The following is a 72,089-nucleotide window of genomic DNA, read 5'->3' as shown; positions in this document are numbered from 1 at the left end:
GAATAAAGACTTTGCATACTATGATGACTTGAACATGGATGAGATAGAATAAGGGTTGAAAGAAACAAAGTTTAAAATAAAGGCCGAAAAACTTTTTTATCAAATAAGAGCATATCAACTTCAGTAGCCTAGGCTGGAGAAGATAGAAGATATAATTAAAAAGGAACAGAAGTTCATTGACCACAGTTGGAACAAATTCTATGACCTTGTCATCTACTTTATTCCTTATTTTTATGAACTTGAATATGTAGCCAAGAAAGGCTTCTGATGTAATTGCTTTTGTCTTAATAAAGCTAAGATGTCTTTTCTTTATTTGGCATGGTCTGATTTTATTCTATTTGTCAAAAAAACAAACAGAATCAGGGCTTTGAATTCACCAATTTTGTCCTTCAAATTTTGATTCGATCATATCCAATGAAACACTGGAAACCCAATTTGAACTTTTCCAACATATGGAGTGTAATTGATAACCCTTGCCTTAGGTCTCTTTTTAGAATCAGAGCTTCGAATTCAACTATTTTGCCTATCAAAACTTGATTTGATCATATCTAATTCCCCAACATGTGGTTAATACAATCAAGCAGTTTCAAATTAACTATTTTTCCTTCGAACAAACAATCTACACTTTCCCAAATATGGAAACCTCCTTTAAGGATTGCACTATTTTATTCTAAAAAAGTGATTCCTTTTGTATACTACTAAACCAACTATTGGTTTGAAACCTAGAACGAACAAATTCTAACCGTAAGGTATTTCAAACTTTGCTTCGAAGGATTTTACTCTCATCAAGAAACCTAAAAGCAGGTCTTTAATCATTTTGAAGTAAACAAATACCTGGGCATTCCTGCACTCTTAGCTGTGAAATGTGCTTTGAAGTCAACTTCCTGCTTTCGAAACTGTTTGTCACTTGATTTTGGCGCCAAAGCTTGGCTTCAAAGCCAAACATATTATTTCGAAGCCAATATTAGTATTTAAGATTCGTTTCCCTCCATAACTATCAACATTGAGAGGAACTTTTCGCATCCGTACCTTTAGTACTTTTTTTTATGAATTCTGCCTACTTAAAACGATTGTGTGTTTTTCAGACAAAAAGGTTTAAAAACCCTTTTATTTTGTGCTTCTAATTCACTTGGCCGCCTAACACACAAACCCTTCATCTCCATTGGCTTTCTATTTCCCTTTACTCTCTTTCTCAACTTTGTCTTCTGAAAAAACTCCTGTCAATGGCTTTTTCTTCCTTGGAAATATCGGTTGTGGAGCGTGCGAGTTCATCCGTAGCCTTAAAAAGGTTATTGATGAAGAGTGTGAGAAATATAAGGCTGGTGAGAAAAGTGCCATCGATGGACGCATCTTCATTCCCTGTCGCCATGAGCAACAAAAATATGTGCTTGGGCCCATTTTTAAGGAGATTCCCACTGAGCTTCCAACTCTGTGTCCACGTCTGGAAGATCATTGCTGTAACAACCCAAAATTTTAATTATTTTGTAAAATTTATACTAATATTATTTAATCACAGTTAGGAAAATATATAATTTATTTTGTATTATTATGTGTAATTTTGTAAAATAATATAATTATTAAAAATTTAGGGGTCAAAGTATAAATAAATAACTAAGTTAAGTTTAGATAAGCTTGAATTAATGGGAAGTAATAGGAATGTGACACGTGGCAACCCGTGGCTTGGTGCCCACAGCTACCTTTCTATATAAGGGGGGGATGTGCGCAGAAGATGGGGAAAGAAAAGGAATAGAAAGAAATGAAGGAAAAAAAAAGAATGGAAGTTGAGAGGGTCTTTGGTAGTGGAAAGAAAGAGTGATGTATTAAAGTTAAGGTAAGTTATGTTATACCTTGAGTCACCATAATATATTTTACGTATATTTTGACTTACCATATTTATTTTATACAAGTTATGTTTTATAAGTTATTATAAATTATACTAATATTTCGATTACGTGGATTATTTCCTGACCCCTATTTGCTAAAATGAAACCCATGGATATGTTTGTTTATATTTTAAAGAATATTTGACTATAACCTTATAAACAATTATGTTTTGTAAGTACCACCACGAGAGTCCCACGCCTTGGGGGGACTTAAATAACCATTGGTCTCTGTATGGTTACTTTGTGGTCCTCTATTGTCATGGATCTATTGACCTGTGTTCTATGCAGAGCAAAGTGCTGTGCGAACTACACTATTGTGGGAGTCACCTCTATAATCTGTACGAGCCACCTCTTGAATCCGTACCTTTGTATTGTTATAAATCCATTGACCCTCTGATTTTTGGTGTGGAGCAAAGCGTTGTAGAGAGCAAAGTGTTGTATGGAGCTAAGTGTTACACTGTTGTGGGAGCCACCTCTAGAGTTCGAACGAGCCACCTCTTAAGTCCATGCATCTGTTCTGTTCTGTTCGGTACCGTGGTTATGGTTATTTATTTACATAATCTCAGTTTTTCTACTTAAATGATTATTTATTCAGACTAAGTCATCTTAAATATTTTAGTTAGATAACTATCCATGGTTATTTTGTGTCCCTTATACTCTTGGTATAATATTTCTCACTCTGCCATGTGCTTATAGCTGTTTACCAATTTTCAAGAAATAATGCAATTCAGAATAGCTTTTAGAAAGTCTTAGACGCGGGGCTGCGGAGTAGACACACACAACACTTTTATGATATTTTTATATGTAAATTTTGGCCTTTTTGGTCAATAAATTTTGTAATAAAAATATAAGCTCCAATGATTATTTTGGTACCCTCATTTAAATATTACTTCCACTTGCATTTATTAATTTGTTTAAGAATTGGTCAACCCTTGGGTATGGGGAGCGGGTCGTGACAATTGCCTCATTTATGAAGGTGGTCTTGATTGGGGAAGCTGGAGGATAAACCGACCCCATCGCTGCTGGCCCACTGTGAGACCAGAGTGGGAGGAATGGTATGATCATATCGCCCCTAATAGGACACTGGATCTTCAGGAGCTCTGCCTCTTCGACGCCCTTCAATTATCCAAGTTCACCATTTTAGAGGACCGTTTTTTAATACCTACTGCCCTTTATTTTTGGAATTCTACTTTCAATTTCTTCCAATTTAGATGTGGGATGATGGCTCTTACTGTCCTTGACATCTGCCATTTGTTAAAATTATCCTCTACTGGTACCCCCACTGGTCCAAACTATCCTGACCTCAAAATCCCTTTTTTCTTCCCCTATCTGAACTCATCCTATAGTGACTTTGTCAAGGTTGAGAACAAAAGAAAGGGCCCTGTGAATGACTGGGAATTTTTCTCTTTTATATTGTATTGGCTTTGCAAATTCCTCTTCTGTACCTTTTTCAGAGGATCATGCTTGAGTTTGCCTCTCTTCTCAAAGCCCTTGTTTTACAAAGAAATGTGGCCTTAGCTCCATACGTTCTAGGTCATGTTTATAGAGCTTGTTCCTTTTTTTTTGTGAAAAACCCTTGGATGCCAAGGGAGGCCCATTTTGGATACTTCAACTTTGGCTTTTTGCATACTTTACCGATTTACAATTTAAATGCCTAAGGTTTTTGGAGCCAAACCCTACCACTCATGGTATGAAGTTAGCTAATGTTTCACTCTATCCTTCCAACTTTGCTTTTTACTTTTCTTTCTTCTACTAACTCCCAACTTCCCCTTATTCTCACAGCTTCCATCCCTTCAAAACTACCAATATTGGCCCATCCTGGTTGAGGGCCTTTTTGAGTGATAGGTCCTGTCTACACCCCAGCACAAAAACATGTGGGCCTCTATTCTGATTCCCAGGGAACTATTCATTGGAACTATGAACCCCAGAGCTTACAAGTGCATTGTTGAGCCTTATTGTCCTGCCCAATTTGCTAGGCAATTTGGACTCTCACAAGGGGTCCCTATTCCTCTCTGCAGTCAGTCCAATTTAAGCCTTACCAGCAAGGATTTGAAGATTCGAAGATCTAGATTAGAAGAAGCAACTTCCAAATTTATCCAAGATTTAATAGACTTTGAGTACTTACCCTTCATACCTCAAAGCAACATATTGAAAAGGTGCCAAAACTGGTGGATGGCCAATAGAAAGTTGCACTTGGCCATTTCTCCTCAAGATCTATTAATAGTACTGGATGTACCTCAAGCCAAGTCCAAAGGGACTGGAGCTGTTATCTCCTCCGCTGCTCATATTACTCCAGCTCTTGCGTCTGCCACTACAAAGTCTGTTCCTGCTCTCTCACCTCCTCCTAGAGTTACTCGAGCTGTCTCGAAGAAAAGTATGTACTCCTGCTTCTTTTCTCTTCTCCTCCTTTATGATGCTCTTGCCCTCACTTATAGTTCTTTTTTTTGGTGTAGGTGGTGCGGGTGTCTCACAGGGAGATTTTCTCCAAAAGGTTCAAGCTTTAAATCTTCTCAAGAGCAAACAATAACAACAAAGGAAAAGAAAGCTCTCGCTTGACCCTAAAGAGAAGGTACCTGAGGTTCATGTAGAAGAAAAGGAAGCAGAAAAAGAAGAGACAGAAAAAGAGCAAGAGACAAGAAAATGACTGTCTCTCTTTTTGATTTCACTGGAGACCCCATTCACGAAGCATCTGCTAAAACACTAGAAGCAGAACATTCCAAAGAACTTATTGTATTTCAGAGAGCTGAGAAGATGAGGCAACAACAAATGCTTAGGGATGAAGCTGCTGCTGCTAATGCACTCCAAAGAGAAGCTGCAAGAAAACAACAAACTGCTGAACATTATACCCTTCGCAGCTCTCCAACCATTGCCACCACTTCTGAAATCAATAATTTCCTTTTATGTGTCTATTTTTCTTTCTTAAATTCTTGATACTGAGACTTAACATTACTTTGTATTTCTTCTTTTGCAACAACAACTACTCTGCCTTCTCCTTCAATAAGGACTCTTTCAATTTCATCTGAAGTTGAAAGACCTCGAAATATGGAGCCAATTCAAGCAATACTCTTACTCCCTAGTCCTACATTTTTCATACTTTTCTTGAGGCAAAGCATTCCTGCATCCCTATCTTTCAGCTTAACTCTATACTTTCCTCTTCTATCCTTCAACTTTACCCAATTTATTCTCCCTTTCAAGCCTTGCTGCTCCTTCCCCTCCTAAGGAAATTCCAGCTATTAGTTCATCTCCAGTGATAGCTGATTCCCGTAGAGAAGACACTGGTAGCTCACCAGTTCCTTGTCCACTATCCCTATCTAGCTCCAGTCCCTCTTCTCTTGACTTGCTGGTAGCTAAGACTAAAGAAACTACTAGGGATATTTCATCTTCCTCTCCTATCCCTATACAGCCATCTCTTCCTCCTATCAGAGCCCTTTCTGCACCAACTATGTCAACAGAAGAGGTGGACATTTTGGAAGCTAGACTAGCTAGCCTTTTTGACATGCCTTCTACCATTCCAACAACTAACAATGAAACTGAGCCATTAGTCCTAGCTGATTCTCTTTTAAATTTTTTTTAGAGCCTTTCCTCCACCAGTAGGACTTCCTTGCCTTCATTAGACTTGGACAGCTGTTTGGAGTTGCTGACATTCTTCTCGAGGATCCCCTTCGAAGCCTTGCAAAGTCTTATTATCAAGAATGGCTTCCTCCAGTGCTGCAATGCTGTTGAGCAATCCAGCATGACTATTTCAAGTCATTTATCTCAGACGACAGCTACCATTGACTTTTACATTAAAATATGCCATGTTGCTAAAGTTGCAGAAAAGAAATTACTGAGAGACCAGAGATTTGTTTCCCAAATACATGCTGAAGTGTCATAATTGAAAGAACAACATTCCTCTGTCTCCCAATTTCGAGCTCAATTATTGGAGAAGAAAGCCCAGCTTAAAGAAGAGTTATCAGCAGTCAACCTGGCTTTAGATTGAACTGCCATCAAGCTGCAAATTACTAACCAAGGACTGGCTGATCGAAAGCAGAAAATGGCTACAACCATTGAGTTGTTCCCATCTCTTAAGAGTAGAAAGTCAATTGTATAGGAACAGCTGAAACATTATACTGACTTTTGGGCCAATCTATGGCTGCATGTATTCAACTCATTATGAAATAAGATCGTTATTTATTATTTGAGTGTTTTCATGCTCCTTTCGTTTAGCACTTATTATATTTCTTGTGTTTCCCACACGGTTGGATAATAAGTTTTTAAATATCTGCCATTAATTTTTTTGGGGTGTACAAATCCATTCAAATTTCTCAAATGATATGTTCTCCAAGGCAAGACTTTATGAACTTGATATGGTCCTTCCTAATTAGGTGGCCATTTGCCAAACTTGTGGCTTTTAATCCCTATTGGGAGTATTGTCTTCCATACCAAATCACATTCATCAAAGCTAATGTGCTTGACCTTCTTATTATAGTTTTTGGCTATTTTCTTCTTTTGGAAAAGAATGTTATTTAATGCCAGAATTCTAGTTTCATCCACATTCTCTAATTCCAAGCACATACTCTAATGGTACTGCTCAAGAACTAACTGATCCTGGTATCTTACCCTCAAGGACTTGATGCTGATTTCTACAGGTAGTACTGCATCATGCCTATATACTAAGGCATAAGGAGTGACTCTTGTACTTGATCTTGGAGAAGTCCTATAAGACCATAATACATCCAACAATAAGTTATTCCAATCCCTGGGATTGTCTTCCACAACTTTCTGTATTCTTTTCTTCAAAGACTTATTGGATGATTCTGCCTGACCATTCGCTTGTGCATAATAGGGGGTGGAATTAATAAGGCTAATTCCAAACTCTGCCACAAAAGACTTTACCATCTTCCTATCAAATACAGTCTCATTATCAATAGTTATAGTCTGTGGGATGCCAAATCTGTGGATCAGATCTTTAATGAATCCAATAACTTTGGTCTGGTCTACATTCTTGTACGGTTTAGCTTCGATCCACTTAATGAAGTAATCTGTGGCCACTAAGATGAAACAATGATATTTCGAAGAGGGTGGATGTATTTTCCCTATCATATCCATAGCCCATCCTCTAAACGGCCAAGGCTTCACAACCGCATGCAGATCAGTTATGGGTACATGTCTGATTGTGCCATGCTTTTGGCATGCTTGGCAACCTCTAGCATATTCTGTGCAATCGTTAAGAATGGTTGGCCAATAGTAGGAATGTCTTCGAAGCAGCCATCTCATCTTCACACTAGGCTGATAAGCACCACGATGCCTTCATGAAACTCAGTCATGGCTGTCAATGCTTCCTTTGGGCCTAAATATTCCAATAATAACCCGTCTGCCCCCCTTTTGTAGAGAGCATTACTATACATTAGGCGTTATGATTTCATAACGGCGGGCAGACGGGTCATTTCATAACGGCTTTAGGCCCAGTCCTGAAACATAATGGCTTGAAACATAATATCTTGAAACATAACGGCTTGAAGCCCTTGAACAGAGTGGCATAAAGTCCTTGAATATAGTAGCATTAAACTTTTAAACATGTTGGCATATAGCCCTTGAACTTATGGCATGAAGCCCTTAAACATGTTGGCATAAAGCCCTTGTTGGCATATAGCCCTTGAACTTATTTGTATGAATTCAAGAGGTGTCTCATACGAACTCTAGAGGTGACTCACATCGTAGCACTTAGTTCCGTGTAGCACTTTGTTTCATATTATAACAACTTATACAGAATGGCCATAGGCCTCATAACTTGCACATATGTATGGACTCAGGAGGTGGCTCGTACGGATTTTAGAGGTGACTCGCATTGCAGCACTTAGTTCCGTACAGCACTTTGCTCCATACCGAAAATACAGAATGGCCTCTGGCCTAATAGATCATATAGAATGGCCATAGGCCCAGATTGGCTATAAGCCTAGCTCATATATGTATAGACTCAAGAGGTGTCTCACATGGACTCTAGAGATGGCTCACCATGTAGCACTTAGTTCCAAGTAGCACTTTGTTCCATACTAGTAATTAACAGGTTTTACAGACCAACCATACATATCATGTCATTTCATAAACGGAAACAAATTCACACATATGCATCATGCTTAAATCATAAACAAAAATCAGGATTCATACTTAATTATACCTGGCACTTCAATAGTGCTAACAGGTCAATATAAAGCATTCTTGTTAGTTCCATAAAGGAATCCTTCGGTACTAAGAACTTGTAACATACGTAAACTTGTAACAGACTTAAACTTGTAACATACGTAAACTTGTATCAGACTTAATCTTGTAACATGCGTAAACTTGTATCAGACTTAAACTTGTAACATACGTGAACCACGGTATTATTACCCCCGGGTAAGGGCCTTGCACTAAGGATACCTTAAATACCTTTATATGAATGAACAATCATTCAATGATTCAAAATGTAACATGTTAGGAAATATGGCATTTTTTGTCATATCATGTTATTATCGTACGCTTAACAAAGATAGAAATAATTCACATTCTCATGAGGGTTACATAAACATGTTAAACTTTCGCCCTTATGTCGTGGGTTCTGAACAATTTCTCATTCACGCGAATACACATAGTTTTCCAATTATTCTGATTCTTCGAAGGTGTCTACCCTTGATAACCTATAACCATCTCATATTTACTCAAAATTCGTTCTTCAAGAATGAACATAATTTCTCTTTATTCCTTAAGAAACGACATAGTTCACTTGATCTATTAATAGCACATAGAAGCAGACACATTTGTTTGATTGTTCGTATATGTTAATATAGGTGACTTGTAATTAATAGAGTACTAATGGTAATCGTTACATCAATCACATGAGTTAACTTAGCTAACTTAAGTCTAACAAGACATTCCTGATAATTATTAACAAAAGGTAAGCGTGTTGTATAGATTGAATGATATCAGAGATATGTGAATACCATGATTCCATAGTGCTTATACATTCCCTTGGTTCGTCATGAATCATTATAGATATCTTGCACATAACGTTAGTATTCTTTGTCAACAATAAATAAAATGTATTGCGCAATAATGCCTTTCGATTTTCCAATCAACATACTTGAAAGGAATAGAATGTTAACAATAAGAATCATTAACGATCATTGAATGTGCGACTACCGTACTACTACTCACAGTGTTTAGATGCTTGGTCCGCCCCTGCAGCTGACTCTCAAGAATCAAGCAAAGGAGCAAGCTTTGGTGAGATTCCTCCACAATTTCAGAATTCCAATCGGTTGAAAATATTGATCTTCATGCCTTCCTCACTCCTTGGTGGAAGATCTTGATCAAGACTTAAAAAATGGCGAGGATTTGGGATCAAAACCCTAGGGTTTTCGGACCTAGGGAGAGAGGAGAGAAGAGGGAAAAGAAAAATATCAAGAATGATCTAGAAATCCCGTTTTTAAGCTGCTGTACTCGCGAAACCCGCTCGAGCATCCATATTCCCGCTCGAGCGTACCTGCTCCCAGCACAGATTCCAAAACTTCAAACAGGTGTAACTCTCCCATCCGGACTCTGTTTTAGGTCGTTCTTGTGGTCAAATTGAAGCCCCGGAGACAAGCTTTCCAATAGTTTTAACCGCACATCTAAATTCAAAGTGTGGAAAAAGAAAAAGGCAAAAGAGTGACGGCTAATCGTAGACGAATTATTCGAATTAAAGTTTTTGGTCCAACCTTACTTTACCATCATATTACCACCTCAAGAAACACCCCAAAATAAAATGAGGAGGATCCAAACATACCAATAAAAATGTCAAAAAGGAACCCGCGTGCCTCAGAAATTCAAACTCAACCTGGAGACCCGCTCGAGCGCCCAACCTTGCGCTCGAGCGCACGGACCAACAAAGCCTCCCGCTCGAGCGACCACATCTACGCTCGAGCGAAAATTTACAACTCTAAGAATTTCAAGCCGTCTGTAAAATTGCTGGGAACCCCAAAAGTCCGCTCGAGCATCAACTCCCCCGCTCGAACGGAGGGGAAAATTCCAGATCGTTACAAGTCAATTCCAGATTATCAAGCTCTTAAGGCTTTCAATTCTTAATCCAAACATTTTAATTGTGACAGATATGTCTTCTTATTCAACAGATATGAATCCATAGTCATAAGGTTCACTTAATTAAACTTAATTCCATGTGACATTTCACAATAAGCATATAAATACGCATAATGAGGGACTGAAAATATATTGGAAACACATACGAGGGTTGGGTTATTACAATGATTAACTTCTAAGACCATATTTCTTTTATTTAAGGGTGGTATTACCTTTTGATATGTTGTTGGCTTATGTTCATTTGAGTGTCATCCCTTCTCCTGAAATTCAAAACTTTCTAAGCCACATAATTAGCTTTGTTATTCAAGAATCTTAGGACATAAGTCACATTTGCTATCTAAAATTAAGAAAGCAAATGTAATGTAACAACATAGTATGGCAACATGCTTGCACTTTGACATTTGAAAATTCTTTTTACCTGATTAACCACCAATTGAGAATCTCCAAATATATCAACTGCATGAGCATGTAATCCAATAAGTATTTCCAGTCCCATTATCAAAGCTTCATATTCAACTTGATTATTAAAACAAGTAATTTCATCTATTCTGAAACCATGTGTAGTTTCTACCCCTTGTAGTGACTTAATCACCACACCAATTCTAGTTAGACCGTTGGCTTTTGATCCATCGAACCACATATGCTAGGGTTCAACATTAACCATACCAAGTTCCATTATCTCTTGGCTTTCTGTCTGACATGGATGATCTGCCAAGAAATTAGCTAAAACTTGTCCTTTTACTACCTTTTAGGGAACATATTCTAGATGAAATTCTAATAAATCTAGTATCCATTTGCCAATTCTTCCTCTCAACATAGGTCTAGACAACATATATTTAACCAAATCTGTGGTTGTAATTACTAAGATAGTTGTAGGCAAAAGATAGTATCTTCGTTTCATTGCAGCAAAATACAATGCAAGGCACAGCTTTTCTACAGCTGAATATTTACATTCACAAGAATTTAGAAACCTACTAAGGTAATAAAATGCTTGCTTTTTGCCTTCTTCATTGTTCTGGGCCAAGAAAACTCCCAGTGAATCTGCTGCTGTAGCAATATACAACTTCAAGGGCTTATCACCCTTTGGTGGCATCAGCATTGGAAGCTTGGCCAAGTAGGCTTTGGTTCCTTCGAAAGCAGTTTGATGCTTTGCTATCCACACAAACTCCTCCTTATCTTTCAACCTTAATAAGGAAGAAAATACTTTAGTTTTCCCTGCCGTATTAGAAGTAAATCTTAAAAAAAAATTAACCTATCTAAGGAATTTTTGTACTTCTTTCTTACTGGATGGAGGTCTGGCTTCAATGATAGTTTTGGCTTTATTCTGATCAATTTGTATTCCCTTCTTGTGTATTACATAGCCCAAGAAGTTTCCAGCTGATATGCCAAAAACACATTTGAGAGGATTAAGTTTCAACTTGATCTTTCTCATTCTTTCAAAAGTTGCTTCTAAGTGAAACAAATGTTCCTCCATGGATTGGGACTTCACTACAATGTCATCAATGCAACACTCTAAATATCCTCCAATGAGATCATGAAAGATAGTGTTCATAGCCCTTTGATATGTAGCCCTAGCATTTTTCAGGCCAAATGGCATTTTAACCCATTCGAAGGTGCCAATGTTCCCAGGACATCTGAATGCTATCTTGTGGATATCCTCTTCTACATTACAAATTTGGTTATAACCAGAGTGCCCATTCATCATTGATAAAATCTCGTGTCCTGCTGAACTATCCACCAATAAATCTACTATGGGCATGGGGTACTCATCTTTTAGAGTTGCTAAATTCAAGTTTCTGAAATCGATGCATACCCTTATTTTACCATTCTTCTTAACTACATGCACAATATTGGATAGCCATTCAACATACCTAGCTGTCCTAATGAAGCCTATCTTAAGGAGCCTAAGAATTTCCTTCTTGACCTTCTAACAACTAGTCCATGTTAAGAGCATTTAGCCAAGCACTTATTTAGGTGGGCTGCTGTGTAGAACCTTTCCCTAAGTTAACTTCTTCCAAAAGGTCTTGTATCTGAGAACTCACTAATGCTTCTTTTTTAATTTCTTGTGTCTTCGAAGCAATTTCTTTGCTTTGTTCTGCTTCCAGTTCCTTTGATTCAACATCTTTGCCCTACTCCTCATAGACAAAGTATGTCCATAAGGCCTCTTCTTCCTGTATCTCCTGGACTTTTGTTTTGATGTCCAACGCACAGTATTTATCAAAGGCCAAAAACCTGACCTGTTGTTGCTCCTGCTTACAGCCAACTACCATGGCTTCTTTCTCTTGCTCTTGCACCTTCTAGACTATTGATTTTATGTCCAATACTGAGAACTTAATTAAAGCCAAAGATCTGGCCTCCTGGGTTCCATCTTTTTGCCTACAACTAGGTATCATTGTCATCATTGGCAACAAATTCCTCATCAGCACTTTCTTGGACTAAGTGCTTCGGGTGTGCTAATTCCTCATCAGCCGTCACTTCGGCTGATCTATCAGGTTTTCTCAGTATACTGAGTGGTGTCACTCCTTCAGTATACAATTTGGCCTCTGCAAAGTCTACACAAGCTATGAAGGGTTGAGGGTCTGTATTGATCTCCTCTGCCTCTCCATTACACAAGGCCATCATTATCTTCTAATGTAAAGAAGAAGGAACACATTTGTTGGTGTGAATCCAATCTTTACCAAGTAGAGCATTATACTTAGCATTGTTATCGATAACAAAGAATACTGTCATGGAATCTCTGGTTTCCACACTCAGGTTGATGAGCAAAATACCCTGAGCCATCTGTTTGTCTCCAGCGAAACCAACAATGGTTGTGCTGGTTAGGATTAATTTGGGGTTCCTTTTTCCTAATTTCTTCAAAGAAGATTTCGGAAGCAGGTTTACTGCTGCCCCATTATCCACCAATACCCAGTTTATCTGTATCACATCGAAGAAGGCCTTGATATACAAGGGTTTGTGTCACGACCCAAACCCGGCCCTATGGGTTTAGCACCATAACCGGCCAGTAATCCGAGATTACCGAAGGCCTGCTTAACAGTAATACAGTAAAACAGAGTACAGGGCCTGGCGGAAGCCAATACAGTAATTAAACAATGTCCAATGAGCTGTGACAGTCTGTATGCCAAAAAGATTTTTCATGCATTCATACATATACAAACAGTACAGTCTATACAAAATTTACAGTCACACAGTACAGGGACCTAATCCCTTGATAACAGTACAGTAACACTCGGTCTATACAGAACAGTAAAACAGTACAGAAGGGGGAATTGTAAAAGACCCCTAAGCCTTAACAGGTAGGCTCGGAACCTCGCAGTGAGGCACATAGGCTGGCTTGACAAAACTGGAGTCTAACCCACGCTCCTAGCTCCGATCTGGTGGCTGAGCACCTACATATATATATAAACAGTGAGCTAAAGCTCAGTGAATAACATAAAGCGTAAAGGGGTTTAGAATGAATGTCCTTACGGTAATGAAAACAGTTCAATTCAATCAGTATTTCAGTTGTTCAGTACAGTAAACAGTCATATGTGGTACATCCATTAGCATAACAGTAACAGTAGGTCTTAAAAGACCGAACAGTAATGATGGCCATCAGTCAGTAAACAGTAGTGGCTCCACGAGGGAACCGACAGAGAATTCTGTCGTAGTAACAGTAACAGTAAACAGTAAGTACTAAGGATGCCACAGTACAGTTCAGAAATAAAGGACATACATTCATTCAGTAAATAATACCAGTTCAGTAAACAGTTCAGTTCAGTATTCAAAAGATATCAGTTGAACATATCTTTACACAATTGTTACTCACAGAGTTCTGGGCTACAGTATGCTAGAGCGTGTCTCCCCAGTTGCCAACCCTACACAGTTAACAGGTTGAACACACTAAGCTACACAGTTGGGAAATATCATAACTTAATCCCTAATTTGCCTTGGTGTGTTCTACAACGATATCCTCATCTAAATGTCTTAAACTAGGCCTAAAAATGCCTAGGATGGGATGAGGATGCAAAAATACACTTAGAAAACATTTTGCACAGTTTGCTGAAAATAGGAACCTCGCTCGAGCGAGACTTTCTCCGCTCGAGCGTAAGTCCAAAATCAAAGGCATCGCTCGAGCGAGTAATCCTTCGCTCGAGCGGTCTGCAAAACAGTAAAAATACTGGATGCTGAGATTTTACGCGCGATGGTCGCTCGATGGTCGCTCGAACGGAGCCCTGGACAAAGGTGCTCGCTCGAGCGGGGAACCCTTCGCTCGAGCGAGGAAGCCAAATCTGGAATTTCCAGATTTGCCTCCCAAGCTCAAACCAAGCATTCTACCACTCCAAACTCGACCTCTTGGGCCCAAATTCTGGAAAACATAACTAAATTCAATGTATAACAAGTTTCAAAGCTCAATTTATGAATTCAAGCCCCAAAGGTGAGTCAATTAAAACCATATTCAAACCCATTTTCAAGAACAACATTCAAACATGCATGGATGAGTTTTAAACCAAATTAAATCTTCAAAGCTTGTTCAAATGGACTCATTTCTTCAAGAACATGATGAATTCATGGGGTATGACCAAAAGATGGACATGCATGTAACCTTTTGCCATGAAAACAACTCAACATCTACATTACAAACATGCATGCATGAAATGAGTTCCAAATCAACAACAATGAACCAATTCTAGACTTGAATCACTAGAGGCTCAAGAATCTTACATGAATGAGCTTAAACACAACAAAGAGGGGTTGAATTCCTTACCTAGAGCTTTAGTTACAAGATGAGGAAGCTAAATTTGCAACCTATGTTCCAATTCCTTCAATTTCCAAGCAATTCACAAGGTAGAACTCAATTCCTCTCCCTTTCCCTCTCTTGGTCGGTTAAGCTCAAGAAATGAGCTGATGAAATGCTCTGATTGAAGTGTATACAAGGCTCAAGTGTGTGTATTTGAGTGGACCACTAAGGGTGGCAATTCGCTAATTAAGTCCAACTCTTTAATTAGCTTATTTAATCTAATTTAATCATACCTAATAAATTTTCAGATAATTGTACTATAAAATCACATAAATTATGAGGGTCATAGAACACTAATCGGTTTCGGATTCGGCCGCCGATATGGCCTTCAATTTACAGTTTAAACATATAAGCATGAACAGATAATCATACAGTCAAACAGATAGAATGCAGTTTAACTAACATATACTCAATCAATTCGGTTTCCAATTTCAGTCAGTCAGTTCAGTACTTTTAATCAGTTCAATTATCAGTCAGTTATCAGTCATTATCAGTTCCGTTTAGCAGTAATCGGTGATTATCGGTAATCAATCAGTCATTAATCAGTAAACAGTATGAGGGTTGTTACAGTTTGACATGTTGTGTTATGGATGTCGTAGGATACTCAAAAGGGTATGAGAGATTAATACTCACCTCTTCCTCACTCTCGTCTCCAGTTACCATTGGTGTGGCCACTTCGGATTCGTCTTGTACCATACTAACCTGTGAATCTTCACTACAAACTGGAATTGGGTCAATCTCCTAACCTTCTTGGTTTTCATCTTCAGCTTGGAACTCTTGTGGTAGTATATGTACCATATTCATTGACACTGGAGGAAACGAGCCAAATTGGACCACTAGCTCTACCTGCTTCTTATCCAAGCCAACTTGTTCAATTACTTCAAAAACATTTTCTATGCTGCATTCTGGCACTTCAGTACTAGTGACTTCCTTCGAATAGTCTGTTTCTGCTGGTTTTTGGACCAAAAATGTCTGTTCAGCCATGAAGGCTTCAAACATTTCCTCCTCAACCATCTCCTTCCTTTGGCCTAGGCCAACTTCTCCCTCTGTCTCACTATCGCTTTCCATTAAAGCCCTTTCCAATCTTGCTAAACTGGAGCTTTCTTTGGCTTTCAGTTCGAAGTGAACTTTGGCCAACTGCTTTTTGCCATAACTCCTTTTGTCCTGAGGAGTCAATTTTGGACTATGATATAACTTTGGACTTTTTCTTCCCTCTGTCTGGCCCTTTGGCTGGACCAATGAAGAGCTTTCCCCACTTTCTTTCAGATCCTTCTAGTACTGAGTGTACCTTCGTTGGATCTTCCTCCTTTAGGATCTAGAAATCATTGGAACCATATTTGGTTCCTTTATTTTTGGATGGTTTAGTAACACCCAATTATTTGGAGCCACCAAAGGAGGTTTAACCATCTTATCTTGGTCTCCAACAACATTTCTTCGGGTTGGTATTTCCTTAGGTTTGTTCTGCATGACAAACTAATCTGGAACCCCAGGTACCTATGAACCCACTAGCTCAGTTGTCGAATTGTCTTTTTCTTCCTTCGAAGCAAGTTTCGAAGCTTCCTGTGAAGGCCAGTGATTGGCCCTAACTCCCTGTTTTGGGCCTAATTCAGGCCTTCCATGAAGGTGACCACCTTCTATTTTGTTTGAGGCTGGTCTAGAGGGCCAATCTCTGGCTTTGATCCCATAACTTGAGCTCACTTCAAGTTTCCTCTCAGGATGATTGCCCTCCATTCTGTAATAGTTGGGTGGTCTGAACTCATGTGGAGGTCTCTTGTCCTTGGAGTGCACTCTAGTGGCTGTTGGCCCAGCTAGGAATGGCTGCTGCCTAGGGCCAGTTGGATATGGCCTTTTGTTATAGGCACTGGTTGGTTTAGGATGCCTCTGCACATCCTTGTAATACTGCTTCCCATCAATCGGGAGCCCTTTCAACCACTTGTAGCTTAACCTGCATCTGGGATACATTCTTTGCATGACAACTGCCTCTAAAGAGTCATCATCCAGTGCCTCCTCATTAGAGTCTTCCCTTTGGTCTGCAAAGCCCTGTCCATTAGCTGGTGAACTTGTAGCATTTTTCTTGATAGTAGTCTAGCTGGCAACATGCATTTGCACATTAACCTCTTCCAATTCCTTCAAGGATAAGTTCTAGAAGTTTGGCACAATAACATTGGCTGCAACTTCTCTAATTTCTGGGAATGAATTAGTGTTAATCCCCATAGCTTTTTCTACTTTAGTTGGGAATTTTAAACTCCCTTTTCGAATTTGTTCTTGGATCTTGTCTCGAAAAACAATATAATTTTTAGTTGAGTGAGACCAAGAATTATGCGATTTACAATACACTTTTCCTTTAAGTTCTTCTGGAGAAGGAATTTTGATTCCTTTTGGTAACTTTAAGAAGTTTGCCGCAAGCAAATGATCAAAAATGTCATTTGCCTTTGTTAAATAGAAAGAATATTTCCTATGAAGGTCTTTCTTTTTAAACAGCTAGTCTATTGTAGTGTCTTTAGGAATTAATGCCTCACAGATCATAGGCTCTTTCCCTACAATCTCTGATGCATCAATCTCATAATTAGGATTTCTATAATACGTCTTGTATGATGCATTACTTCGATCTTGTTCTTCCTCTAGTAATGATTCACACCTAGACACCTTATAAGTTAATTCTGTTAAGTCTCTAAACTCAGTTGAGTCAAACTTCTTTCGAAGCCTAAACTCTAAACCATTTTGAGCCAATCTCACGAATTCAGGCTCTGGTAGAATGATTCTACATTTGTTTCGTGCTCTTTTGAATCTAGCAATAAATTGAGCAACCTTCTCATCAGGCTTTTGACTCAACCTTGCCAAGTTTGCCATGGAAACTTCTGGCTTCGTTTGGAAGTATTAGCCATGAAACGCCTCCTACATTTGTTGCTAAGTTTGGATAGAGCTAGGTGTAAGGTTAATATACCATACAAAAGCTGCCCCAGTTATAGAATTTGGGAACAGTCTTAACTTCATGTAATCATTATTGGTAAATTCACCACATTGGGCAACGAACCTAGTAATATGTTCTACCGTTGACTGGTTTTCATTTTCATAAAAAAGAGCAAAGTCTGGTATTCTAAACCCTCTTGGGTACTCATATATCCTATCCATTCATTCTGGATATGGTTTCCTATACACAGGAGTTTGAACCCCCCAAGCCATAGGTCCACACATTTCTCTAACAATATCAATAATTTGGTCCCTGTGAACCATATTTTGTACTTATTGAACCACCACTGGAGGAACAAACACAAGATTTGGTGAACAACCTTGTGCCTGAGGTCTTCTTGGTCTATAGGGAGGTATATTTGGGACTGGTTGTCCCTGTGGTGCTGGCTGTTGTTGAGGGTATGAGTGACCCCTCTAAGTTTGTTCTGCGAAAAGACCTGCGAAAGGTGTTGGAACAGGTGTTGTGTCTCTTCTAGTTGCAGGAAACCCTTCTAACCCCCCCGGGTACAAATTTGAATAAAGAATTAGTGAACCCCCTTATGCCTGGTATTGCTTCGAACATGAGATTTGGACACATACTTATGTCATTTTCTTGCGTTAGCCTAGATTTACCAATTTACATGGTTTCATTGTTAAGTAATGAGGCATTTTGATTTGTCACAGGCCTCGAAAGAAGTTCATACCAAGACTGAAGTAATGGTCTTTCATAGTTTTGATTACTAGTTTAACCATTAGTATGTCCATTGCTTTGCATAAGCTGTTTATCTCTAACCAATCTTTGCTGAGGGACATTTGAAATTTCCTCTATTGGCCTTGAGTTAGTTGGTTGATGGGTATTCATTCGATCCATAAAGGATATTGCCCATCTTTTCATTATGTTCATTAACTGTTGTCCCATGGCATCTACTAGGCCTCCCCATGGATACATTGGCTGAGGAGATGGAACAGTGGATGGTCCAACTCTATGGCCTCGTCCAATATTTTGAACATGTGATACTTGTTCCGAAGTGCTGGTCTGTTCGACCATAGGTTCTGATAAGACAAGTTCTTCCACAGGATGTGTTATCGCATTATCCTCTGACTTAGGTATTTCTACCTCTCCTTCCACACTTTCTTCCAAGCGTTCATTTTCTCATTGTCTCCTATGTTTAGCCATTTCAATTAGTCCCACCGGGTGTGCCAAAAATATATGTTGATTTTTTTGGCTTTCGAAGGTTAGTATTGTAATTTTAAGCATGCCAGCAAGAATCAATTAGTCCTTACAGAAGATTAATTGCCAAATAATTATCAGACGATTTTGTTTTAGTTTTTTCAGCCTCAACGAAAAGGACTTTTACTGGTGGCTTTGTTTAGGAGAATTTAGCAAACAACAATTAAATTAAGAACAATTGTAACATTTCATTAAGTAAAAATGAAAAACTTACAATGATCTAATTCAGTCTCGTAGAGGTTTATATCAATAAGCTACTTGAAACTACTCCTATGAATGAAGTGTAGTGCAGGAATTTGAAGTACAGAAATGTAAAGAACAAAAAATGTAAAAACTGGAAGGAAAATAAAGTAGATAAAACTGGTTTCTAGATCTGAGTTCGGGTCTTCTTTCTGGGGTCTTCTCTGCTATTTATACTTCTCAATGATAACCGTCGAAATGAGTTTCTAATCGTCGAATCATCCCTCCATGATCGCTGATCATGTTTCCTCACAGTTAGCTCCACTACGTCATGTCTGCAGTTAGTCTTCCCTCCTGATTTTGAATTTAAATATATGAGTAACCGTTAAAACCACGTCATCTTACATCTCTTTGTAGATCCACAATAACCAATACTAACTGTCACGTGTGTGATTACGATTGAAGATTTGAATTGTCTTCCCGTATTGCCATTATCCTGTCACGTGTTGAACTGTGATTGGCCTGTACAAAATATGTAGCCAACAAAGACTTATTAATTATATTTTTTATTTATTAAAAAAATGTGTAAAAAATATAAAGATGATATAACTCAAATAAGTTAATAAAAAAATTATTTATGATATTGTCAAATGAGCTCTAAATAGTCATTATATTATTATTAAAAGAGAATGGATGAATAATCCTTATTAACTTGAGAGTATTATATAAAAATATTGAATTGAGGATATTCCTATTTACAAATCACAAGCATTTCATTTTACACTATTTACCCATTTCGATGTCTAGCTATTAAAGTAATTTTTCGGACATCAACTATCTAATGTGTATGATGTTCAAAATGGCATAAATTGAAAAAAGAAAATGTGAAGTGTAAAATCATAAATAAAATCATAGGTTGGTGTTTTAAAAAATATTTAATTACTTATTTTCCCTTCATATTTATTACTATTATCATTAAAAAAAATTATTATTTTTTTTTTATCACCAACAACTACCCATCTTGTCACCAGGTGCCCTCTGGCCCAATTTCAATGGGTTTGGTCCGAACAGAAGCAGACACACTGTCACTCTCCAATCTCTCTCTCTCTCTCTTTCTAATTTTAGCTTAGATACGCAGACATAAATGATCTCTCTCTCTCACTCTCTCTCTCTCTCTCTCTCTTAGATACGCAGACATAAATGATCTCTCTCTCTAATTTTGGCATAGATATGCAGACATAAATTAATTTCATTTTCCCGTTTCTTCGCCTACACTTTGAAGCCTATCTCATCATATCATCCTCCAACAACCTCCTATAAAAACCACTAGCTTACTTTCTTCCTCATCAGCCAAGGCTACGGCCATAACTACCATGCTTTTCCTATGATTTTCTTCACTGTCTTATGCAACAGACATATCAAATATCATTGATTATAACAATAAACACATACAAAAACTAGCATGGCGTAGCAATGAGCAAGTGATGGGTATTTATAGAGAGTGGATAGTGAAGCATGGAATGCAATTCAGATGGATTCGGGTAAAATATCCAATGAAAGTCCAAATTTATCCCACCAAACGAGGAATCAATTAGGGACATCGTTTTTAAGGATTTTAGGGCAAATACGGATAAACCAAGAATGATTCTTGATGGGATTCTGGTAATAGAAAACTTAGGTAAAGGCATCAACATAATCCCAGTAACTGTATTTAGTCTGTTTATTACGCAAGTCAATATCACGAGTGGTATGCGGATGAATGCCCTATGTAGAAATAGGCATAATATTGCGGATAACAATTTTACTGAATTGGATGGGGCTAGTGGTTTTGTTAGCATCATGAAGAGTGTGCTTAAATTCAGCTGCCCCGGTTTCTGTTAAGATCTGTTCATAGATATAGCGATACTGGTCAAAGTGTGGAGGAGATTGTCGCGTCGTGAGATACCGGCGCTTGATCTCCCATGGATCTGTCATCCATTGCTCATCTGCGGATTCAATATAGAGGACTGTTTCCTCTGTAATACTGTTTGGGGTATATGGTTCTTCAGTCTTAAGGAGAATATCCTTAGCTGAGGGATTACTGGTTTGTCCACGAGAAAGGGACGGAAATTCTGTTGGATCATAGCGAGGGCTGTGACCCCTGCCACGACCACGACCTCGATGGCCCCTACTGGTCATTCCTCCTCAGGAGTGGATTTCTGCAAATATTCACGGGTCAAGAAACCAGGCAAAGAATTAGATTCGCCTTTGATATATTCAATATCAAAATCAAAATTAGATAAAAAAAACCTTGCCATGTTAAAAATATCGGTTTGGAGGCAAGATTTTTCACATCTTTTTTAAAAATTTGTTTTGCAGCAGAGCAATTAACTCTGATGAGAAAATGCTGGTTTAAAAGATCATCCTGAAATTTAATAACACATTTTACAATGGCTAAACATTCCTGTTTAATTGTTGGATAATTTAAAGCTGCTTTATCCCAATGACCAGAATGGAATCTTAATAATTCCTCTTTCTTGGCATTAGGATTAACTGTTTTAATATCCCACCAAATCCTGTATTGGAAGCATCAGTTTCAACAATCTTTTTCCAATTAGGGTTTGGTAACTGTAAGCAAGGTAACTGTTGGACTTTAGCTTTAATACGCTTAACAGCTAAAGTATGTTCTTCATTCCATGGTAGCGGATTCTTCCTTAACCTGGTATACAAAACATTAGCATCGGCTGATAACTGATGATAATAATCTCTGATATAATTAAGACTTCCTAAGAATCTTTTTAATTGAGTTTTATCCTTAATTTCATCGGGAAATTTCGAGGCAAACTCAATACTTCTGTTAATAGGAATAATACTGCCATTGGAGATATTATGTCCTAAATATCGAACTATTGTTTGAAACAATTGCATTTTTGGTGCTGAAATAACTAATCCATTTCTGATAATAACATTCTTAAAAATATTAAGATGTTTTAGATGTTGGTCAATTGATGAAGAGAATATTAAAACATCATCAATATATGATAAAGCGAATTCTGTATAAGGAGTAAAAATATCGTTCATGATATGTTGAAATTCTGATGGAGCATTTTTAAGACCAAAGGGCATTGCATTCCATTCATAATGTCCAAAAGGTACTGTAAACGCTGTTTTATAACGATCCTGTTCTGCAATTTGGATTTGCCAATATCCTGATTTAAGATCAAATTTGGAAAATATGATAGCATCCTATAATCGATCTAAAAGATCCTTTTTGTTCGGAATCGGGTACCTAATCCATTGAAGTACTTCATTTAATGGTTTATAATTAATAACAAGACGTGGAACACCTCTTTCAATCTCTGCATTTGAATTAACATAAAAAGCGGTACAACTCCAAGGAGATTGGCTAGGTCGGATGAGTTTCTTAGAAAGAAGATTTTGGATTTCTGTTTTACATAATTCCATATATTCTCTTTTCATTTGACTAGGGCGAGCTCTAGTTGGAATATGTTTTTCATTAAAATTTGGTTCATATGGTAATGTAACTGTATGTTTTTTACGTTCCCAAAAAGCATTTGGAACATCATTACAAACTTCTGTTTGAAATTCTGTTTCAATTAATTTGATTTTCTTTTGTAAAGAAGGCTGTTGTAATCTTTGTTCTGTTGTCAAAAATTGAACTTCTTTTTGCAAAAAGTTTATCTGTTTTTCTTTAAAAGTTACTAGATTACGAATTTGATCTAATTCTTTTGTGTATGGTTCTGTGATAAATTTAAAAATAACTGATCTTCCTTGTATTTGAGAGTAAATACCTGTTTGGTCAATTTTCTGTATGGACATAAGAAGACACAAAAAGGGAGTACCTAAAATGATGTTTTGTGCAAGATTCTTGACTAATACAAAAGATGTAGGTAGACAAGAATCTTGGTTACAAATATATGCTTCTGGAATCTTATACTTGATCTGGTGTGAATTTCCACTAGCACTGGTTAGACTTTGAGTAGTCTTTTGGAAATATCTGGTAGGAACTATGCCTTCCTGAATACAGTTCATATCTGCACCACTATCAACTAAAGCGATAGCATCTTTAATCCAAAAGTCTGGTTGTATCATAAATGAAACTTTGATATACCATTTCTGGAAAGTGACTTGATTAACAAGTAATAAATACTGGGTTGAAGATTCTGTTTGTTCTTCAGATTTTACTGCTTCAGTTGCAGAGTTCTTTGGTTGAAGCTGACTATGTAGATATTTAATATCTTTAATAGTAGCTGCACTGGCTGTCTGTAAATGTTTGACTTCTGTTTTTAAAATATTTATTTCCATTTTTAAATCCTGAATTGTTGTGGGTTGTTCTACAGAGGTAGAAATTAGAGTCTGGATTCTTTTAAACACATCTTGAAGATTGTAAGAGTGTACCGATATTAAAGGTGGTTCTTGAACTGTTTGTTGGTGTTCATAACACATTTTTAGATATTTAATCTTTATTTCTGGATCCTGGATTTGATCTGCTACTGCTACCATATCTTTTTGTGCATCAGTTGAAACATTAATACTGCTAGGCTCACCTAAATGTAAACCATTCATTTCAACTATTGATTTCCAATAATTGATTTCTGACAATTGATCCTGGTTGGTTGAACAGGGGCAAGCAGATTCATCTTGTTCATCGTTACTACTGGAGGGTGAAAATAATTCATTAACTTCATCTTCGGAAGGAGACACGTCTTCGGTTGATTCTTCCTTTATGGTTTGGAGAAGTTGTCTATTAATATCGGGATCAAGATTTAACTCATTAATCTTGGACTTGACTTTAGATTTGCATCGGTTTGCATAATGACCAATTTGGACACACTTATAACATTTAATTTCTGATTTGGATTTGGATTTTCCTTTACTTTTTCCTGTATATGAAGCTTTGTTGGAATAAAACTTCTTATTAGGTTTCTGTTGATATGTCTTATGTGACTTTTTCCGGATGGGTTTAGACTGTTTCTTATGGGAAACCTTTCTGGTATTAACAGGGTATTTAATACCTGGTTCATAAGCAAACTGTTCGCAGAATTCTCCTAATTCTTTTCTTCCTGTTAAATTCTGTTGCTTTATCTGATAATGAAGTTTAAGGTCATTACATAAGGATAGACCTTCGTCGGTAATAATGGAACAGAGTTGCCCATATGTATACTGTTCATAAGGAATAGACATCCGGTCATGGCGGTCCCGAAGTTTTTTCCTAACTCGTTTGGCAAAAAGGGTAGGAAGACCATCAATAAACTTAGCCTTCCAATGGCTACTGTTAGCATCAGGGCGTTGGGTGACCTTGATGAGGAAAACATCTTTGTACCATTTGAAATGGGTCAAAGAAGGGCATCGTAAATTCTGCAAGAGTTCACAACTACGGTCGGAGGCTCACTAAAGGTTTTGGCTAACACGTCTGTTAACGACTTACAGGTATAGATGGTCAACATGCAATCCCTGCTATACGACCTAACCTTACGCGACTTGGGTGACGTCCTACTAACCTTAACAATTAATTAACCTTACATTAGCACAAACCCAAGAATAGTCATATACATAATATGTAGATAAACAAAATAAATTACAACATATATGATCCCATTAGTTTACTGTTGGGGAGATGGAGGCCTCCTGGCCGCCCACACAACTATCTGTTCGCTAATCAGAGTCTGTAATTCTGCTATATGCCGATTACACTCTGATATACACTCAGATATATACGGTTGGGTATAATAATCTACAGGTGTGTTAAGATAATAATTTTTCTGTTGTTGCCAAAACTGCAGAAAAGATAATAACTGTTCTAAAGTATTAACAGAGGGCATGCATACTTACAACCATGGAGAGTGCACACAAGAGCTTGATATTATTAATGGAGGAAGTACCACTATTTTACAAGAGGGGATTGGAAGGATTACAAGAGAGAGAGTAGAAATTGTAAACATAAAAATTCAGTCTGTCTCAACAAGGGTGAGACCATCCCTATTTATACTACAAAGAGGATAAGAGAGAATTAAACAAGTGGACAAGTGTCCGTTATGGACTGGAGCGACGGATACACCTTATCCTTATCCTTATCTTCAGCTTTGTCGGAAAGTGGAGCAAGAATTTCCTTTTGACTGGTAGTGGGCATCTGCTTTTTCCAAAGTTGTTTGTCTGGTAGTGCCGACACTTGACACAATTAATGCTCTGGACCCTTGCCTTTGCCTTTAGTCATTTTTTCTGCAATTACAGCTGTTAGTGAGTCCCAAAAGTCACCAAGGTTGGGCTCATCTTCTTCTGGAAGCTGTGACTCTCCTGCCAACACGTGTTCGGCTAGATCATTCTCTGGTTCGGATGCAGTCTGACTGGTGCCTGACCTCATGGAAACGTCATCTTCTTGGCTAACTGTTTGGAGGAACTGTTCTTTCAGAAAATCCATACTTTTGATTACTAATTCATGGTCTGAAAGATGAGGAAATTGCTGTTTTAATTCCTTTTGAATTTAGAGAAAAGGATTACTGGATAATACTGGTGATGGAGCAGGTAAAGCAGGCTGCTTAACAGACTCCCAGCATGCTTGGGTATGCTGTTGTATTTTCTGGACAGTTTCTGTTAAATTAGGGTTCATGCCCTTATCCCACCATTTTACAAAAAAGATTCTTTTAAGACGGGGAACCTTATTCTGGTAATCACAGGCGAAGTCCCATTTCCATATCCATGGGATACCAAAACGGATAGTAAAATGGACTATTGACTTACTGATAGAAAGGTCTCTATTTTTATGCAAGTAGGAATATGCTCGAGAATAAGCAATATTCCATTCATTGAATGCAATTCTGATGGATTCGGGTAAAATATCCAATGAAAGACGTGCTAGCCAAAACCTTTAGTGAGCACCTTAGTTGGTATCAGAGCCAAGTTTAATAATATACATAATATGGTTATAAACTCAATAAATTAAGCATATATGATCGCAATACATCCATGGCAGAAATTACTAATGAAACACCAGTAGAACCAACAGGTAATGAATCAGTAACAACTGTAGGTAATACTGTTACCTCTCTAGCCGAAGTAACTGAATTAGTTGCCTATCAGGATGTAAAGGATGCCTTAGACAAATGGACAATCCCAACAGTAGATCCAAAAACAATTTATAAAATTGGACATTTTAATTTCTTCAGTAAACAGATAATTAAAACCTTCGAGCATGCCTTATGTATCCAGAACAATGATGAAATCATAAGATTAATTCACATAAATGATTTTATCCCTTTTATCGGTAAGTATAAGTACATCCACATAGGATTGGTTCAGGTAGCTTTTAAGCCTTTGACTCTTTTAGGTCAAAATACCAGTATACAGTGTACACTTCGGGATAGAAGATGTCTCAACTGGAGAGCTTCCTTGATGGGAGCCATCGAGACAAGTTTGTCACATGGACCAGTATATTTTGATATTTATCCAAATCTTAGCATAGCAATGTCTGATGCTAATTTATCTGATGTCTTGGAACTAAGAGTTTTGACTCACGGTTATGAGTATAAACTAGGATCTCCACCATTCTCTGTTCATTCCAGAATATACCTTAAGGTTTTAACTACCTTAAATCCTTACACCCGTAAGAAGACTACTACAGGACAAACAGTGTTGATTGATACTAATCTTTACAGTAGCCAAGTAGTAGTCCCTAGGTTAATTCCTTGGAAGGATATAACTTTTCCAGAAAGATGGCATATTCCCAATGCTGTTCCAGCAAAACCTATCATTCGTCAATATCTAGATGATGTAATTCAGACACAAGGAGGAAATGTATATATTCAATTTCAAAAACCTCCACCGCAGTTGATCAGAAGTAATTCTTCTAATGCCAGTTTTAGAACAGCTCATAGAAGCTTTTCTAATAACAGTTTCTGTTCTGCTCCTCCTTATAGGGTAGATTTACTAGAATCCAGTAGGCAATCTGTAGATTCCCTTATACCATATAGACCTCATAGTAGACCACCTAGTGATCCTAGTGAGGATCCAATGATTTCAAAAATACAAGGTATTAGGATATCTAATAACCAAATACCACATGGTGTCTACACGACTCCAGCACCAGATAGCCCAACGGCCAGTGACATGAATTTTGAAATTTAATGGACTTTACACCAAGAAGTGTAAATCGTCAATATTTAAACCAGGAATTTCTTCAACCTTCATATCAGGAATTTAGAACATGGTACTTTGCAACCCATACGTCTCAACAATTGCGAGAGTACAAGACTCAGTATTATCAACACCTTGAATTATACCAGAAATTGATACCTTTTGTAGAATGGTATAATACAGTATTTAATTCCCAATTAAATATATTAGAAGACCAGTATAAGACTTGGACTACAACTGAAGGACAAGTCATCCATGCCCTTCATCCACCACCTCAATCTTTGGAGTTAGCTCCTAATGGAGAAGTAACTCGACAACCGTTAGTTGCCACCGCATATATAGATGCTCAATCAGCTAGATTCATCAAATCAGAATATATTAAATTGTCAGACCTAGGACTTGTTTGCCGTCAACATAATTATACTAATTTGTTTTGTCAAACCATGGGTAAACAGTTAACTAGAATTGAAGAAGCTATCAATACTTTCAGAGATAGGAATTTAGCTCCCCCAACAGTAGGACCTTCTACAATCCATCCAGTATCCATTAAGCCACCATTAGAGGTAACCAATTTTAAATTAAAAGCCTCTAATACAGAATTTATGGACACTCTATTACAGAAAATGAAAACATTAAATGTTAGACCAGAACCCCATGAACCCTCTGGTTCAATCCAAATGCTTAGAGCAGATCCTACACCAGAACAGGAAGAGGATTTATCACTTGAACAAATTCAAGAAATACAATTCAATTTCCAGGAACCCACATCTGTAAACAAACTTCATTCCTATAATTCTTCTCGACCAGCTATGTTACCACCAACCAGAAACTATTATGCCCGACCAACTCCTCCTGATGTACTATATGAAGAAACGTACATCAATGATCAGGGATCTTACCATGGTAAAACCATCTAGGAATGGAATATAGATGGTGAATCAGAATATGGTATTTACAAGAAATTACATCAGATGATGATGTATGCCACCGTTTGCCACCAATATAGTAATAGCGACCATGCGATTGTTAAATTCATTATTAATGGATTTACCGGCCAGTTAAAAGGATGGTGGGATAACATTCTCACTCCTATCCAGCACAATGAAATTCTTACTTCTGTTAAAGTTGAGCTTGATCCAACCACTCAACAACCTGTTCAACAAGAGGATGCCATCTACACTCTTATCCAGACCATTATTCTTCATTTTGTTGGTACCAGTACTAGCTCCTTCAACCGTAGTCGTGAACTCCTGCAGAATTTACGATGCCCTTCTTTGACCCATTTCAAATGGTACAAAGATGTTTTCCTCATCAAGGTCACCCAACGCCTTGATGCTAACAGTAGCCATTGGAAGGCTAAGTTTATTGATGGTCTTCCTACCCTTTTTGCCGAATGAGTTAGGAAAAAACTTCTTAAGAGGATTTATCACTTGAACAAATTCAAGAAATACAATTCAATTTCCAGGAACCCACATATGTAAACAAACTTCATTCCTATAATTCTTCTCGACCAGCTATGTTACCACCAACCAGAAACTATTATGCCCGACCAACTCCTCCTGATGTACTATATGAAGAAACGTACATAAATGATCAGGGATCTTACCATGGTAAAACCATCTATGAATGGAATATAGATGGTGAATCAGAATATGGTATTTACAAGAAATTACATCAGATGATGATGTATGCCATCGAGGTCGTGGTCGTGGCAGGGGTCACAGCCCTCGCTATGATCCAACAGAATTTTCGTCCCTTTCTCGTGGACAAACCAGTAATCCCTCAGCTAAGGATATTCTCCTTAAGGCTGAAGAACCGTATACCTCAAACAGTATTACAGAGGAAACAGTCCTCTATATTGAATCCGCAGATGAGCAATGGATGACAGATCCATAGGAGATCAAGCGCCGGTATCTCACGACGCAACAATCTCCTCCACACTTTGACCAGTATCGCTATATCTATGAACAGATCTTAACAGAAACCGGGGCAGCTGAATTTAAGCACACTCTTCATGATGCTAACAAAACCACTAGCCCCGTCCAATTCAGTAAAATTGTTATCCGCAATAGTATGCCTATTTCTACATGGGGCATTCATCCGCATACCACTCGTGATATTGACTTGCATAATAAACAGACTAAATACAGTTACTAGGATTATGTTGATGCCTTTACCTAAGTTTTTTATTACCAGAATCCCATCAAGAATCATTCTTGATTTATCCGTATTTGCCCCATGTCTAGCTATTAAAGTAATTTTTCGGACATCAACTATCTAATATGTATGATGTTCAAAATGGCATAAATTGAAAAAAGAAAATGAGAAGTGTAAAATCATAAATAAAATCATAGGTTGGTGTTTTAAAAAATATTTAATTACTTATTTTCCCTTTATATTTATTACTATTACCATTAAAAAAAATTATTTTTTTTTTATCACCAACAACTACCCATCTTGTCACCAGGTGCCCTCTGGCCCAATTTCAATGGGTTTGGTCCGAACAGAAGCAGACACACTGTCACTCTCTCTCTCTCTCTTTCTAATTTTAGCTTAGATACGCAGACATAAATGATCTCTCTCTCACTCTCTCTCTCTCTCTCTCTTAGATACGCAGACATAAATGATCTCTCTCTCTCTCTAATTTTGGCATAGATACGCAGACATAAATTAATTTCATTTTCCCATTTCTTCGCCTACACTTTGAAGCCTATCTCATCATATCATCTTCCAACAACTTCCTATAAAAACCACTAGCTTACTTTCTTCCTCATCAGCCAAGGTTACGGCCATAACTACCATGCTTTTCCTCTGATTTTCTTCACTGTCTTATGCAACAGACATATCAAATATCATTGATTATAACAATAAACACATGCAAAAACCAGCATGGCGTAGCGATGAGCAAGTGATGGGTATTTACAGAGAGTGGATAGTGAAGCATGGAAAGACACAGAATGGGCTAGCAGAGAACGAGAAGAGGTTCGAGGTTTTTAGGGACAATTTGAGATTTATTGATGAACACAACTCCGACAACCGCTCATACAAGGTTGGATTGAACCGGTTTGCTGACCTCACCAACGAGGAGTACCGGTCTATGTATTTGGGTGCCAAAACCGATGCTATGCGCCGGTTTGTGAAGTCGAAGAGCGTGAGGCAGCGATATGCGGTTCGGACCGGTGAGGGGTTGCCGGAGTCTATTGATTGGAGGGAGAGAGGTGCTGTTGCTCCGATTAAAGATCAAGGGAGTTGTGGTAAGCTTCAATTTTGTCATGCTCACTAGTTTTTCATTCATGTTAAAATTACTGATGTTTTGTACTTTTTAATATTTATTTAATATTAATATCAAATTTAATAGGATATAAGTTACACTCAAAATTATTTTAAATTTGGTTTAGTATTTTATATTTTGATTTTTTTTTATTATTTTAAAACAAATCCTATTGTTTGAAAAAAAATACTTAGGTGATGATTATCTTGGAGACCTACTTAAAAATCATTTATGTAAAAATTAAATTAAAAAATTAAATTGATTGATATCAGTGACTATAAATAAGGGTTTGGTTATGGTGTGCAACTTACACCTTATACCTTACACTTACACCTTACACTTACACCTTTTGTAAAAAATTAAACCTTACGCTTACACCTTTTTTGAGGTTACACACCATATGCAACCCACTTACACCTTACACCTTACACTTACACCTTACACTTACACTTTATACTTATACTTACACCTTACACTTCCACTTTTTGTATAAGTGGCACATGGTGTGCACTTGCACACTTAAGAAAACTCCTATAAATAATAACTTATACAAAGTTATATTTATCGAGTTTATTTTTTAAAAAATAAATATAATGAGGTCATATAATTAATGATATTTAATTATTTTATTTTTTACATAAATATTTGACACACTATATGTCATACAAGATGTCCATAAAAAATATTAATACAAAATGAATTAGTCAGATTAAAAATAAAAAAATGAGCCCATCAAATCAATTTTACCTTTCCAATTGCTCATAGAACCAATTCCTATATCAACAATGATAAAGAATTTTAATTTTGAAACTCTAATGATGTAATAAGAGAAAAAATAAAAAAATATATAAATATACACATCACATTACATGTTAACCCTACTTCTTACCACATCAATAAAACTCTTTTAGAATTTTAAAATTAGAATTTTCGATATTTCGTCATAATAGAAAATCTGTCCGGATTTGTACACAGTAACGTGATTAGCTATTTTAAAATATGAATTATTTAGGATTGCGGGAGATGTTGATTGATTTTTTGATTTTTTAATTATTTTAATTTAGAGTTAAAAATTTTTATTTAGGATAAATTAAAATTTTTGACTGTTTTAATTTTTGTAAAAGAAAAAATAAAATGACAATGAATTAAATGTAATATTTTATTTTATTTAACTAAAATAATTTATTTTGTTCTATATAATAATTTTAGTCCAAACCTTTATCCAATGGGGACCTCAACTTTTGTTGTTAACGTTATAAAGTTCAAGACTGTTCCATCATTTTACATCATTTTATATAATTTTTTTTTTATTTGTATGGCAATATCATATAGATATTATTTGATACAAGAGTAAAGGAAAAATTACAATGTTTTTTTTTATAAAAGATTTGATCTTGTAACAAAATGCAATTTTGTTTTTTAATTTTTTTATAATTTAAACTCTAATATTTTAATTTTTTTCAATATAAATCATATTTTTTGGTTAAGAAAATTAATAAAAAAATATTTTAATCATTAAAATAAATAGAAAAATTTAACATTTCAAACATTATATATATTTGCATCGAGTTTAATAAAAAAAATATTAATTTTTTTATTAATTTTATTTAATAAAAATAATCATATAATTAAGATTAAAATAAATTTAAAATTTAAAATTTAAATTAATAAAATTAAAATTCAATATTTATTTTGAGTAATTTGCCCAAAGAATAAAAAGGAGGCTAAAAAGTGAAAAATTATCGATTAGTTCTAGAGTGTCACGTGGTCATGGCCCTCACCAATTATAATTTACCTGTCTGCTCATATTTTTCAATTACTTAACACAAATTTATAAGTGGTGTTTTAAAAAATTAATAAAAAATTCACTTTTTAACTTTTTTTTTTTTTTTTTTTTTGATGGCTGATGACAAAAAAGTTAAAAATAAAAAAACTACCTTTCTTAGCCTCTTTTCAAAATGCCCCTAACTCATACTTCATCAATTACAATCCCGTTGAGACAGCATGCGACGGTATTTCATAGCCAATCAATAAATTCTCTTAAAAAGTGGGCTACCAAAGCCTAAATCAAAGGACCCTTTCTTTCAACGGGAACATTATGGCGTGCATAATATCACATTCACTTTACAATTAAAAAGAAAAGTAATATAATTTTAAAGGGATGTACCAATAAATCCCAAATTAATAACTTATACACTGTTTAGTCTTAAAAGTTTTTTTATAGACTGAAAGGTCCCATTGCAATGTTTCAAACAACAGATTAATGTTTCGAACATTAGATTTCGAACGTCAGATTAATGTTTCGAACATTAGATTCCAAACATCAGATTAATGTTTCGAACATTAGATTGATGTGCAAATGGGACTAAATGGAGCATAAAAAAACTTTTAGGACTAAATGGTTCAACTTTTTAAAAATTAGGACTTATGGGTAAATTTTCCTAATTTTAACTTTTTAAATTATAATTAAAAATATTATAATTTAAGAGTTATAATTAAAAAAAAAATTAGTGATAATTAAAAAAAAATGACATGACTAAAAATATATACATGATATACCATTTAAATGGAAAAATTATTCAATATTTCGGAGTACCACGTGTCCATATTCTAAACTAATCACCAATTAGTTAGTTCTATGTTATTTTTCCTTCCCCAATATAAATCGTGGGTCATTGTGTCTCTCCACCAATTAAAATCTTATAGCGCACCATGTGTCCATACTCCGAGGACATGCTTGATTGGGTGGATTAGAGCATGAGATTGAGATTATTAATCCGTGGGTCCAATTATCCTATGTTTGTTTTAACATTTTGATTTAGGATAATTAATTCAATAGATAATTAATCCAACAAATTTGTAAGATTATTAGTAATGGGATAGGAGTGAGATTATTAATCCAATAAATACTAATCTAATTGGATAGTAAACACCACACTAATTTAATAAAATTATTAATATTTCACTATTAATCTTGTGAATCAAATATAAACCGAGAGTACTGAATAATCACCCCTCTAAATAAGTATATGTTAGAATTTCCCACTTTAGACTTTCTGAAATGCTCGACACTCACTTGTTTTGTCTGATTGGGCAGGGAGTTGCTGGGCGTTTTCGACGGTGGCAGCTGTGGAAGGCATAAACCAGATCGCATCCGGCGGCGCAGTGATCCAACTATCAGAGCAACAACTGGTAGACTCCGACAGAACATACAACGCCGGATGCGATGGAGGCCTCATGGACTACGCCTTCGATTCATCATCCGCAACCGCGGCATCGATACCGAAGATCACTACCCTTACCAAGGCGTCGATGGCAACTGCGATCCCACTCGGGTCAGTACAGTACAGACATATACATATACATATAGCCAAATTCTGTTTTGATTTTGATTTGAATTCTTCTTGTTGGTTGTAGAAGAATGCTAAGGTTGCCACCATAGATGGTTACGAAGATGTACCGCCCTACGACGAGAAGGCATTGAAGAAGGCTGTGGCTCATCAACCTCTCAGCGTTGCCATTGAAGCCACTGGCAGGGCTTTCCAACTCTACGTTACGGTAATTGAAAAAGCCCCCTCCTTCTTTGTGCCCTAATACTATTCCTATTTCTTGTTTATATATATATATATATATATATGTGGGGATATATTTTCTGAATACCAACACGTGGCATGGTGACGCCAACGTGTCAGCCGAGGTGCCACGTGTCGTCATAGTTAAGCCGAGATGATCTCGGAGTTGCCGAGGTTATCCCCGAAGATATCGGAATCCGAGATAAGCAGATAAGGGACAAGAGTCCTAAGACAAAGAGGGGATTTAACCAAGATAAAACTCTTAAGGGAGTTTATCTTTATCTCTTAAAGAGTCCAAAGTAAGTACTAAATTGGAGTTCATAGAAGTCATACTTCTAGTGGGACTTAGGTTGAGTATATTATAAAAGAAAGGCACCCCCGTGGGTCTAAGGTATGCAATTTATGTTTTGAGTATTAAGTTTTGCACTTGATTATCTTTGAGAGATATACTGACTTGATCGTCGGAGTGCCCCCGGATGGAAGAACCACCGCCGGAGCCCTTTCTTTCTGTTTCAGGTTGCTGAAGCCATCTATTCTGTCTGTGCTCTCTAGTTGATCACTAAGCAAGCAGTGTGGTCAGATTTTCACCCACACAATTTGGCTCCGTCTGTGGGAAAGAAGGAAGAATAGATGGCCAGTAACGAACAGCAGGAAAATATTGGGGATGACGCTCCCGCTGGGAGTGGCAGACCAATTGACCTTGACATTGAAGGAGGCAACCACAATACAGAAGCTCGTGACCAGGGACACAGAGAGAAAGACGTCATCCAGGAAGGCGACATGTCAAAAAGGACAGATCAAGGAAAGTACTATAATGAAGATAACCTCCAGGTATGGAGGGACAGATGCCTACGGAGGGATGATGAAGTAAAAGAATTGGCGAACAAGTTGGCAGACCTTCAGTCAGTCGTCAACTTCATGATGCAAAATAATGTTATGCAGCCACCATACCCGCTGCAAGATACGCCGATGCCAGCAACCAACGCCCAGAAGGGCGGAAGAAAAACAATCCCCGACGTCCCTCAGCATACCAGGAGCGGAAGGCATTCTCACCGACCTTCCAGGGAGGTCGGTCGAGAAGAACCGAGGCAAGAGAAGTCCCGAAGGACGCACCACACGAAGAATCCAGAGCCCAAAGAACATCGGCATGTTCAAAGGCAAGCACTCTGCTTCGACACAACCCATGGAGAAAGATCCAAACGGGCCCACCACGAGGACGAAAGCAGTGTACCAAAAAGACTAAAATCCATAGACAGCCGAGCTCCAGGAAGGAGCAAAGAAGACCTGAGGGACTACCTCAAAAGAAGGCAGCAGAATGTTGAAGCCGAGGTAAACTCCCCGGTAAAGCCGAAGACAGCCTTCTCGGTGGAACTGGACAAATTTGAGCCACCAAAGAGATTCAGCATGCCGAGGTTCCAAATTTATGATGGCAAGTCAGATCTAAACTTTCATGTTGGACTATACTTGAATTCAATGGCGTTATATAGCGGGAACGAGCCGTTGCTCTGCAAAGTATTCCCCTCATCCTTTGGGGAAATTGCATCTGATTGGTTCCATAAATTACCAAAGGGAAGCATAAAGACATGGGAAGGGCTGGCCGAGATGTTTGTGGTCAGGTTCGTGACCAACAAGCTGCAACCCCTGAGGGTTGATGCTTTGATGGCTCTAAGAATCACCAAGGAAGAAGGCCTTAGGGCCTATGCGACGAGGTACTACAAGGTGTTCAACCGAATACCCGAATGCAACCAAGAGGTAGCGGTCGTGTTTTTCAAGAACGGCCTGAAAGATGACTGCCCGCTACGGAAGTCTTTGGCAAAAACATTGCCAAAAAGCATGGAAGAACTCATGGCAAGGATCGAGAAGTATGCCAGAGCCGAAGAAGATACATCGGGAAACAAAGAGATAAAGCAAGAAAAGGGAAACGGCTCGCCGAAGCGAAGCCGAAGCAACAATGGGCCGACCAAACAAGAAACAGAGTTGAGAAATAAACAGGCGGTAACAACGGTATTCCGGATCCCAATCCATAAAGTCTTAGATCGGATTCGAAATCAACCTTATTTCAGGGCTCCGGCAAGAGCACCAGGGGAATTCATGGGAAGGAACGTTGGTAGACGTTGTGCCTACCACAATGAAGAAGGGCACCCAACTCAAGGTTGCAGAGCCTTAAAAGCACACTTGGAAGACCTGGTAAGACAAGGCCTTCTGAGGGACCTGGTCGATGAGGCCAGGACAAGGGAAGAACAGGCAAGGTTGCCTCAAGCACCAGCAGCACCGCCTCTCCCAGCACAACTACCACAAGCAGGAGGACCGAGGGTAGTTAATGTGATCCACTCAAGGGTCAACGAAAACGAAGTCAGAGGAGAGTCCCAGAGGGTAAGACATTTACAGCATATCTACCAAGTCGGGGAGAAGAGACATCGGCCAGAAGAATGCCAAGGGCCGATGATAGCCTTTATTGAAGCCGACCTGGAATTGGTCCAACATCCGCATAATGATGCCTGGGTAGTATCCCTCCAGGTTGGGGAGTGCCAAGTAAAACGCATCCTAATAGATCAAGGCAGCTCCTGTGACATCATGTATGTCAGATGTTACAAAGAGCTGGGCCTTCACCCTGATGACTTAGAACAATCCAGCGGCCCGATGGTCGGCTTTAATAGAACGCCGACATGGCCACTAGGCGCAACAAGCTTGAAGGTGCAAGCCGGCACTAAGAAGATCCAAACAGAATTTCTGGTAATTGACACGCCCTCACCATATAACATCATCTTGGGAAGGCCGTGGTTGCATGCAATGGGGGCAGTTCCCTCAACGTTGCATCAACTACTGCGGTTCCCAACAGAGTAGGGGATTGAAGAAGTCAGAGGGGATCAACTGCAAGCAAAAAATTGCTCCATGACAGCAATGAAATCCACCTGTAGTATACGGAAGCCAAGGAATGCAGAAGTTGAAGATAAGGACATGGAGGTCCTAGAAGACGTCGGGAAGGAACCAGCCGAAAAGAGCGAAGAGGCGCTAAAAAAAGTTTTCGTCCAAGAGGACGACGAAGAGCGTTTCTTTCTTCTCGGCTTAGGCTTAGCTAGAGAAGAAGAGAAAGAATTGGAAGATTTCTTAAGGGCAAACATAGAGGTGTTCGCCTGGACACCTTATGAAATGCCAGGCATTGACCCCGAGGTCACTTGCCACAAACTGAATGTCGACAGATCGGCAAAACCTGTGATTCAACGAGCCAGAAGACCGACGTTGATACACGTCGAAGCAGTAGAAGAAGAGATAGACAGACTCCTGGAGGCCAGGGCCATCCGAGAAGTTCAGTACCCAACATGGCTGTCCAACACAGTAGTAGTAAAAAAGAAGAATGGCAAATGGAGGGTTTGTGTAGACTTTACCAGCCTCAACAAAGCTTGCCCCAAAGACAGTTTTCCTCTGCCCAAAATCGACCAACTGGTAGACGCCACTTCAGGACATGAAAGGATGAGTTTTTTGGATGCATACAGAGGGTACCACCAGATTGCCATGTACCCTCCAGACGAGGAGAAGACCGCGTTCATCACCCCTAAAGGCCTGTATTGCTAGAAGGTAATGCCTTTTGGGTTGAAAAACGCAGGGGCAACCTATCAGAGGTTAGTAACAAAGATGTTTAAGCACCTAATTGGCAAAACAGTAGAAGTCTACATCGACGACATGGTCGTGAAGACCAAGGAATCAAAGGGTCATCTTGCCGACCTAAAAGAGGTCTTTGACATACTCAAAAGATATCGGCTCCGACATCGGCAAAGCAAGTTCAAGTGCTTACTGGAAGGGCCGCAACACTAAACAAATTCATCAGCAGAAGCTCAAATAAGTGCAGACCCTTCTTCAACCTGGTGAAAAAAGCCATGGACTTCCTATGGACAGAAGAATGTGAAGCCGCCTTAACCGACCTAAAAAAGTACTTGACCACAACTCCGGTTCTTTCCAACCCAGTACCAGGGGAGGAACTGTTTTTGTACTTAGCAGTCTCAGAACACGCAGTCAGTGCAGTACTAATCCGAGAGGAAAAAGGAGAACAAAAGGCTGTTTATTATGTAAGTAAAACTTTGGCCGACGCAGAAACAAGATACCTTCCACTGGAAAAATTAATGCTGGCCTTAGTAATGGCTTCAAAGAAGTTGAGCCATTACTTCCAGGCACACAAGATTGTGGTCCTAACAGAGCACCCACTGAAGTCCTTGTTGCACCAAGGAGACTTAACAGGAAGGATAGCAAAATGGGCAGTAACCCTAGGCCAGTATGACCTGGAGTTTAGACCGAGAACAGCAATAAAGGGAAAAGTTTTGGCCGACTTCGTCGCAGAACTCACACCTGAAACCATCGCACATCGGGCTCCGTCGAGCCAAGATGAGCATTGTCCCAACAAGCAAAAAGAATCCAAGCCAAAGACAAAAAAGCAAGAGAAGGAGAAGCTCAGACCCTGCAACATCTACATCGGCGACTCATTCAGACTATTCGTCGATGGAAGTTCAAACCGCCAGGGAGCAGGGACAGGAGTACTGTTGATATCTCCAGATGGAGAAATAGTAGAACAGTCCATCCGTTTGGGGTTCAAAGCCTCCAACAATGAAGCAGAATATGAAGCATTAATTGCAGAGCTAAAGCTGGCAGCAGCAGCAGAGGCAGATGAGGTAATTATTTTTTGTGATTCACAACTCATTGGTAACCAGTCAACAGGAGAATTTACAGCCAGTGACGAAAGAATGTCGGCATATGCAAAGGAAGTCATCAGATTAGCAGCCCTATTTCAGAACTGCAGATTACTCCAAGTCAGCCGAGATGACAACACCCACGCCGACGCATTGGCTAACCTGGCCAGTTCAATTCAAACTGGAAAAACAAGGACAATTATGATCGACTACATGTCGGCCCCGAGCATAGATAAACAGAGTACCGAACAAGAAGCAATGTGCGTGGACTTGGGACCAAGCTGGATGGATGCAATCATTGCATTCCTAAAAGAGGGGAAGCTGCCAGAAAACCATAAGGAAGCACATAAAATCAGACTGAAGTCAGCCAGATTCAGTTTAACAGCAGAAGGCCATCTCTACAGAAGGTCCTTCACTGAGTCGCTTTTAAGGTGCGTACACCCTTTGCAGGTTGAAGATTTTCTTTACGAAATTCATGAAGCAATTTGTGGAAGCCATGCTGGGGGCAGATCATTAGCCCACAGGGCCATTACCCAGGGGTATTGGTGGCCCTACATGCAAAAGGATGCCGAAGCCTATGTGAAGAAGTGTGAACAATGCCAAAGGTTTGCACCTTTGATACATCAGCCAGCCGGCGACCTAAACCCAGTATCCAGCCCTTGGCCATTTGCCCAATGGGGAATGGATCTGGTTGGACAACTTCCCCAAGCAACTGGGCAAAGAAAATACTTGCTGGTAGCAACAGACTACTTTACAAAATGGATAGAGGCAGAACCTCTTGCCAAAATCCGAGACGTGGACGTCAAGAATTTTATATGAAGAAACATTATCACCAGATTTGGGATTCCAAGAGCAATAGTTGCCGACAACGGAACACAGTTTGACAACAAACTCATCAAGAACTTTTGTGCAAAATTCAAGATCAAGAATTATTTCTCAACACCAAGTTTTCCCCAAAGCAATGGGCAAGTAGAGGCATCCAACAAAGTAATTTTGGATGGAATAAAGAAAAGGCTGCAGGCAGCAAAAGGAAAATGGGTAGACGAATTGCCCAATGTACTTTGGGCATATCGGACTACGCCGAGAAGATCAACAGTTGAATCCCCCTTTGCCATGGCTTATGGCACAGAAGCAGTCATCCCATTGGAGATCGGCATCCCAGGGATCAGAACCCAGGGAGTAGAGAATGGCACCAATGACGTACTCTTAGCCCGAGATCTGGATTTATTGGAAGAACGAAGAGAGAAAGCTGCAATTCAGCTTGCAGTATACCAGCAACAGCTTGCCAGAGCCTACAACAAGAAGGTCAATCCAAGAGATTTTCAAGTCGGCGACCTAGTCTTGAGAAAAGTCGTCGGGAACAAGAAGGACCCCAGGGAAGGCAAGCTTGGCCCAAACTGGGAAGGACCCTACAGAATTACTTCAGTATTAGGCAATGGAGCTTATCGGCTTGAGGACAATGAGGGCAAAGCACTGCCCAGACCTTGGAATACTTGTAATTTGAAATTTTTCTATCATTAGATGTACATCATATTTTTACTGATATCATCAATAAAGTCTTTTCAGAATTCTTTCAACACACATGATTGAGAAAGTTATGTATTGATGTTTACTGAAGACACAATTAATGTGAACCCAAGTCAAACTCAGGTTCACATTGGGGGCAAAGAAAAAGCAGAGATTATTCCTTAATTCACTTGTTGAAATTTGTAGCAATTTACAAGTTCGAATTAAGCTGATTCCTTATCTTCACTTGTTGAAATTTGTAGCAATTTACAAGTTGAAGTTAAGACGAGATTATTCCTTAATTCACTTGTTGAAATTTGTAGCAATTTACAAGTTGGAATTAAGCTGATTCCTTATCTTCACTTGTTGAAATTTGTAGCAATTTACAAGTTGAAGTTAAGCCGAGATTATTCCTTAATTCACTTGTTGAAATTTGTAGCAATTTACAAGTTGAAATTAAGCTGATTCCTTGTCTTCACTTGTTGAAATTTACAAGTTGAAGTTAAGCCGAGATTATTCCTTAATTCACTTGTTGAAATTTGTAGCAATTTACAAGTTGCAATTAAGCTGATTCCTTATCTTCACTTGTTGAAATTTACAAGTTGAAGTTAAGCTGAGATTATTCCTTAATTCACTTGTTGAAATTTATAGCAATTTACAAGTTGGAATTAAACTGATTCCTTATCTTCACTTGTTGAAATTTTAAGCAATTTACAAGTTGAAGTTAAGCCGAGGTTATTGCTTAAGTTCTCATAGCAATATATGGGTTACTTAAACCTAAGGAAGATGCTTAACACTTGTTGAAATTTTAGCAATTTACAAGTTTATGTTAAGCCAACATATGGTCACCAGCCGAGATTGCAGGTCAGTATTTTGCCGAAGTAAAAGTTTTGTAGTTATACCCGAGGTATGTAACCCCGAGAAGATTGCACAAAGGATGCAACATGAAGAAGCATACAAGAATTTCCAAGTATAGAACTATGAAGAAGCAATCAACAGAACATCACAAGATGAAAAAGCATCTATTGAAAGAGCAGTTGCAGTTACATATTGAAAAAGTTATGTCGACCATAAGAAGGAGTTTTACATTATCCAGAAATTAAAAGAAAGTACAGAGTACAAAGTACAAAAGGCATTTTAAATCAAGACTCTTCAGTATTAGCAGCTACAGGGACTGGGACCTCGGACGATTCTGGTGGTACCTCGTCGGCCACTTTTTCCGCTTGTATCTCGGCATCAATCTTTGCGATTGTTGTCTCAACACTTCTTTCTATCAAGAGAAGATCGGACGATAGCTGCCCAGTGACAATTTCCTTAGTGACAATTTCCTTGGTTGCCCCCTCAACCTCATCACCCTCCTCATCCAAGGTCAAGTCCATAACCTGCTCAGCAGGAGGAGGGGACTTGGCTTCAGCACCATCCTTGGATTTCCTCACCAAGGCTTCATCATCATTTTTCTCTTCATCCTCATCCTCAGCATCAGCCTCAGTCTCTGATTCGTCTTCAGTCTGACTTGGAGGAGGAAATGGTAAAGGAATGACATCGGCATTACGAAAAGGCGAGTCAACAGGGAGATCAAGTTTTTTAATCAAGGACATCCAACCAAGGGAAAATCCCCTGTTGCATGCCTGCCTGACTTGAAGTTTGTAGTCCTCTGCGACGTCGGCCATGCCCTGAGCATAGGCCTTTTCATCGGCCTCTTTGACTTCGGCCTCTTTGGTGGCCAGAGCTTGCTGGAGCTCTTTCTCCGCTTGGGCCTTCTTAGCCTCGGCCTCTCTTTTCTCAGCCTCAGCAACTTTTTTAACAGCCTCAGCGGATTCGGCCTTCTCAAGAGCTAAAGTTTGGGCCTTAGTAGCCGCCTCGGCCTGATCTTTCAATTTTTTCATCCTTGATTCAAGAGATTTGATCTCTTTCTTCATGGAAGATGCTTCCCTCTTCATATCAACCAACCTTTGCCGATTTTCAAAGGATTGCATTGAAAATGAATGGGCATGTTGGATGGCCTGAGGAAAAAACAGAAGTATTAGAAAATATTCTCAGTAAAAAACAAGAAGGAAGAATCACAAGCACAGACAGGAACACTTACTTGGACGGAGTGTTGGAGCATAAGAGCGTAATTCTCATACTCACTAAGCTCAGCATTTCGGTTCAAATCCTTCGGAAGAAGAAGAGCAGTGCTGAGGGCAATACCAACGTTAATATCGTCGGCACTTTCACTGGCCATGATAGGCCTATCCTCCAGAGTTAGTTCAGGAGCCCATGGAACGTTGGGCTTCTTTGACGCCGAGGTCGTCGCGGACGATGACCTTGGCCTCTTTGATTGTGTAGACTCTGAGGGTTGGCCCTCAGCAGACCTCTTGGTGGAAGCAGAGGTTGATTTTTTGCTTTCTGTCAGCTTAGAAATAGGCAAAGCATCCTCAGCCTCGGCATCTGTAGCCTTGGCCTTGGGCTGAGCCTTTTTAACTCTCTTTGGTGGGAGCATTGATTGCGTTGGTACAGCTTCGGCGTCAGTTGGAAGGTCGGCAAGAAGATCTTGAATGACAGGCCTTGGACGAACCATCTCGGCAGTCTTTACAAGTCTTCATCGACGTTTACGTTCTGGAATTGGTATTAAGTAGGGGGCCGAAGTTGATGGAAGATCGGCTGGGTCAGAGGTGGATCCTTGATCTGTTCGGGATGAAGAAGCGGTTACAGTTGTAGCAGTAGGTGGAGAGAGACTCTTTTTCTTCCTTTTTGGGATGTCGGGCAAAGTGGATTTATATATAGGGATGAAGTTTAGTAACAGTGGGGCTTTTCGTTTATAGACTGGAAGGTCAAGGAGTTTTTTCAGATCTGTTCCTGGGAAGAAGGATTGACGGAAGTTTTTCGGTGGCTGATGAAGATATGCAGGACAAAGAAACAGACGTCAGAAACAGAAAGTATTAAAGACTTGAATAAAAACAACTAAGTGTTGGCTCAGGCTCTTACCCTTGCCCTCTGTAATTGTTCGAGGAAGAGGGTAGAGATGGACATCTTCATCTGGGCCAAATTCCCAATTTCCCAACGCAATAACAAAGTCATCTCCAGCCCCCTTGTTGGAGTCTGGAAGGTCGGCTACAATTTTAAACTGGGTAGATCTCGGCTTAAGGTAATAAACGAAACCCCTATCCTTCAGGTTGAGGGGACACATGGTATAGCAGTACTGAAGGTCGGCCAGGGTGATTCTAAGATTCTCTTGCCTAGCTAAAGCTATAATACCGTTAATCACCCTATAGGAGTTGATAGTAAGTTGCATGGGGTTCAGCCTGTAGAAATGAAGAACTTCACGAAAAAGGGGGTGAAGTGGAAGCCGAAGTCCACATTCGGTAAAAGCTACTATAGGAAAAGGCATTGTATGATCTGTGGGCATGATGGTATCATTATCCCCAGCTAGCTTAAGGTGAACATCGGCTGGGATAGAGAATTCCTGCCTAAAGTATTCAAGTTTTGTTGGGGTATTTACCCTATGCCTCCACATACCCATTATGTCAGCTTAAAATGTGTTTCAAAAGATGGGCGTTTTAAAGGGTTGCAAGAACCTCGGCAAAGACCAAGGAAAAGGACTGATAAGGCTTGTTTCAGTTTTCCCTAAAAATTGAAGGTTCTACACACAACTCCCAAGCCAAAGAACTATAAAGATCAAGATCGAAGGCACGGATCTAAACAAGAAAACAAAGGCGACGCTTCAGAATCAAAGAACAGAGGTATGATTCTCAGAAATAAAAGAAATACAGAAGTAAAAAAAAAAAAAAAGGTGGTAAAATAATGCAAGTGTTCAAGATGTAGCCATGATTCAAGATACAAACAGATCCAAGGCTTTGAACAAAAGCGATAATAGCAACAGGCAGACGGAAGCACATAGAAAGAATTAAGAATGAAAGGGAAGAATCTTACCAGAACAAATGAAGCCGGGGCAATGTTCGCCGAGCTCAGAAATCGGTTGCAACAGCAAAGAAAGTTTCGCAAGAATGGGAGATTAAGGACAGTTCCAGAAGAGAGATCGAAGCAATGGCAGATTCGAAGAAGAAAGAGCTTTCGGAGAGAGAAAGAGCAAGAAATCAGAATGAAAAAGTGAAGGAAAAATAGAGACAAAGAAGAGTTTCGTCAAAAATTTGAAACGGCGGCAAAATTAGGGCAATTATTACGCCTGGAGCAACGCACGCGTCAGACGGCGCAGACAAATGACAGACAGCTTTCAGGCGCGTCACAGACACGCTCCAATAAAGACAAAACACGTGAAAGGAACGGTTAGATATGCATGACAGCTCATGCGCGTGGGAAAGTACGTTCGAAACCTTGTTCTCCGAAGAGAACATGTCGACTGGAAGAGGATTATCTCGGCTAAACAGTTTTTGAGCCATTACTCAGAAAAGAAATGTTGAAATGTCGATATAGGTTCCATCACCTCAGAATGCTGAGGTAATAGAACCTAGGGGCAGTTGTGGGGATATATTTTCTGAATACCAACACGTGGCATGGTGACGCCGACGTGTCAGTCGAGGTGCCACGTGTCGTCATAGTTAAGCCGAGATGATCTCGGAGTTGCCGAGGTTATCCCCGAAGATATCGGAATCCGAGATAAGCAGATAAGGGACAAGAGTCCTAAGACAAATAGGGGATTTAACCAAGATAAAACTCTTAAGGGAGTTTATCTTTATCTCTTAAAGAGTCCAAAGTAAGCACTAAATTGGAGTTTATAGAAGTCATACTTCTAGTGGGACTTAGGTTGAGTATATTATAAAAGAAAGGCACCCCCGTGGGTCTAAGGTATGCAATTTATGTTTTGAGTATTAAGTTTTGCACTTGATTATCTTTGAGAGATATACTGACTTGATCGTCGGAGTGCCCCCGGATGGAAGAACCACCGCCGGAGCCCTTTCTTTCTGTTTCAGGTTGCTGAAGCCATCTATTCTGCCTGTGCTCTCTAGTTGATCACTAAGCAAGCAGTGTGGTCAGATTTTCACCTACACAATATATATATAGATTTTGTATATCAGTTTATAAAGAAGTTTTATTTGCAAAATGCATATATTGTTCACCTGCAAGAATAGCAATAGAAATTTCCACGCGCAATTTTTAAAGTTCACTTTTTTTTTTTTTTTCCAATACACCAATGCTATGTTTTGGATCTTCGGCCTTCGTTTTGGGAAAATAGATTGATTTTTTTGGATTTTTTTAATTTTTATGTGTGAAAAAATTAGATCTTATGATTTGGATGTGACATTTTATTTTATTAAATTAAAATATTTTATTTTATTAAATTAAAATATTTATTTTATCTTTTTATGATTAAAATAATTTCAACCCAACCTAAAGCCAAACATAACTCGGATATGTGGAGATAGAGTTACTGGAAAGAAAAAATATAGGTAATAAAATAAAGTGAAGATTTGGTTGGAAAAAATAAAATGAAAAATGAAGATAATTAACATATATCTGTCCCAAAAAAAATAATATAAAGCCAAACATAGCTTGGATATGTGGAGATAAAGTTACTGGAAAGGAAATAGGCAAGGTAATAAAATAAAGCGAAGATTTGGTTGGAAAAAATAAAATGAAAAATGAAGATAATTAACATATATCTGCCCCCCAAAAAATAATATAATTTCTTCATTTGCTTACCTCCAAAAAAATCAGTAATTACATTTTTTTTTAGGACTGTTTGGTTCATGAATTTGAATAAAAATTTAAAAAAAAAAAGAAAAAGAAATGTGAAATGTAATGAAATATATATTTTACTTATCTTTTTCTTTTTATAAATCTTTACTCAAATAAATGAAAAGAAAGGACAAATGTGATAACGAAAATTCGCTTCTATTTCATTGATTTTTCTTTTATGTTTCCTTTTCCTCCGCAAATTCACAAATCAATTGAAGCCAAGTAATTTAGTTAGGCCTCGTTTGGGAACAGGTTAATTTAGTAATTTTTTGGCTATTTGACTAAAAAAGTAATTAAAAAAAATTTGTATGTTTGGAATGACTTTTTGACTAATTACAAAAAGCTGTGCAAAAAGTAGAGAGAAGCCGTAATCTTTGACCTTTTGGTATGGGTTGTTGACTTTTTGACTAATTTAATAACTTTTTAACTAATTGACTAAAACAGTTAGTCCCCAAACGGGGTCTAAGTTAACTATTGGAAATTATGTAACGTGTTGTCTTGGTATCAGTTAACTATTGAAATTATCGCATCTGCATAATATCTATTTGCAGTTCCTAACTTTCATCATTTAATTCAGAGGCATATTTATATTGGTTTTTAGACTAGTCTGGATAATAAATAAAATAAAATAAAAAATTGAAAAAGAAAGGTGAAGTAATTGTGCAATGGTGCTTAACTCAGGTTTTTTTTTTTTTTTTTTTTCTTCTCTCTTAAAATCTCCTCAGGGCATATTCACTGGTAAGTGCGGGACGGCAATGGACCATGCTATTGCTGTGGTTGGGTACGGCACAAAAAATGGCTTGGATTACTGGATTGTGAGGAATTCATAGGGAATTGGCTGGGTTTTGGATAACAACACGTGGCCAAGGTGGCACCGAAGTGCCAGCCAAGGTGCCATGTGTCCTTGACTTGACGCCGAGGTAATCTCGGTTAGGCCGATGTTACATGCGAAGATATTGGAATCTGGGATAAGCGGATAAGGGACAAGAGTCCTAGAATTGAAGAAGACTTCAGTTTGGATAAAGATAAGACTCTTAGAGAGTTTATCCCAATTTAACTGGGAGTTCAGGATTAGTATTGAGACAAAATCCATTGGAGCTAGGCTTCTATTAGGATTAGGTCAGTGTTGGCTATAAAAGAGAGGTACACTCATGGGTCTAAGGTACACTTTTTATATTCTGAATAGTGAGTTAAGCACTTTTGCTATCTTTAAGAGATAACTGACTTGATCGTCGGAGTGTCTCCGGGTGGACGAACCACCGCCGGAATCTCTTCTTTTTGTGGCAGGTCGTTCGGGCTTGATTTATTCTGCCAATGTCCTCAAACTGAGTATCTATTTGACAGTGTGGTCAGAAATCGACTCACACAATTTGGCGCCGTCTGTGGGAAAGAAAGGAGAATAAATGGCCAATAACGGACAGAAAGAAAAGGTTGGGGACGACACTCCTACTAGGAGTGGGAAACATATTGACCCTAGCACAGAGGAGGATAATTGCAACGAGGAAACTCGGGATCAGAATCCTGGAGAGAAAGACGTCGGCCAGGAGGGCAACGTACCAAAGAAATTAGACCGAACCGGGTATTATAACGAGCACGACCTCTAGGTATGGAAAGATGGATGCCTACGGAAGGATGACGAGATGAAGGGAATGGCGAACAAATTGGCGAACCTACAAACGGTCATCAATTTTGTGATGCAGAACAACGTCATGCAGCCACCGTTCCCGTTACAAGATACGCCGATTCCAGCGGCCAAGAAAGATGCTCGAAAAAGGAGGCAGAAAACAGTTCCTGCAGCCCCTCAGCACGACAAGACCAAGGGACATTCTCACCGGCCTTCACGGGAGGTCGGGCATGGAGAATCAACGAAAAAAGAATCCCAAAAGACACGTCGAACCAAAGAAGCCTGCACCAAAGAACATCGAGATAGCTATGAGAAGGAACTCTATTTCGACACGACCAATAGAGGAAGGTCCAAAATGACTCATAATAACACTAGAAGTAGTGCACCGAAAAGGTTGAAGTCAGGAGATAGTCGAGCTCTTGGACGGACCAAAGAGGACCTGAGGGATTACCTACAGAGGAAGCGACAAGATGCTGAGGTAAATTTCTCGGCCAAACCGAGAACACCGTTCTCATAAAACTGGACAAATTCGAAGCCCCAAAGAGGTTTAACATGCCGAGATTCCAGATATACGACGGTAAGTCAGACCCCAACTTTAACGTCGGCTTGTACCTGAACTCATTGGCATTGTACACCGAGAACGAGTTGTTGCTTTGCAAGGTGTTCCCCTCGTCCTTCCAGGAAATTGCATCGGACTGGTTTCACAAGTTGCTAAAAGGAACTGTGAAATCTTGGGAGGGCCTGGCCGAGATGTTCGTGGCCAGGTTTGTGACAAACAAATTACAGCTGTTGAGGGTGGACTCCCTGATGGCTCTGAGAATCAGCGAGGATGAAAGTCTTAGGGCCTATACCAAGAGGTATTATGAGGTGTTCAACCGAATACCATGGTGCAACCAAGAGGTAGTGGTCGTGTCTTTTAAGAACGGTCTAAACGATGACTGTCTGCTCCGGAAATCATTAGCAAAGACACTGCCAAAAAGTATGGAGGAACTTATGGCCAGAATTGAGAAATACGCAAGAGCCAAGGGAGACACGTCGGGGACAAAGGCATCGAAACAAGAGAAGGGAAACGGCTCGCCGAAGCAAGGCCGAGGTAACTCTGGGTACAGCAAGCAAGAGACATGATTAAGGACTGCACAGGTAGTCACAACCGTATTTTGAATCCCGATTTACAAAGTCTTGAGAAAATCTGAAATCAGCCCTATTATAGAGCACCAGCAAGGGTGCCGGGCAAATTTATGGGAAGAAGCCTTGGCAAACACTGTGCTTACCACAATGAAGCTGGACATCTGACTCAGGGGTGCAGAGCCCTGAAGGCACATCTGGAAGACCTTGTAAGACAGGGCCATTTAAGGGACCTAGTAGACGAGGCCAGGACAAGAGAAGAGCAGGCAAACTGCCCCAGGCACCGGCAGCACCGCCACCGCCAGCATCGCAACCTCAGGTAGGCGGACCTCGAGTGAGCAATGTGATTCACTCGAACGTCAATGGGAACGAAATACGTGGGGAGACTCAGAAGGTAAAGCAGTTACAACATGTGTACCAGGTCCGTTAGAAAAGACCTAGGGCAGACGAGTGCCAGAGACCAGTGGTGTCCTTTACTAAAGACGACCTAGAGATAGTGCAGCATTCACATAACGATGCCTTCGTAATTTCCTTTCAGATTGGAGAGTGCCAAGTGAAACGCATCTTAGTTGACCAGGGAAGCTCTTGTGACATCATGTATGCCAGGTGTTACAAGGAGCTTGGCCTTCACCAAGATGATTTTGAGCAGTCCAATGGCCCAATGGTTAGGTTCAACGACACACCAACGTGGCCCTTGGGAGCGGCAAGTTTGGAGGTGCAGGCTGGCACCAAGAAGATAAAAACAGAGTTCACCATAATCGACACCCCCTCCCCTTACAATGCTATCCTGGGAAGGCCATGGCTGTATGTAATAGAGGTTGTTTCCTTAACATTGCATCAGTTATTGCGATTCCCAACAGAGCATGGAATAGAGGAGGTCAGAGGGGATCAGGTGCAGGCAAAAAATTGCTCCATGGCAGCAATGAAATCTACCTGCAACATACGAGAAGCAGAAAAAGCAGAGATAGAGAAAAAGGACATAAAGGTCTTGGAGGACGTCGGCAAAGAGCCAGCCAAGAAGAGTGAAGAAGCCTTGAAGAAAATCCTTGTCCAGCAAGAGGATGAAGAACGCTTCTACCTTCTCGGCTCGGGCTTGGCCAAGGAAGAGAAAAAAGAGCTAGAGACGTTCCTAAGAGCAAACATTGAAATGTTTTCCTGGACACCATATGAGATGCCTGGCATTGACCCCGAGGTCACGTGCCATAGACTAAATGTGGACAGGTCGGCCAAACTTGTAATCCAGTGAGTAAGAAGGCTGGCGTTGATGCATGCTGAGGCAGTAGAAGAGGAAGTGGGAAAACTTCTAGAGGCCAGAGCCATTTGAGAGGTAAACTACCTAACATGGCTATCAAACACGGTCGTCGTGAAGAAAAAGAATGGGAAGTGAAGGGTCTGTGTGGACTTCACCAGCCTGAACATGGCTTATTCCAAAGACAGTTTCTCATTACCCAAGATTGACCAATTTGTGGATGCCACTTCAGGGCATGGAAGGATGAGCTTCCTAGATGCCTACAGGGGGTACCATCAGATAGCTATATACCCCCTAAATGTGGAAAAGACTGCATTTATCACCCCAAGAGGGTTATATTGCTATAGAGTGATGCATTTCGGGTTAAAAAATACAAGAGCAACTTACTAGAGACTGGTGACCAAGATATTCAGACATCTAATTGGCAGAACAGTGGAGGTATACATAAATGACATGGTCGTGAAGACCGAGGAACCTGAGGATCATCTAGAAGACTTAAAGACAGTTTTTGATATTCTTAAAACATATCGGCTCCGACTCAATGCATCGAAGTGTGCATTTGGAGTTGGGTCTGGTAAGTTCTTGAGATACTTGGTAACCAGAAGGGGCATTGAGGCAAGCCCGGATCAGATCAAAGCCATCTTAGAACTGAAGGGCCCAACATCGGCAAAACAAGTGCAGATGTTGACTGGAAGGGCTGCAACGCTGAATAGATTCATAAGCAGAAGCTCTGATAAATGTAAACCTTTTTTCATCTTAGGGAAGAAAGCCACAAACTTCTTATGGACGGAAGAGTGCGAAGTTGCCTTGGCCAACTTGAAGAAGTATTTGATCACAGCTTCAGTTCTCTCAAATCCAGTACTAGGAGAAGAGCTATTCTTAAACGTGGCAGTTTCAGAACATGCAGTGAGTACAGTAGTAATCAGAGAAGTAAATGGAGAGCAAAGGGCAATTTATTACGTGAGTAAAACCCTAGCAGACGCTGAGACCAGATACCTTCCCTTAGAGAAGCTGACATTGGCTTTAGTAATGGCTTCCAAGAAGCTGAATCTTTACTTTCAAGCTGACAAAATTATGGTGTTAATTGAACATCCTTTGAGGTCCCTATTGTAGTAGGGAGATCTGACAGACAGAATAGCTAGATGGGCAGTGGCCTTGGGCCAATATAACCTGGAATTTAGACCCAGAACAGCAATCAAAGGCCAAGTGTTGGCCGACTTCGTGGCTGAGTTCACACCAGATGTCGTCATACATCAGGCTCCATTGAGCTGAGGTATACGACGTCCAAGTGAACCAGGAGAAACCCAGCTGGGGATAGCAGAGCAAAGGAAAAAAAGAGAAACTCAGGTCCTGCAGCATTTACATCGGCGATTCCTTCTGATTGTTTGTTGATGGGAGTTCAAATCAAGAAGGAGCGGGGGCAGAAGTAGTACTAGTATCGCCAGATGGGCAGATGCTGGAACAATCTATTCGTTTGGGGTTTAAGGCCTCAAACAGTGAAGCAGAGTATGAAACACTGATTGCAGGATTAAAGCTGACAGTAACAATGGAAGCGGACGAGGTAATAATCTTCTGTGACTCCCAGCTTATAAGCAACCAGACAACAAGCGAATATGCAGCTCGAGATGAAAGGATCTCGGCCTATGTAAAGGAGGTGGGCAGACTGGTAGCCTTATTTCAAAATTGCCAACTACAGTAGGTTAGCCGAGATGACAACAGCCATGCTGATGCTCTGGCCAACCTGGCTAGTGCAATGAAGCCTGGAGAGGCAAGGACGATAATGGTTGACTACTTGTCAGGTCCAAGCATAGAACCACTGAACACAGAGCATGAAGCAATGTGTATGGAGTTGGGACCAAATTGGATGGATGCAATAATAGTATTCTTTAAAGATAGGAAACTGCCTGATGATTACAAAGAGGCGCACAAGATCAGACTAAAGTCGGCAAGGTTCAGTTTAACAGCAAAAAGACATCTCTACAAAAGGTCTTTTACTAGACCCTTTTTGAGGTGTGTGCATCACTCACAAGTTGAAAACGTTCTGTATGAAATATACGAAGGAGTATGTAAAAGCCACGCTGGGGGCAGGTCACTTGCTCATAGGGCCATCACTCAGGGGTACTGGTGGCCCTACATGCAGAAAGACGCTGAAACTTATGTCAAGAAGTGTGAGAAGTGCCAGAGGTTTGCACCTTTGATACATCAACCAGCAGCAGACTTAAACCCAGTGTCCAGCCCTTGCCCATTTGCCCAATAGGGCATGGATCTTGTTGGACGACTGCCTCAAGCAACTGGACAAAGGAAGTACATGCTGGTAGCAACAAATTACTTCACCAAGTGGGTAGAAGCTGAACCCCTCGCAAAAATTCAGGACGTTGATATGAAAAACTTCATATGGAAGAACATCATCACCAGGTTTGGGATCCCAAGGGCAATAATAGCAGACAATGGTGCACAGTTTGACAGTAAGCTAATCAAGAGCTTCTGTGTAAAGTACAAAATCAAGAATTATTACTCTACCCCAAGCTTTCCTCAAAGTAATGGTCAAGCGGAAGCCTCCAATAAGGTTATCTTGGATGGGATCAAGAAAAGGCTGGAAGCTACAAAGGGAAAGTAGATGGAAGAGCTGCCCAATGTACTTTGGGCATATCGGACTATACCGAGAAGATCGACTGGAAAGTCCCCATTTGCCATGGCTTATGGCACAGAAGCAGTCATCCCACTAGAGGTTGGCATCCCAGGGATCAAAACCCAGGGAGTAGAAAATGGGACCAATGAGGCATTCTTGGCCCGAGATATGGATCTGCTAGAAGAAAGAAGGGAGAAAGCAACAATTCAGCTAGGGACATGCCGCCAGCAGCAGCTTGCTAAGGCTTATAATAGGAAGGTTAACCCACGAGAGTTTCAAGTTGGTGACCTCGTTCTAAGAAAGGTCGTTGGCAACAAGAAGGATCCCAGAGAGGGCAAGCTTGGCCCGAATTGGGAGGGACCCTATACAATCATCTCAGTCTTGGGCAATGGGGCATATCGGCTTCAGGACTGTGAAGGCAAAGAGTTGCCAAGACCCTAGAATACTTGCAATATGAAGTTTTTCTATCATTAGATTTCCTTGTTTTTTTAAGTTTTTTGTTATTAGTCGAGGTAATTAATAAAATCTTAGCTTGACTTTTGATCTCAAACTTGTGTAAAACAATTGACCAGTCACTTAGCGATGTTTCTGATTGAAACATGACGAATGACTTAGACTTATTATATGGCAGAGTTGAATTACACTTGCATATAATAGAGTTGAACTAAGTCGGCGATATTTTTGATTGAAACATGACGAATGACTTAGACTTATTGTATGGCTGAGTTGAATTATACTTGCATATAATAGAGTTGAACTAAGCCGGCGATGTTTCTGATTGAAACATGACAAATGATGAATGAGTTAGACTTATTATATGGCAGAGTTGAATTATACTTGCATATAATAGAGTTGAACTAAGTCGGCGATGTTTCTAATTAAAACATGACGAATAACTTAGACTTATTATATGGTAGAGTTAAATTATACTTACATATAATAAAGTTGAACTAAGTTAGATTAATCTGGACTTGTTATATCGGCAGAGTCAGACACATATTGGAACTAAGTACATATTAGTCAAATTAATAAAGAAACCAAGGTTAGTAACCTCAGCCAGTCTTTGTTTGAATCTGACCTCGGCGACTAGGTCAAAACGACATGCTTAATGAGAACCCAAGTGGAACTTAAGTTCACATTCGGGGGCAGAGAGTTGGAGAATAATTTACATGCTAAAGTTGGTTTAACACTTGTTGAAATTTTAAGAAAGAATTTACATGTTGAAATTAAGCTGAAGTTATGCTAAAGGAAGATTGGTTTAACACTTGTTGAAATTTTTAAGAAAAGTTTACAAGTTAAGCCAAGGCTGTTTTGAAAGAATTACTTATGTATATGCCGAGATTACCATTTTTCCAAGACTTGGAAGATATTGGAAGACAGAAGTCTTAGTAAGTAAGAGTGAAGTGGCAAGTTGTAAATAATACTTGTGAAAATATTATAAAAAATATTTTCAAGTGTTAGGTCAAAGCCGAGATAAATTGTTAGTAGGTATAACCGAAGTATTCCACACCGAGAAGATTACACAGCTAAGGTGTACGTTCAAGGCATGCAAATTATTCAAAGTATAGAATTATACAAGGGTAAAAAGAAGACAAACATGTAATCACATCGAAAGAAGAAATTTGAGAGTGCATTCAGATAAGGAAAAAAGGCACTTCAGCCTGACATTGAAGGATAATTATTTAGATTACAAAAGTGGCACGTCGGCCAAATTAAAGCTTACATTGTTTCAAAAGTAAGAAAAAAAGTACAACGTACAAGAAATAGAGAAAAGCATCAAAATAAACTACTCAGCGTCGGCGGCGGATTGCGTCTCGACCCCAGAAAACAGTTGGGCAGACTTCTCGGCAGCCTTCTCAGCCTCAAGCTTGGCATCGATCTCTTGGAGAGTCTGGTCGATGCTCCTCTCGGCGATAGGCGCGTCAGATGTTGTCTTCTCAGGGGTGGCATCTTTCGAGATCTCGTCCTCCTCGTCTTGAGTCAAGTCTAAGACTTGCTCATTCAGAGTTGGGGACTTGGGCCCAGCAGCTTCTTCTGTCTTCTCGGCCTCAGCTTCCTCTTCGAACTTAGCCTCGTCCTCGGATTAGCTTGGAGTATGGAGGAATGGTAGGACGAGGTTGTTGGCATTTTTTAGGGGAGAGTCCTCAGGGACAGCCAACTCCTTCAGAGCAGCCATCAAACCAAAGGTGAAACCCTTGTTGCATGCCTGCTTCACTTGTTTCTTGTAATCTTCCTTGACGTCGGCTGCTCCCTCGGCACACGCCTTCTCATCCGCCGCTTTGATCTCGGCGTCCTTTGTGGCCAAGGCAGCAATGAGCTCAGCTTGGGCTTCAGCGGTCTTTGCTTCGGCCTCTTTCTTTTCGGCTTCGAGGACTTTGGCAATGGCTTCAGCCGCCCCAGCCCTCTCCTCGGCCTTATTCTGAGCTTTCTTGGCTTCCTTGGCTTGGTCTATCAGAGTCTTCATCTTGACCTCAGCCCTATTAATGGTCTTCTGCAAACTAGCAGCCTCCTTGGCCTTGTTGGCCAACTCTTTCTTAATGTTGAAGGCTTGCATTGCGAATGAGTGGGCGTGCTGGATCGCCTAGAAGAAATGGACATAACAAAAGTTAGTAAAGTTTTGTAAGTATGAAAAATAGAGAATTTAAAATACCAAGTGTTAAGGGTTTACTTGAACGGAATGCTGCAACATCAAAGCGAAGTTTTCATATTCGCTGACCTCGACATTGCGTTCGAGGTCTTTTGGGAGGAGCAAAGCCGTAGAGAGGGCAACACCGACTTCGATGTCAGTCGCACTGTCGCCGACTCTGACCGGCTTGTCCTCGATGGTGATTAGAGGGGTCCAAGGGGCATCGGATTTCATGGACCTCGAGGTTGTCATGGATTTAGACCTTGGCCTCTTTTACCGCGTTGACTCAAAGGGAGCAGCCTCGGCAGGCCTCTTTTCGGCAGCGGAGGCACTTTTTTCTGCCTCAATTATCTTGGAGATCGACAGGGTGTCCTCAAAGTCGATCTGAGTTACCGTTGCCTTAGGTTGGGCTTTCTTTAGCCTTTTTGGTTTCGACTTTGGCTGAGACTGGGATGGTGATAGTTATGCGGTGACAGTGGTGGGGATGTCGGCTAGAAAGTCGTCTGCTACAGCCTTCTTACGACCCATCTCAGCGGCGGCTACAGTTTGACGTCGACGTTTGTGTTGGGAATGTGGGATTAGTTGTGGTGCCGAGGTTGATGGCTGTTCTGCTGGATCAAATGTTGATCCTTGGTCAAGCCTTGACGATTTAGCTTGTGGAATTGTTGCCGAAGGAGGAGACTTGCTTTTTCTTGGGACGTCGAGAAGTACAGATTTGTAAGTCGGAATAAAATTCAGGAGCAGAGGAGCCTTGTGCCGATTGATTGGCAAGTTCAACAGCTTTTTGAAGTCCTTGCTGAGAAAGAAGGACCTGCGAAAATCCTTCGGTGGTTGAGGGAGAGCTGCAAGAAAAAACTGACGTTAGCACAGAAAGAACAAAGTGTTAAAGACTTGAGAGCAAGTAAGGCGACTCTTGGCTCTTACCGTTACCCTCTTTAAAATTGATCAACTTAAGGGATAAAAATGGAGGTCCTTATCAAGTGAGAATTCCTAGTTGCCCGAGATGATGAAATAATCGTCCCCGGCGCCCTTGTTGGAATCAAGGAGGTCGGCGATGAGTTTGTATTGCGTCAACCTCGGCTTAAGATAGTAGATGTAGCCTTTTTCTGACTTAAGGCCTGATGGGTCGTTGAACACACCAAAATTAAACACTAAACTACACCAAATTCTTTTAGAATAATGGCAAGTCCAGGTATCGATCCGCAGGGATAATTGTGAAATTAAACTAATTTAATTGTTAAATTCCTAAATTAATTTTGATAAAAAAAATTGATTATTCATAACCTAATTTAATAACAAATAAATTAAAGTAAGTAATTAAATTATCAACTATAAATAAAATTGAGTTTATTGATTTGGGGAAAAACCTAGGGTAAAGAACCCACCACTAGTCACGTAAAAAGGGTTTCCAATTGAAATCAATATGCTATGGTTTGAACGGATTAATGCTTCGCAACTACAAGCTCAAAACATTTAACAAGAAGATCATCACATTCAATGTACGAGCACGAACCATCTCAAGTAGTACGAATCGTTCACTCTAAACTAAGGTAGTGAAACGACTCGTCCCACATAGTATGGTTCGTCTCATACATTGAACGTGAAAGAAATATAAAACTCTTGTATGGAAGACATTCAACAATCACAGAAAGCCGAATACTTGAAAAAATAATGAAAATTATATAAAAGAAACTTCTAAAACACCATACAAATGTTCAAACTTTCACATAATTAAAAATCAAAAATAAAAAAAAAAACTATTTACATGGCTGGGGTTTCATCAAAATCCTAGAAAATGAGACTAGCCACTCATGGAGGAGTGGAAGGATGTCGATGGAGAAGAAACCACCATGGGAAACATGCTTGAAGCTTCAAGTTCCTTTTCCCTTCCAAACCCTAGCCTCTCTCTTTTGGTCAAAATAAGTTCAGAACCCTATTCCAGCATTTTCCTTTCCTTTTTATACTTCTGATCTCTTCCAAACAGGTTTAAAACGTCGGGCACATTTTTTCAGAAAAAGTCAACGCACATGTGGGAAAGTCAACGCACATGCAGGAAAGTCAACTCTCTCTAAATTTTGTCTTTTTGCCCATTTTATGCTCCGACTATGTACAACCTGATTGGCATTCAACACACATAAAGTATACAGTTTGACTAGCAAGTGAAGTTAAGAGATTCTAATTAACGGCTTCAATGATGTACAATTCGGTCTTAATCACATCCCCCAACTTACAACTTGCTAGTCCTCAAGCAAGTAAAATAAAATAAAATTTAAACAAAATCTATATATTTCCTCTTTCATGGGAAAACGGTTGCATTTAGCATATGCAACAAGCCTTCAAACCACAAGGTTACCCCAAGTGGACGAGTAAAGTCTCGTGAGGGTTTCCAGAAATGATACCTACAAACATTAACATATTCATATATACTCAACAACAATTGACCACACTACTCCACCTAACAATCAACTTATGTGCCACTATAGTGTGATATTGAGACATTATGAGTCATTAAAGGCACAGTGGACAAGCATGAAGAAACCTATTGAGTCAAAACCATAATTCACTTAATACAAAAGTAACGTCCCCTGTACTTGTGTATGCTAGTAGACAAGTCGTGAGTACCCTTGGTGTAAAGTGCAATTTCCATATTAGTTAACTGTCCACTATAATAGCTCAGTGTAACTCATAATAACACCCAATATATACAGAAAAACTAATATGTTGCAGCCAAGGTTCTCAAAAGTTTTTTTTTTTTTTTTATGACTGTGCAATGTCTTGATCCATTAAGCTTTCTAATCAACCTATGTAACAAGTATTGGACCAATGACTCCCAAACCAGACGGTTTTAGGGCACCAGGTGTAAAGACACCCCTACGAGCTTAATATCTCGAGTTGAAAAGGTTACGAATCCGAACAAGTCATTCTTCCTATGTTTCCTTAACTGTGCAATGTCCAAGTCCCTTAAGCTTTCTAATTAACCCATATAGCAAGTTTTGGGCCAATGACTCCCAAACCAGACGGTTTTAGGCCATTAGGTGTAGAGACACCCCTACGGGCTTAATAACTCGAGTTAAAAAGACTACGAACCCAAACAAGTCAAGTGTTTATTTATTTTATTTTTTTAATTTTTTTTTTTTTGTTTAAGAATCTTGACTCCTCATTTATTCTTTTTTGCAACTCTAGCTATTATCAATGATGTACACTAGGGATTATAATAAAAAAATCACCCATATGATAGTGTGTTCATGTGAATTAAGGCACTCATGACAAGTGTACTAATACCACAAACACATACAACTCTCCTCGTGCAAACATCGCGTGCAAGTATCTACCCAATAAACCCTTTTCATACAAGTCTACTATGCTCTCCAATTAACATATGCAAATATCATCACCCTATTAGCAAAAAGTCACATCAAGTGAAGTAATGCAATCAAGTGAAACAGGTATAAGCATGAATTATGAGCCAAATAGAAATGCACAAAAGAAAATATAACCCTCATTCCCCAACTTGAATATGACATTGTCCTCAATGGAAAAGTAAAGAGAAATGAGAGAATATTACCAGAATTGTAGGTGCTCATCCAGGTAGGCAGAGAGTAATATATACACACTTCACACTTTTTTTTTTTTAGGAAAAGAAAAAAAACTAAAAAGAAAAATAAAAATAAAATAAAAGAGACAAAGCAATATACAGGCGAGTACTACGGAGAATCCGGTGGCGATGGTGGCGGGAAATGCTGGGCAAACAAGGCTTGCATCAAAGAGCGCATCTCAAAGGCTTCATCTTGAACCCGTTGCTGGATGGCGATCTGGTGGGCGTGTAGCTAGTCAAAGGTCGCCTGAGAATAGTCTCAATGCGCCTGAAAATCCGTGCGCAACTCCATGAGACTCTAGTGGTGATCACGAAGAGTACTGTGAACTTGATCCATAGAGTGCTGAAGCTGTAAGTACTCATCTCGAGTCATGTAGAGTGGGTCCCCTTGGGGAGGCACGGGGGGAATAAGATGAGGTGGGTGGTCGTGTACGGGGTCTTGGGCCTCATCAACTGGGGCACTAACCGGTGGCAGGATGCGAGATATACGATGCTGCCATTCCCGTTGGCCGAAAGTCGGATATCCTCTATCAATCTCCTCATTCTCAGCATTGGGGAGGCCATTCAGCTCAAATACAAATGTCAACAAATTGGCAAATGGCAGTGGCCAAGTCAGGTTCTGCATAGGATCAGACCGAACTGCCTCTCGTAGAAATTTCGGCAAATGCATCCAGATGATATGCTCAAGCGGGACCTGATAGCCATGCTGATACCTGTATAAAACACGAACAAATTCCAAACGACGCTCAGCTCGATGCCCGTAGAAGGACATTCTTATGGACCACAGAATCAATGAATAGCAAACGGCTAAGCAACTTGCTCCGCCGCAATCATGTGGAACTGTTGTCACCGTGGGCCCTTGGGAAGTATTGCTGGATGAGGCTATGTATGGGTTGTCGATCCTCAACCTCCGAGAAGGGCTGATATTCTGGCTTGGCGAAAAACCCTAACACGGTGGCAATCATGGATGAGGTGATGTGGACAATATGACCATCAATGGTAGATAGCAGTCCATCCTCGATGGGTGACTCATACAGGTTCTGGTAGAAGAGTCGTACCAGACAAGGATAAGTGGGCGCTGTCACAGTGCAAATGCCCAACTGTTGCCAGAGTCGAAGCTGCTCAACAGCCGAAGTAGTGTCCGTGTCACGCTGAAAAAATGTAATGTTGAACTGTGTGAGCTTGTGAAGAGGGTGTGAAGCCCACTCTGGCCGTGGCAAGTCACTCGGTGGTGGTGGTGGCGAGGATGGTGGTCACGGTGGCGGTGTGGCGCCGAAGAGGTGGAACCTCTAGCCTTTTTGGAGGCCCGAGCAGATACACGTCGACTCATATCCTGCACACACCAAAAGCAAATAGACACAAACCTGTGGAACCAATCATAAGAATAAAGTAAAATATGAAAGTATAAGTTTGCCCACCAATAAATCACATGCAATTCTCAATTTAAATATATCTAAACTAAAATAAATAAACTAAATACTGACTAAATAATGACAGACTAAATAACTAATGACTAAAAAAATTAAACTAATAGAAGTAAACTATTTAAACAACCTAAACTGTCAAGTAGAAAATGAATGAAGAAAATAAAATAACAGAAAGTAAAATAAAATAAACTATAAATGAAACTAAATTATAAAATAAACTAAACTAAATAATAAAATAAACTAAACTAAACTTTTTTTTATATTTGTTTATTTATTTATTTATTTATTTTTTGTTCTAAATTAGTAAAAGAGAAGAGAATAAAATAAAATAAAATAAAATTTAGAAAATAAAAATAAAAACTAAACTACTTAACAATAAAATGAACAAGTAACCACTAATTAAACAAGTAAAATAAAAATAAAAACAACAAACCACTAACTAATGAAACTAACAAGAATCACTACTAAACAATTTAAACTAAACAAATATAGTAAATAAAAAAAACTAAATTATTATTATTATTATTATTATTATTATTATTAATACCTTTATTTCTTAGGTTTTTTTTTTTGAATTGCACGTGTGCCGGATTAGGCTGCACGTGCGGCTCTCATCTTCTTCCTACGCAGATTTTTTTTTTTTTTTTTGTAAGATGAACAAACTAAATAAACATGGCTAAGTTAGTATACTACATGGCTAAATAAACATGGCTAAATAAATAAAATAAAATAATAGAAAGAATAAACAACTAACAACAAACATGGCTAAGCCTTTTTTTTTTTAAAGGATGAATACTAGATCAACAAAAAAAAATAAAAACAAAAACAAAAACTCCACAAATTGACTCCTACATCCACAAAACTACACATAAAAGGAAAAAATTACTTTGAAAAAGTGGAGAAAGAGAGAAAAAGAATGGAGATTCGCCGGAAAGAATGGTGGTCGCCGGAGATTCGACGGACGGAGAGGATTAGGGATGCTGGCGGTGAGATGATGGTGGTGAGGAAGAAGGAAAAAGAAGAAAAGGGAAGAAGAAGAAGAAGAAGAAGAAGAAGAAGATGGTGGGCTTGTGGTGTTGAGAGAGAGAGAGAGAGAGAGAGAGATATGTGAGTGTGAGTGATTGTGAGAGAGTGGGTTAGGTGAGTTGAGATAAGTTTGCTTTTTTGTTTTTTTTGAAAATAAAATAAAAATATAAATATAAAAAATAAATAGAATAAAATAAATAAAAGAAGTTGAACAAATAGATTATTTTTTTGAAAATAAAAAAATAAAAATAAATAAATAAATAAAATAAGAATTTTTTTAGATATATATATATATATATATAAATTTTTTATAAATAAAATAATTGTATATTTATTTATTTATTTTTAAAATTTATTTATGCATTTATTTAGAATTTGTTTACTTATTTAAAAATGAAGAAAACACTTATTTTTATGTATTTATTTTAAAATTTTAAAATAAATAAAGAAATTAAAAATGAAATCAAAAATAATAAAAATAGAAGAAAACAAAACAAAACAAATTATAAATTTATTTTATTTTATTTTTATTATTATTATTATTATTATTATTATTATTATTATTATTTGTTTTTTTTTTTAATTTTTAATTTTTTTATTTTTTTGAAAAATCGTCGTCCCGCATGTGCGGGAGTCAAGCCGCACGTGCAGCTTGGTCAACACACTCACCTCTGCACCTGCTTATTAAGCAATGTGCAATTTGGAGTTCACCAAATTTTCCGCACGTGCGGCGATTTCCTCTCCCGTTTTTTTTTTTTTTTCTAAATCACGACGTTCCGCACATGCGGAGCCCAAGCCGCATGTGTGGCTTGAGGGACGCACGCCTCTCTGCACCTGCTTTTAAAGCAATGTGCAAATTTTTGATTCACACATTTTGCAGCACGTGCGTGAATAGTGCCGCACGTACGGGATTTTTTTTTTTTTACAACAAGTACAACACAATTTTTTTTTTTTAAATTGAACAAGTATAACCCTTTTTTTTTTTTTTTTTTTTTTTTTTTTTGAAGAACTAAGCATTTCTACATAGGGTTGAATACTTGATTTCCCATAAACCACAAAGCAGAAATCAAGGTCTTACCCGAGCTAGGGAGGGTCCCTTCCACCCACACGCATGCAATGACTTTTTTCTGCTACATTGCAACAGCATAGTTTAACAAAAACAAAAAGTACTCGCAAGCGTACATGCTTTAAGAAAATGGAAAACTAACTCCTAGCACCTAACAAAAAGCACCAGAGTTATGGCATAAAATTGCCACTTCAGAATCCCCCAGGTAATAAAACCCAGCGTAGTTTATAGCCTTCGGGCTAGTACAACCCAAAGTATATTTAACCATTTCTACCTTCAATTGACATATGAAATAAATATAGCACATAAGAAAATAACGGAATGCCCACCGAAGGTATAATCTTCACGCGAAAATCACGAGTACTACTTTTCTCCCTAACTATGTTTGTAACTTTCCCTATTCTCTAACAGGGTGACAGACTAGGTTGATTTGGTATCCAAAATCGAGGCGCATAAAGCTACCTCAACCTATGGGGTTGCCATACAAAGTTCAAGCTGAGGTAATTTTGAAGCACTTTCCACACCCGTGGGTATTTAAACCAGACTCTAGTCTCGAAAATAACAAACCTTTGTGTTCTAGGCTTTGCCATTCGAACTCTACTTTCCACCGTCTCAGTTGGTCTCCTAAGAACTCACTACAAACACGGTTAGATGGCTATACCAGACCGTCAGATGCCGTTCGGGCATGGCTAACACCAAAGGAATTACACCTTTAGAAGATTTAAAGTTTCCTAGACGCAAATAAAGCATAACGAGAAGAAAAAAAAAAAACAGAATAGCATAGAAGTGAAAGAAAAGACAACAAGAAATCAATCTATCAATCATAGTAAAATGGGTCCATCAAAGCAATGGACTCAATCATATCCACATTCCCAATCCCCTTTATATATGGTTTCAATCTTTGGCCATTCACTTTGAAAGTGTGGCCAGTTTTTGGATATCGCACCTCAACGACGCCACGAATAAATGCCTCAACAACCACAAAGGGGCCATCCCATCTTGATCTTAGCTTACTCGGAAAGAGTCTCAATTTTGAATTAAAAAGCCACACTTTTTGGCCGGGTTCAAAGGATTTTCTATTAATGTGCTTGTCATGGAATTCTTTAATCCAAGCTTTAAAAACTCTCGAACTCTCACATGCATCATTCCGGATTTCTTCCAGCTCATTGAGCTGCAATTTTCGGTTGAGCCCAGCCGCAGCCATATCGAAGTTAAACTTCTTTATGACCCACAATGCTCGGTGCTCAAGTTCAACCGGGAGATGGCAAGTTTTGCCAAACACCGCTCTATATGGTGACATCCTAATGTGTGTCTTATAAGCAGTGCAGTAAGCCCATAATGCATCAATTAACCGTTGTGACCAATCTTTCCTATCTGGCCTCACCGTTTTCTCAATTATGTGCTTTACCTCCCTATTTGAGAGTTCCACTTGGCCACTAGTTTGAGCGTGGTATGGAGTGTCAACTTTATGAGTGATAAAGTATTTCTTAACTACCGACTCAAAGAACCGGTTACAAAAATAGTGTGATAACCCTATTCCGTATTATGCTAATTGGTCCTTATTATAAATGTGATTATGTGTGTGATATGATTTTGTGTGCCATTATGTGAAAATATGTGGTTTTGAATTTCTATCTGTTCACCATAGGAATATCTGTTTGATTATCTGCTTTGGAAATTAAATTGAAGGCCTTATCGGCCACGAAACCCGAAATTGATTACACCATTATGATTAGCGTAATTTTTAGAGCCTACGGTGAAATTTAATTGAAAATTGATTCGGATTAAATTAATTAAATTAAACTAATGGATTAAGTGACCAACTATTTAATATTGATAACTTTGATTAGTGGGACTTACATAAGAGGGCACTATGCACTCAATTTCTCTCCTTATTTCATATTTGGCTGATTACAACTCTAAGAAAAGAGAGAGGGTCGGCTAGAGAGAGAGAGAGGGAAGCAATTGGAGATTTGAGCAAGGAACTTGAATAAACTTGGAGATTTAACTAGAAATTGTGAAGAATTGAACCTCTAGGTAAGTAAATTCATGGATGTTAACTTGTAATTTTGTGAATTCAAGGTTGAATAATGATCAAGAGCATGAATTAAATTGATTGTGATGGAATTTAGTTGGTTTTGATGAGTTTGAAGTCATGGAATGTACGCGTGTGTGTAGACGCGCCCTCGGGCCTCAGGCTACAGTTCGGACTCAATTTGTGTCACAGTTCTTAATCTAAACCAAAAGAGTCCAAATTCGAAATATCGTTTTGAGAAACAGGTTTTTTGAAAGAAGTGCCAAACATGGACTACTTTGCCAAATACAGAGTCGCCACCTAAATATTTTTTTTATGGGAGAATTTAGGAAACCCTGACTCGGTGCCAAAGGCCACGTGTCCGTCATCACCAAAGTTACCTCGGCTCGGGAGCTTGGGTACTATTGGGGAAGGTCAGCTATGAGCACCCCCTCTCGCCCGATCCGAAGATCGGCCTCTACTAACTGTGATATCCGATTTTGAAAACGTTATGTGTTCTTATTCCGGTTATTAGCGTAGAATTATTACGTTATGTGCACAACAAACAAGTATAGACCAAATCGTCTGAATTGGAACAAGACATTGCATGTTTGTTTTGAAAATGGTTTGCTACTCGCAAGTAGGCTAAAATGCAGGTTTTGCCACCCTCAAGTGGACTTTAGAAAAGATGGTTTTGCCACTATCCAGTGGGCTTAAAACTCACAGTTTTAATGCATTATTCCAATTTAGGTAATTCAACCTCCACCCACAGGCATTCAAGCAGTTATATTATATAAGCATCTAGCCTCATGGTAATCATGCTATTATGGCAACACTCACACGCATGCGGTATGCTAAAACATAAATGCTTACCTAGTACTCCGAGCCAAGACAAAGACATGTTAGCAATCAATGCATGATCCAAGTCCATGTTAAGTGGCTAATGCAACGCATACAGAATGTCACTAGAGTAGGCTCGGCTAGTCTATAAATGATATGTGAAAATGCACAAGTAGCATGTATTCAAGTTAGATTTGAAATACTTATGCAGTTAGTATGATGTACCGAGCCTGGTGCATGCAAGACTAGTGAATGATGCACGCATGCATAGCATAAGGTATGCTAAAATAAACATGTCCTAATACTAACCATCAAAAGCAGGTAAGTAAAAGGGAGAAAGAAGTGGGGATTGGAAGACATGCACACACGCACCCACACTTATTACAGATTTGCCCTCGCTCGGAGGGACCGAAAGAATAATACAAGTTAATTAACCTACAAGCTAATTAAATATTACAGGCCAATTAATTAATTAACAAATTGACTAATCTAATGAAAGCAGTAAACAGCCTCAGGAAGAGTGCCCAAAGCAATGCGCGCTCGGCTCCGCTCGGAAAGTCACTGCCATGCACAAGTTGCCTTTGCTTTGACTGTTCTGCTTCTCTGAAAATTGCACAACTCCCAAGGTTGCTTCTCTGAGTGTTGTGGAACACTACCGGCTGAGTGGGAACACCACCGGCCATGGAGAATGGTCACCGGCCACAAACTTATGCTCTCGGCCAAACCTGTTTTGCCGGTCAGCACCCAACACTGTCGGCCGGCCAATTCTTCCTGCTGAAACCTGCAGCTGACAGCAGCAGAGGGCAGAACTTGGCATGGCAATGCATTTCAAGCAATGTATGCACCAACCACACTCCTTATCATATGTATGACTCAAAGGAGGATGGGCCTCGATTCTCGGACCACCAATCGCGCATTTCCATGCATGATGGCCCAAAGAATCAAGTGTGCATTTCGATTTCAAATGAAATGCAATGCACATAAACAAACCAAAGGCCCAATCCCTATCACTAGATCAAGGGACAAGGCATGCATGCTAGATGGAATGCAACCTAGGCATGCAAACTAGTATGCTATACGAACATGAGGGCAAGCATGCAAACATGAACAAGGGGGAAGCATGCAACAAAATGCGATATAGCTAAGCATGTGTCAACAATGCAAGTAATGAGCATGCAAACATTATGCAACCGAAGCATGCAAGCATGTAGCAATGTGATCACATTTGAACAACATGCGAAAGGTGGACTTAGACCAATATGGACAAGCCTCAGCCATGTCTAAATAGGAAGCCAAAATGCTATGGAATGGAGGCAAATACACACACAAACAATGCATGCAAAAATGGCCCAACACTTAAGCATTAAAGAACATCTTTTAAGCACACTTAAAAGAGGATAATCATGGACAAATGGCATGCACATCAAACTCTGAAAATCATGTTAAGATGATACCAAATCCAACTACCAATGCAAGCAAGGCATGCAACCAAGCCCAATGACTTAAACTATGGTTAAATGACACATGAAGCAAATGACCAAAGTGGACCAAAACAGTCCCAAATCATGCCAAAGTGAGCCCCAAAAACCACTTAGATGGCATCTAAATGACCTAATCTTAAAGGCATGCACAATGGTACAAACAAGGAGCATAAGACACAAGCCTTTTAAAGCATTAAAGGGGCATCAAATGCAAGCATACAAGCATGCTATAAGGACTGAAATGATGCTATAAGTGGTGCCAAACCACTGAAATAAATCAAACAATGCATGCTCAACATTTCACATACTTAAAGCCTACAAGCTAACAATGCAAAGGAGCTATACAATACATGTTATGGTTGACCAAAACAACCAAAAACAGACCTTAAATATGGCAAAACAAGTACGAAAGCTTCACAGAGCTAGGCCAAAAGCATGCTTGAACAAGGGTTAAAACCTAGATGCATGTTAAGGCTACAATATGGCATTACAAGGCATGTATGCTAAGCAAGCATGGTGTACCAAAACCAACTAAAAACAGAGGCATATTATGACATAATAAGCATGAAAATCACCTAAGGCATGGCCAACAAATACTTAGACTAGATGCTCCCTCAAGAGGCAAAAATGACCCCTTTCAAGGACAACAAGGAGAGGGGGTGGCCCTCTCCTTCCTAGGACCTTAAGGCACCATCCTCACCTCTGAAATCCCTCAAGATTTTAGTGGTGAGGAGGCCCAAACACAATGGTCCCGGAGCTCAACCGAAATGGCACAAAACAAGGGCCAAACAAGCCTTAAGCGGGGTCAAACAACCCCAAAGCTTAAAACACCCTTAACAAACTATTTAGAGCACTAAAAATCAGAACTTTTATATGTTATACACAAAGCTCAAAAATAGATGCAAGGTAGGCAAAAATGCAATGCAAAAATGGGGAATAAAGGGACAAATTTCTTACCCTTGTAGACCCTCTTCACCAATGGTGAACCAGCTGGTTCTTCAAGCTCAAACCAGCTCCACAACTCCAAAAACAATCCTCAAGGGTCTCAGCTCCAAGAAAATGTGTGACGGTGGGTGTTTATGTGCAAAACTAAGACAAAACACACACAAAACACAAGAGAGAGAGAGATATAGAGATGGAGGATATATGAACCCTAACCCTAAAACTCAAAACCCTCTGAAAATGTTGTCTAAATTCCCTAACCCTTGAACAAGAGAGAGGAGCCTCTCTTTTGTAGACCAAATGGTCTTGTAAAGCTTCCAAAGGAAGCTAACAAGAGGGCAATCCCTCCATACACGTGTATGGAGGGGGGGAAAGTGTATGCCAGCTGCACAAAAATATCTGCAAAAGCAGATACATAGTAATCGGCCGGCCAAAAATGCAATTGACCAAAAAACGATAGCCGGCCGGCCATCTATAGTGCCGGTCGGCCAAACATTTGACCGGTGGCAACAAAACACGGCCGGTGGCCTCAAGCCATAGCCGGTGGAGTGTGGGGATGGCTCACAAGCCATTCCCTGCCCCTCCAAGGCAAATCACAAGTGTTTGGTGCAAAACCAAACACAAAACAGTCGAGTCGAGAGATCCTGAGGCAAGGCGCATAGCCGAGACCTCCGGGAACTCAAGACGAACACAAACATGGATGATCATCGAGTGTTCAAGTGGTGACGTCCAAGTCTTGAGGACGACCAAAAATGGGGTGTCTACAGTGTGTATAATTACCATGAATTTATATAGTTGGGTATGAAAAATATGATCCATGTAGAATTTTTGGTTAGAACTCATGCTTGTGATCACCATTTGCACCATTTAAGTTGAAATTAGAGTTATATTCCACATGCATGTACAATTTATGAGGAAAAGAGTTTGAAATACATGGAATTGTTATCATGAAAGCAAGTTTGGTGTAATTTGGGACATGCATGTAAGTAATTCATGGAATTGAACTTCATAATGTTGTAATTTGGTGTTTGTACCATGTTAGTACATGTTTATGTGAAGATTGAGCCATAAAATGCAAGATGTGTTAATTTGAAGGTTGAATTTGAGCTCAAGAACATTGCTGGAAAACCTAGAAATTTTGATGTCCGCTCGAGCGGTAAACGGACTCCTAGAACTTTTTGCAGACATGGTGTCCGCTCGAGCGGGGAAGTTCACGCTCGAACGGGGAGCTATGTAGGTTCATCTTCCGCTTGAGCGTCCGAAGTTCGCGCTCGAGCGTGAAAATGATATAACCAGTACTTTTGCAGACCTCATGGGTCCGCTCGAGCGGGGACCCCTGTTTCTGAAATTTTGAGAATGCGTTTTGTGTTTCGTTTTCCGTTCTCTTTCACTCCTAAGTACTCTTAGGTATGCATTAAACATTGTAAATGAATTAAAGGGATAAGAATAAAGCCTAAAGAGGAATATATGAATTAAAGAACGGATTGAATCATTTGTGACTCGTATGTGTTATATGATGTGTAGGGTCAAGCTCCAGGGCAAACCAACCAACCGATCACTGTGAGTAATATCTTGACAAGATATCTGAAATATGTCGTTGTCTAATTGCTTACTTCTATGTAAGTTTATAAGTTTGTTAAATCGATTGGTGGACAATGTTTGCTATGCCAAATGAATAGGCCAAAGGCCAGTTTGACATGAAAGTATGAATGAGCCAAAGGCCAGTTTGACATGAATGAATGAATGAATGAATGGGCCGAAGGCCAGTTTGATATAAATGAATGAATAGGCTAGAGGCCAGTATGATTTGAACGATAAAATGAATGGGCCAGAGGCCAGTACGATCTGAATGATAGAATGAATGGGCCAGAGGCCAGTATGATTTGAATGAAAGAATGAATGGGCCAGAGGCCAATCTGACATGAATGAAAGACAAATGGGCCAAAGGCCAGTTTGACATGAATGGATTGGCCCCGAGGCCGTCCGAAGGGTTTGGAACCAAAGTTACTTGATCCATATCTATTTATATACTAGATAAAAATATGAATTGGGCCTAAGGCCGTCCGATGTATATTGTTCCAATGCATCTTCTTTAATTGATATTATTCATTGGGCTTTCGCTCACGCTCATTCATGTGTTTGTAGGTGAGCCAAGAGAGGTCCAGACCCAGACCCAGCCTCAGTGAAGTCTGTGTGGAACAACCAAGGTTTTGAAGAGTCAGCCCTTACGTCTCACGCATGAGACTCGTCTTCGCCCTTTTATATATTTATACTTTGTCATGTTGGCGAAGACTTTGAATCTGTTGTATATAGTTTTCATGGGTTGACTTAGACTTAAATGATCCTGTCTGTACAGAACTTTATGTTACGGTGTTTTCTATTGTGAGTTATTAATATGTCTATGTATGGTTTGTTATGATGTGCCACGTAAGCACAGCTCTATGGACAAAGATTTAAATTTTGCTTCCACTTGGCCCCCTTTACTTTGATGAGTTATGTCCGCTTTGGTTTAAGGCCGTAGGCAATCTCATACTTACTGGCCGGTTATGTCCTTAACCCTTGAGGGCGGGTTCGGGTCATGACAAATGTGTACCCTGATCACTTATGATGGCTCTAGGAAACCCAAATCGACTAAAGATGTTTTCAAGCAAAAATTTGATTACCACTCTATGATCGTTTGTTCAGGTAGCTATTGCCTCCACCCACTTAGACACGTAATCCACTGCCAAGAGAATGTACTCAAACCCGAATGACGACGGGAAAGGGCCCATAAAATCAATCCCCCAAACATCAAATATTTCTACCACAAGAATAGGGGACATTGGCATCATGTCACGCCGAGACATCGAACCCATTTGCTGACAGCACAAACAAGTTCTACAAAATTGATGGGCATCTTTAAAAATTGTGGGCCAATAAAACCCGCTCTGTAAAATCTTGGCGGCCGTTTTATGCCCACTAAAATGACCGCCACATGCAGAAGAATGACAAAATGTAAGAATGCTATGCACCTCACTCTCCGGCATACACCGTCGGATCACTTGGTCGGAGCAATATTTAAACAACTCTGAATCCTCCCAAAATTAATACCTGACCTGCGAAAAGAATTGGTCTTTGTCTTGCTTAGACCAATCCTGTGGAATTTGCTCGATGGCCAAGTAATTCACAATATGTGCAAACTACGGGGGGCTCGCTTGTGACAGCTCAAAGAGTTGTTCGTCCGGAAACGAATCATACAAAATAAGAGGGTCACTAGTATACTGAACGAGGATTCGGGAGAGATGATCCGCCACCACATTCTCAGATCCTTTCTTATCGCGGATCTCTAGGTCAAATTCCTGAAGCAACAAAATCCATCTAATCAACCTAGGTTTGGTCTCTTTCTTAGATAGTAAATACCTCAAAGCGGCATGATCAGTGAAGGCTATGACCTTGGAACCTAGGAGATAAGACCGGAATTTGTCTAAGGCAAAGACCACGGCTAGCAAATCTTTCTTGGTAGTAGTGTAGTTCAATTGTGCATCCGAGAGAGTGCGACTAGCATAATATATAGCAAATGGTGCTTTATTGACCCTTTGGCCCAACACAGCCCCGACAGCATAGTCGGAGGCATCACACATGATTTCAAAGTGAAGCGACCAATCTGGTGATTTCATGATTGGGGCGGTGGTTAGGGCCATTCTCAGTGTTTCAAATGCCTTTAAGCATGCCTCATCAAAGATAAAAGGCACGTCCTTAACCAGTAAACTACACAAATGACGTGATATCTTACTAAAGTCTTTGATGAACCAACAATAAAAACTTGCATGCCCTAAGAAAGACCTAATTTAACGCACAGAATTGGGTGGAAGAAGGCCTGTAATGAGATCAACTTTAGCCTTGCCTACCTCTATACCTCGAGGGGACACAATGTGTCCCAACACTATACCCTCACGAACCATAAAATGGCTCTTTTCCCAACTCAAGATTAGGTTTGCCTCAGTGCATCGTTCTAACACTCTAGTCAAGTTCCTAAGGCATTCCTCAAAAGACGGTCCAAACACCGAAAAGTCATCCATAAAAACCTCTAAGAATTTCTGCACCATATCAGAGAAAATGGCCATTATACACCGTTGAAAGGTCGCCGGTGCATTACATAGCCCGAAAGGCATGCGCCTGTAAGCAAAAGTGCCAAAAGGGCATGTGAATGTGGTCTTTTCCTGGTCAGCGGGGTACATCGAGACTTGATTATACCCCGAGTAGCCATCAAGAAAACAATAGAAACCCTACCCCACTAACCGCTCTAGGATTTGGTCAATGAAAGGTAAGGGAAAATGATCCTTCCTAGTCTCAGAATTCAGTCTCCTATAATCAATGCACACTTGCCACCCAGTAGTGGTTCGTGTGAGGACTAACTCTCCTCTCTCATTCTCAATAACGGTGATGCCCGATTTCTTGGGCACCACTTGTGTGGGACTAACCCACTTGCTATCTGAGATGGGGTATATAATACCCGCA

General features: G+C 39.4%; 1 pseudogene across 1 annotated transcript; it reads left to right on the top strand.

The window, feature by feature from the left end:
• Positions 1–28,760: 28,760 nt before the first annotated feature.
• LOC114290758 (cysteine proteinase mucunain-like) lies at positions 28,761–54,640 on the top strand (annotated as a pseudogene). Its single transcript, XR_014363852.1, has 5 exons — positions 28,761–28,930; positions 30,002–30,498; positions 33,613–33,850; positions 33,933–34,073; positions 46,674–54,640. The product of XR_014363852.1 is annotated as a cysteine proteinase mucunain-like (transcript).
• Positions 54,641–72,089: the final 17,449 nt, after the last annotated feature.

Source organism: Camellia sinensis, chromosome 1 (genome assembly GCF_055761805.1).
Source record: "Camellia sinensis isolate YWXY chromosome 1, ASM5576180v1, whole genome shotgun sequence".
NCBI classification, from domain to species: Eukaryota; Viridiplantae; Streptophyta; class Magnoliopsida; order Ericales; family Theaceae; genus Camellia; species Camellia sinensis.
The sequence above is the reverse complement of the archived record's forward strand: the minus strand, read 5'-3'. Positions and strand labels throughout refer to the sequence as shown.